At 35.7% G+C, this 72,089-nt stretch overlaps 3 protein-coding genes, 1 long non-coding RNA gene, 1 other non-coding gene and 1 pseudogene across 35 annotated transcripts; all 6 read right to left on the reverse strand.

Annotated features, from left to right (window-relative positions):
- Positions 1-1,078: 1,078 nt before the first annotated feature.
- LOC130498130 (uncharacterized) lies at positions 1,079-1,669 on the reverse strand. The gene has a single exon (XM_056991496.1). It carries the CDS (start codon positions 1,667-1,669, stop codon positions 1,079-1,081), a length of 591 nt encoding a protein of 196 aa, XP_056847476.1.
- Positions 1,670-20,153: 18,484 nt separating this feature from the next.
- Positions 20,154-21,795, reverse strand: LOC108828942 (uncharacterized; annotated as a pseudogene).
- Positions 21,796-23,616: 1,821 nt separating this feature from the next.
- LOC108828949 (uncharacterized) lies at positions 23,617-25,803 on the reverse strand. Its single transcript, XM_056991497.1, has 7 exons — positions 25,747-25,803; positions 25,371-25,664; positions 25,244-25,291; positions 25,076-25,108; positions 24,682-24,825; positions 23,874-24,311; positions 23,617-23,766 (listed from the first exon to the last, which is right to left on the reverse strand). Exons 1-7 carry the CDS (start codon positions 25,801-25,803, stop codon positions 23,617-23,619), a joined length of 1,164 nt encoding a protein of 387 aa, XP_056847477.1.
- A 14,844-nt stretch (positions 25,804-40,647) lies between these two features.
- On the reverse strand, positions 40,648-41,826 carry LOC108828941 (uncharacterized). Its single transcript, XM_018602592.2, has one exon. The coding sequence runs from the start codon at positions 41,824-41,826 to the stop codon at positions 40,648-40,650; it is 1,179 nt and encodes a 392-aa protein (XP_018458094.1).
- Positions 41,827-45,899: 4,073 nt separating this feature from the next.
- On the reverse strand, positions 45,900-49,355 carry LOC108828951 (uncharacterized). Of its 31 annotated transcripts, none has more exons than XR_008936810.1 (11): positions 49,214-49,346; positions 49,003-49,123; positions 48,750-48,927; positions 48,392-48,437; positions 48,170-48,319; positions 48,000-48,061; positions 47,754-47,896; positions 47,443-47,662; positions 47,071-47,340; positions 46,785-46,838; positions 45,900-46,643 (listed from the first exon to the last, which is right to left on the reverse strand). It is a non-coding gene; the product is annotated as an uncharacterized LOC108828951 (long non-coding RNA). The 31 variants fall into 31 exon arrangements; XR_008936812.1 differs by having other exon boundaries at positions 49,003-49,120; positions 49,214-49,345; XR_008936826.1 differs by having other exon boundaries at positions 45,900-46,499; positions 46,530-46,621; positions 48,750-49,353.
- A 17,985-nt stretch (positions 49,356-67,340) lies between these two features.
- Positions 67,341-67,447, reverse strand: LOC130498145 (small nucleolar RNA R71). Its single transcript, XR_008937067.1, has one exon. It is a non-coding gene; the product is annotated as a small nucleolar RNA R71 (small nucleolar RNA).
- Positions 67,448-72,089: the final 4,642 nt, after the last annotated feature.

Raw genomic sequence — 72,089 nt, forward strand, 5'->3', positions numbered from 1 at the left:
ATGTCATCAATGTAGACTTCCATGGTCTGCCCTATCTGATCGGCGAACATCATGTTGACAAGCCTTTGGTAGGTCGAGCCGGCGTTCTTCAACCTGAAAGGCATAACCTTGTAACAGTAGATACCCCTTGAGGTCATAAATGAGGTCTTCTCTTGATCATCAGGGTGCATTAGGATCTGGTTATATCCAGAGAACGCATCCATGAAGCTCATCAGCTCGTGACCAGCCGTTGCGTCGACCAGCTTGTCGATGTGAGGCAGAGGGAAAGGATCTTTAGGACATGACTTATTAAGGTCCGTGAAATCGATACAGACTCTCCACTTCCCATTCTTCTTCTTCACGACCACCACATTGGCTAGCCATTCTGGGTATTGCACTTCTCGTATGAATCCAGCATCTAGTAGGTTCTTGACCTCTTCGTTGATTATCTTATCCCTTTCAGGAGCAAATTTTCTCCTCTTCTGCCTGACAGGGGGATGCATTGGATCCACTTTGAGTTGGTGCATGATAACATCATGATCAATTCCAGGCATGTCTTCGTGAGACCAGGCGAAACAATCGGAGTTGGATCTTAAGAAATCGATCATTCTCCTTCTCAAGTTTTCCGGAAGCTTGGAGCCTACCTTTAAGTTTCGGCTCGTGTTCCCTTCCGTGAGCGGGACCTCATCCATTTCTTCCACTTTCGGCTCTTCGGTGTGTGGGGCCAGAAGCTTCTTCTGTAATTTCTATAAGACCTGAGTCTTTCCCCTAAGGGTAGTTTGATAGCAAGACCTGGCATTCTCTTGATCCCCCTTGACCGCTCTGATGCCCCAAGAGGTTGGGAACTTGACCAGCTGGTGCAAAGTTGAAGGTACGGCTCCCATGTCATGGATCCAAGGCCTTCCCAATATCACGTTATATGATGAGGGGTAGTCGACGACCAGGAACTTTGTGGCTTGGTTTACCCCTTCGGCATATACAGGAAGAATGACCTCTCCCAAGGTTTGTTTGACTTCTCCACTGAAGCCTACGAGCGGAGTTGCTTTTTTGGTTAGAGCTGTAGGTTCCAAACCTAGGTCGGCGAAGGCCGAATAGAAGATTATGTTCTGGAGCTCCCATTATCTACTAGTATCCGCTTGACCAAGCAGTTCGCTATGGTAAGTGAGATGACGAGAGCGTCATGGTGAGGGGCGAGGACCTTCTCCTGCTCCCTTGCAGTGAAACTGATCTCATCTGTTCCAAGGAGCAAGCGCTTGGGACCTTCGGCCTCTCGGCCGTTCCTGGCATTGCGAGTACTTTTCTTGGCTGCGGCACTGCTAATTCCGCTCACCTCTGATCCACCTGTGATGACGTGGATCACCCGGTCTTGCTGTGGTGGCAATGCAGGAGCTGCCTCGATAGGGAGACTGGGACCTTCTTTATTTAGAAGGTTCTTGGCTTTATCCGAGAAGAACTCCCGTAGGTAGCCTTTCTTGAGGAGCTCGGCGACTTCCATCTTTAGGGCTATGCAATCCTCCGTAGTATGGCCATGATCACTATGGAACTCGCACCATCGCTTGGGATTTCGATTAGCCCCGGCGGTCTTCATCTTAGGAGGCCACTTAACTTGAGGACCCATTTGTCGTAAGACACCGATCAGCTCCGGTTTAGTTATCGCGAGATGGGAGATGTCAGGCCAAGTAGACACCATCATTCCTTCGGATCTAGGCAAAGGTCGATGCTGATACCTGCCCCTATTCTGGTTGCTAGTCTACCTGGAGGATTTAGAGTGAGAAGACTCGTCGCGTTCACTCCTTGTAGGCTTTGACGGCTTCTGATCGTACTTCGGACCGGCTTTAGCCCTACTAGCAACATCTTCTTCCCATCTTACTTGAGCCCAAGCACGGGAGAGCACGTCTTCCATAATCCTGCACTTGTATTTGATCAGCTCCTTGTAAAGGTCTCCCTCTGGAAGTAGACCCCTCTTGAAGGCTGAGATAGCCGTATCAGCGTTGCACTCAGGAATAGCCACCTTCGCCTGGTTGAAGCGAGCTATGTAAGAACGAAGGGGCTCATTCCTATGATGGAGGATCTCGTAGAGATCATCCGAATTCTTCTCTAGGTCGCGGCTGCTAGCGAACTGCTCCACAAACTTATCGCTAAGGGTTGCAAAAGATTTGATGGATTTGGTGGGCAGGTTGATATACCACTGAAGAGCGGGGCCGGTCAAGGTCGATCCGAATCCTTTGCACATGGTAGCTTCCCGTGCATCCCGGGGGATTGCTATTGCTAGCATGCATTGCTTGTAATGAGCAATGTGATTGTCGGGATCACCAGTACCTTCGTACATCTTTATGCTTGGAAAAGAGAACTTTCGCGGCATCTCCACCGAAGCCATCTCTTCCAAGAAAGGTGTGTCGGAGTAGGACCCCTGATTGCTTCTTCGAATAGGAGGAGCTGCCCCTGGGAGCCTTTCTACCATAGATTGAATGGTGCCGAACCTTTCGGAGACCACTCTTTCTAAGTAGGCTGCTAGGGCCGGATCTGAGATCTCGGGATCATCGGGTGAATACTCCTCGTCCTCTGTATCGGAATCGCTATCTACTTGTACTCGGGTCCTATCATTCGTGGCTCCTCGGCTTTCGGGTTCGTCTTCAGTTGAGGCGGGTCGACGAGGTACCTCTTCACTGTCTCGCGGCGTGTAGAGTGAAGCCATGGGTCGTACCTTAGTCCGGAACCGCTTTCGCTTGTTGCTAGCTTCACCGAGGGTATGGTTCTCCGCCTCTATGGCATCTAGCTTCTCGGCGCTTTGCTGTAGTTGCTTGGAGTGTTGTCCAAGTTGGTCATCTGCGTCTGGTTAGTGTCGTCCTCTAATGCCATCGTCACGTAGTTGGATCACTCCCCTCCTTCTAGCGCCAAACTTTTAGGGTATTTTTTGTGTAGGATCGTTTAAGTGCTACGAAACACTAGAGGATTCGTTTGTAAGAGTTGTAAATCGAGAACAAAGAGATGTTATTGAGTTATTGATCGGGACTACAACGTTTTGTGGTGTATGAACCCTAGTTCTAGCCGCCTAAACTCTAATCTCTAAGTCTCAAAATGTCGATCCCTCATTCTAGGGTTTGGGCTCCCCTTTTATAGTTGTAGATGTCGACTTCAAGTAATAGAACTCTTCCATAATCAGAAAAATGGAAGTTTTCCCTTGGGTAGAAAACTTCTATTTTGCTTCAAAGGGTCGGTCCGATCTAGGGGTCGGACCCAAGGCAGGGGTCGGTTCCTGGTCTCTTCTTGAACAAGGGTTCGGAAGTTGAGGACCTAGCCAGGAGCTGGAGAAAACTCATGTCTGGATATTTTTCCCCAACACTATGGATTCATAATTCATGTCTAAGCATCCTAAGCACAGAAGTTCATTATGCATTATCCTAGCTTATCAACCAAATTCATCTAGTCCACAACTTAACAAATCTTATCTGACATTCCCCTCTACTAACCTCATTTCTTAACATAAAATAAAAGTGCAGGCTTTACCTTGGGAGTATCGATCAAAGGGCAGATGGATTCAACTCAAAAAAATATCTGAACACACATGTAGTCTTCTCTGATCCCTTTCTCCCCTCATCTCTCTTCTCTGAATCTCTTATTAGTTTCAATTTCAACAGGTTTTGATGCCAACAAAGGTCATCTAGTCTATCTCATTGACATTGCAATTGTAACTCATACATTTTCACAAAATGTAGCGAATAATGGGATCACAGGTAATTTACCTACCCCTCGTTTCCACAATGTGTGATCATCCTTGAGCTTTAGAATAATGGGGTCGCAGGAGACACTCCTACCCCTCTGCCTCTCAAAAAGTCATATCAATCTTTTATAACTTAAACTTAGATCTTTGAGATGCCGAAGAGAGAGAAGGAAGGGAACCAGAAACACACAAACTTTTTACCTTCCAGACTTGTAGGAGGATTCCGATCCATTGATTACCAAGCCCCAAGACAAGAAAATAAAGTCAGTATTAGTGTTGGAGGTCAGCTTTGGTTCCTTCAAACAATCTAGGAAAATGTGTATAGGTGACAGGTTGATCCACTTTAGCATCTTTAGTACTATCTGTAATCAGTAAATCTAGAATGGTGCTAAAGAGTAAAGAGTGGTTAGATAATCAAGTATAAATCAATATCAATGTCCCCATTTTAGTACTTATGCGAAAAAATAATTTGAAAACACTTTTAAATAAAATTCAAAATAAAAACACATATCAGTAAACCTCTCCCCAGACTTAAATTACACTGTCCCAGTGTAACCCAGTCGGAGTGAAGTGAAGAAATAAATCATAAGTACTCAATGTAACAAGTAAGAACGACTAAACCTGACCGTGATTGCGTCGATCGATACATATTGATATATATCGATCGTTAGTGATGGTCGTGTGGTGTCGAGCGATGCGACTTTGTTGTGTCGGTCGATGGGGTCATCATTCTACTTGGATCTTAAAATCGGCAAAAACCAATACAAAAATAAAAGTAAAAATGTAGAAAACTTTAAAATAAAACCTAATAGTGGATTGTGTCCCACTCAGCGCTTTGTTATAGTCATTTAGCTTGACTTTGGTGGTTTGAGCTAGTTGTGGTAAGAGCAGTTGTTTGCTGGTGGGCAAAACGTCTCCTTCTTCTGTGGACTGAGTAGCAGTGAAACTTCTTGTTGCATCATCTGATCTATTCCATCTTTGGTGCATATTTGCTAAATCTGCTTTGATGACTTGTAACCTCCTGTCTAAATCTTCCATGTCGAACTGATGATGGTAGTAATCATGTGTTGAATGCTCGGATAGTTCTTCATGTTGCAAGTCGTCGATCTTGTCATGAATCAGCTGATCTCGGTCTGTCAACGACTCAGTGTCGATCGATGCTACAATGTGTGCGTTGGTCGTTTCGCTTGGAGTTCTGTTGGTCGATCCAGTGGTAACTGTGTCGATCGATTCTGAATGCTGACGTTGATACTCAAGAATTCTCTGAATAGCGAGTACCTCATTCTTCAGCAGAGGTTGGTCACTCTATCGTTGAGAGGGTTATCAATGTCATCACATCGCTTGTTGAATCTCTCCTCCATAGCATCCATAGCTTCGTATAACTCATGTTTGATTTGATCAACTTCTGCTGCAGCGTAAGTTGTCTGCGCTGGTGGTTGCTCGATTTCGATCGATCCGGATGTACCAGTGTCGTTCGATGTCACGTTATGATTCTGAGGTTGACCTTTCTCGCGAATTGTTTCCAAATATTGCTGTACAAGATCAATCCTTTTGCTTAACCATTCGACATTGTTGTTGAGAGGGCTGTAGACGTCTCCAATCTGTGTGTAGATGTAAGCAATCTCCCATTCATCTCGTCTAGATGATGAACATTCTGGTTGGTTTTTGGATGTCGTCTGGCCGATATCGATCGATGGAGTAGGTATTGTGTAGATCGATACAGGGGCGTAGCTTACTTCTCAAGCATATTCTTAATGCTCTCAATCTCCATCCTTAGCACTGCCATATCACTTTGAAGAGCTTCATAGCTGCGATCCAATGGCTGGTAGGTATCTTCCACCAATGTGCGGATATCTTCCTCCAGGTGTGCCAGAGCTCCCCTTATATCAGTCACCATATCATCTATATCCTCCTTACTATAGGGTACTGGTGCTGGTCTGTATGCATGGCGAGGGCGTGCATGTTCTGGAAGGCGTAAACAACTCTTCTGAAAAAAGATGCTCTTTCCAGGATTTTCCTTATGTGCTCTTTGGTGACAGGGATGATATCAACATTTACTCCCCTAGCATGTCCAAATTCATATCTGTGGACACCAAATTCGTCCCTCTCTTCCCATCTGAATCTTCGGGATCCATTGGAATCAAAGGCACGTCATCCAAACTCAATGTGTCTGTCGGTCGATCTGGCTGTTGCGCTGTCGATCGATCTGGGCAACTCAGCGTCGATCGATGGTGATGAAACGATATCGATCGATGGGGAGTTTCCATGTGGACGGAAACATTTAGGAATTGTATCCTCTGTCATGGTGACGTGGTGGTTGTCTGGGACGTGAGCTAGGATGTCTGGATGGCCACGTTGATGTGTGAACAGGTTATCTGGTCCATTGGCAACTTGAAGGATGTCTGCTATGTCCTCCCTGGATATGTGAAGAATCCTTCCATCCATGGCTCTTGCAAAGCCATCTCTATCCCTGTAAATACCAAATTCATCAGGTGTTAGTGAAGCATTCATGATATCTCTAGAATTATGAAAACGAGATTGAGGTAGGGTGGGAGAATCGATTGATGGTGCAGTGGTGATGGCGATCGATGATGATCGTTTGGCTGCATGGTTGGATTGATTGCTGTTGTTGTTGCAGGTCTCCATGGTGATGTTTCTGGTTGCTGGAGGCTGCAGGGTATGTGTTGTTGAAGTTTGAATTTCCGTGGTTGATGTTGACAACATTATATACCCATCTGTTACCATAATCGGTGAAATTCAGATCTTGTCCTTTAAGTCATTTGACTCAATATCGATCGATGTGATGCTTGCGATGTCGATCGATGGACGATGTCGTTTTGCTGGATGAGGTAGATAATCGATCGATGGTGGGCGGTGTATGTCGATCGATTTTGAGCAGGTTGTTCTTGGGACACGATTTACAAATCTATCATTCTCCATGTAGTGTTCCTAAGCTCTTTCCTCCCAAAAATCTTCTTCATATTCTTCTATGTGGTCTCCGCTGTGGGAAGATCTAGCTATATCTACTGCAAAAATTTCATGAAATCCGCTGTCTGCCCAACTCCTTACTGAGTAATCGTCTTGTTTGCTGTTGGGTTGGATAGCGAAATTTGGGTAGCAATGATCTGGTAAATCGGGTTCATCATCTGGTGTATCTCTGTCGATTGATTGGCCAAAGTTGGTGTCGATCTCTTCTGACTCGCTGATGTCGATCGATGATGTAGTGAGGTCGTCGATCGATCCCAAGTACTCAGTTTCGTACTCTTCTTCACAATGACAAACTGCAATGATACCAAGATCATTTTCTTTTTCCATGCTTTTGGCTTGTGATTTTCCAAGTCTGACAGGGTCGTAGTGGATATCTGGATCTATTATAGTCAAGCACAACATGTTGGTGCTCAAATCACATACATCTCCTACTGTAGCCAGAAATGCTCTTCCAAGTAGAAGGGAAGAGTTCCAATTTAACTTGATATCCATGACATGAAAATCTACAGGGACAATGACATTACCAATCTACACATCCAGGTCTCTGATCAAGCCTCCAAAATTTTTCTGAGTGTAATCCATAAATGTGAAGATCTCTGGTGAAGGCTCTACTTTTAGACCCAGCTGGTCTTCCATAACCTTTGGTAAGATGCTGACTGAAGAACCAATGTCACATAGTGCATGAGGAAACTCAATTCCCTTTACTATACATGGGATTGCAAACTTCCCAGGATCACTCTTCTTCTTCAATGTGATCCACCGCCTCATGTCTTCTCTGACTGTGTCAAACATTCTCCTTATATCATTTTCAGTCTCCCTTGTCTCTCTGAAGAACATCCACAATCTGCTTGTGAAGTAAACCTCCTCAAAGGGTTTTTCCAGTGGGATTCTGATAACTCTCTTAGTGAAACCATAAATCTCCTTTTCATTAGCTTCCCTCTTAAGGTTCTTAGGAGTTTTCTCCTTCCTATTCCTTAATCTTCTCCCTTCAGTTCCCTCTGAAACTGGTGTAGTTTCTGAAGGGTTACTAGTAGTCTCTGCAGGGTCAGCTGGTGGTTTCGGTGTTGGTCAGAGTGCATTGATTCGGTTGATGTCAATCGGTGGTAACTGCAGTCGGTATGTCAGAGGTGCATGTCGATCGATAGGGGGAGAAAAGGGTCGATCGATAGCCGTCTCATCACTGTGTCGATCGATGAGTGGCTCGTCTCGTCGGTCGATATTTTTGTAGGTGAGGGTGGGTGGGTGTGGATGCGAAGCCGTGAATTCAGCATGTGTCAAGATCCTTACTGCGTTGCAATCTGCAGTCGTTTCCGGAAATGACATCGATCGTGTCGATTGATTCGAACTATCTGGTGTCGATCAACACCATTGCGATCCACCAAAACTTAGTAAACTTTCCACTTCGAAGTCTCCCTCTTGGAGTTTTTCATGCTTCACCACTTGCCAGAAATCATCATCTATGATGGCATTCACGTGGTGTTTTATGCTTCCTTCTCCTACTTCCTCAGAAGCTCCAGTTCTCCTGATAAAGTCTTCAGTCTAAACAATTTGTGTCTCAAGCTTCCTAACTTGAGTACAAATGGTATATATCCTTGTGCTCAGATTGTTGAAGACAGAGTCAATCTTTCCATTGAAGTCCACAGTAAGCTTCTGCTGTCCTTCAAGAACTCTGTCAATCATGGCATCAAACTTACTCTCCTGGGTGGGTGGTGGTGGGTACTGGTAAGATGAATTTCCATAGTTCCTATGTTGTTGAAGAGCTTCTGATACTGTGAACTCTGGTTGTAGTTACTCTTCTGAGTACTGCCTAAAAAGTTCCTGTTGACATTCTGGTTTCCAAACCTCTGAAATCCAGTACTTCCAATGTAGTTCACATCTTCTTCTGTATCAGCAGCATCTCTAGCCTCTCCTTCCTCAGCTGAGCAGACTTGCTTCCTCAGAAGCTCATGAACAGCTTCTAACTTAGCTCTGACTTCACTCATCTGTTCCTCCCCAATGGCTGCAACAGACTTCTTCTTATCAGAGTCAATATTCTTGGTGCTGCTGCTGTTGGCTAGGTTCTCAATAAGTCTCACAGCCTCTATTGGATTCCTAGTGTTGAAGTTTCCCTCACTAGCTGTATCAAGAGCCATCTGATACCTCAAGGCGATACCTCTGTAGAAAATGCTTAGTAGCTGCACTTCATTGAATCCATGGTGTAGACAGTCTCGCTGGAAGAACTTAAATCTGATCCACGCATCCTTAAAAGTCTCAGCAGGCTTCTGCGCGAAAGTGACGATTTTTCTCCTTAAGTCTTCAGCACGTGCCTCATCAAAGAAATTACTCAGGAAGGCGTTTTTGATGTCGACCCAGAATGTCAGTGATCCTGTAGGTAGCTGCTTAAGCCAGTGTGAAGCTTCTCCAATTAATGAGTATTTGAAGAGCTTGCAAAGTAGGTAGTCCTCGGGGACTCCATCCATGCGAATAACATCGATAAGATCCTCGAACCTATCTAGATGGTCCATAGGATGCTCGTGTGATAACCCAGCGTAGGGTATCTGTGACACGAGAGAGTAGTACTGCGGCTTGAGCTCGAAGTTCGGCTTCTGAATCTCTGGAAGTCGAATAGCTGATCTGTTGGTGTAGTATTCATCAGGACGATTGTAGTCTACCAACGATCGTGTCTGAGCTTCTTCTGTAGCCTCAGCTTCTGGCTCAGGGATTACATTTCCCTATGCATCTAGCTTCTGACCTGTTGCATTTCGCAGATGACCATCCTGGTCATACATGTTTCCATTCTCGCCCTGCGTGAGAATAACAATCGCAACCATGCCTCGCGGGTTAGTATCGATCGATGTACGGTGTGTAGTGTCGAACGATGTGGAGCAGCAAAGTGTATCAGTCGACGGTGGTGTCTGAGTATCGGTCGACGGTGCTGCGGTTCTGTCGATCGATGCAGAGCGTAGGTCTTTGCGGATTGAACGTTCCAAGTGTGCAGGATCTTCTGAGAACAGTAGTTGATTTTCCTTATTGCTTCTGGTACTGCTGGGCATGTACCTGAAAAGAAAAGAAAAAATTTAATCAGAAATGGGTAAAAGAAAAAGAAAAACCTAAAATTGATAAAATTAAATCTAATGGCGATTAAAGCTCCCCGGCAACGGTGCCAAATTTGATACCACTCAAATTACCCTAAAGAGTGATTTTACTCTCTCAAATAAGAGGTTCAGCTGTAGTACTTAGGGATCGAATCACGAGGAGCTAGGGAACCAATTAAATCTAATTAATTAATCAATCCTAAGTGAAGTTTGTTTTTATTGTGGAAATGGAAAATGACAATCCTAAATGAGCAAGGTAATTGCTCTACTAACAATATGATGGTTGTTTATAAGATAAGGAAGAGTGCTAGACATAGGGCTTTTATTCAGGTATTTGAGATTATAATGTGTATAAATGCGTAACAAGTTGTTTGCATGATATTATAGAACTCAACCGCTTAACAATCAGTGATGTCTCACTGGTTAAATAACTAGATCTCTGATCTCAACTATCATCTGTTGACCAGAAAAAGAGTCGATCGATATCCTTTAGAGATATCGAGCGATACACCTTTCGCAGCGCCGATCGATTGTCCAGTTGGGATATCGATCGACGGATTCTAGAAATGCCTAGGCGCGAGCCGATAATGAACACTAGGTCTCAAGGAGGGCCCTCGCTCTTCTCAACAGGAGACAAGCTAGTTCAAATAGATAATTCAAGATATAAAGATCCTAGTGTTCTATGCTCTAGTTAGCTAATCTAGAACAAGCATAGGGTACAATCCATTTGATGAATATCACAACTTAGCAAGTATAGTTTGGGGCTAATCCCACAAACCTATTTAAACCCTAGATCTAACAAGTAGACTACTCAGACATAACTAACCAATTCATAACACAAGATAGGTAAAGAGATTGCATTAGATAGAGAATAGAAAACAAATGAAGTTCAATCACAAATCTCTCAATGATATCTCTCCAATCTCTCTCAAAACTTAGAACAAAATAAAACTCTAGCTTTCTCTCTCACACTCTCTGCTTGCTTGCTTTCGCTTGACGTCAAAAACACTTAGACATGGTATTTAAGCATTTCTATTAGGTTAAAAACTCGTCAGAGGTAATCTCGTAATTTAGTGAAGCCTTGGTAAAGTAGTCGGCTAAACCATTTCTTCCTCGCTATTGATCGACAACACTTGATGTGTATCGATCGATTATAATCTTCAAGTATGTGGATCTTCACAGTACATCGATCGACAACTCTAGATGAGTTTCGATCGATTCTTCTCTGAATTTTGACTTCCGACTTGGTCTTGAATGGTCAACTCTGGTGTATTATCTCTTGTGCTCCAAAATGCTCCAAAGCATCACTTTTTTCATGAAACACTCCTGAACCTGAAAACATACCTAATAGGCTAGAAAACATATTAGTTACATAATAAAAATATCATTATACCATGGTAGAAAATGGGTGAAATCCATGGTATATCAGGGTTTTAAGCCATCAATCAGAACTCTGACTCTTGCTGTAGTTCTTGTTAGTTCATGGTTTTCAAGTGTGCCCAACTCTTGACCTACTCTCACGACCATGTTGTCATGCCAGTAGTGGAGGGGCAAGCCTTTAATCATGATCCAAAAGGGTATTAAGGAAGGGAAGGAGGGTGAGATGATAGGTTCCCATCTTTGAAGAATGACCATCCAGTACGAGAGGTGGTAAGGTCTGTTGTCCAAGACCCTACGTAAATCATCATCTCTTTCAAATCTGAATTGGAAGCAGTTCTGTCCAAGGTCTGACCTTACTGCTTTTCCTTGTAGGTTCCATTTGCGCGGAAGTGCAGGGATGAGAGCCCAAATATGTTGCTCATGTGGTTTGTGATCCTCCCAATGAGGGAAGAGCATTTTCTTTTATGAGAGCAGAGTTGTCCAGTCTAGGGGCCTTGATTTTCTTGACTTTTTCTCTTACTGGTTCACTGAGTTGCATCTTTCCTTTTTCCGCTGCAGTAAAGCGAGGCGACATGATGTTCTCGATTCTTTTCAAAAACAACTCTGACACAAAAGGGGAGCGCGGATGCAAAGGCGCTTGTTGCTGGAGAAGTTTCACGTCGGCTCCTAGCAAGATCCTGCAAAAAGCACTTAGAAACGAGGTTGGAAAGATGGCAGGAAACGAAATGATGTGAGTATGGTGGTCTGGTGATGATGGAGCAGAGGAAAGAAAGGTATCAGCAAGGTTGAGGGATCACAAGAGCAAAGTGCTTCCAAGATCTTGAGGATTTAAGATTAAAAAAACTGGAGAAGACTTCTTCTAGAAAAGAAATAGAGAATCTCAAGATAGAAACTTTCCTTACTTGGTAAAGAAGTGTGAAGTCACTCTCTTCTTATTATCCGCTGGGTGTTTACCGTTGTTCTTTCTCGGGAAGTGTGTCTGGGAGAGTTTTCTCACCGAGATCAACAGTATTTAGCCAATCAAATTAACCACATGGAAAGCATTAAACACATCATTAAACCAGATTAGCCACAACTCCATCAGATTCGAGTAATTATTTATTGAACAAAACTTAGGTTCACCTCTTACCTGTAAATTCACCTCACCCTTTAGAACTAATCTTTTTTTTTTTGTCATCTGCCCATCTATATAGATCAATTGGTGGTCAGTCGGGCGACCCTCCGTAGAGTGTCTCCGTCTGATCGGGTCTGATCTATATGGGAGAAGATATGACCTCTGCTCCTTGCTTCCTTAGCTAGCGCATCACCCTTTAAAACTAATCAAATGGTCACATATATTATTAAATAAAAATATTAAATTCTTTTAGTGACGTTAATTTTAGCCACACTAACCCATCCAACTAAACCTTAAGCCCTAAATTATATATCCTAAAACCTAAATCTTAAACCCAAACTCTATTTCATAAATCCAAATTCTATACTCTAAACCTAAATCCTAGACCCAAATCTTAAACCTAAATCTAAATCTTGAATCATAAACCCTAAACCCAAATCTTAAACCATATACCTTAAATCCAAATCGTATAACCTAAACCCAAACTGTAAATCCTAAATAGTATACTCTAAACCCAAATCCTATACTTATAAAATTCTAAATCTTAAATCCAAACCCTATACCCTAAACCCAAATCCTAAACCCTAAACCCAAACCATAAACCCTAAAACCAAACCCTATACCCTAAAATCAATTCCAAAACCCTAAATCTAAACAATAAATCTTAAACTCAAACCTTATATTGTCTAATTTTAGGGTTTGGGTTTAGGAACAATTTGGATTTAAGTTTAAGATCAAACTAGATTTTTGACCCGCACTTCTGTGCGGATATTTTTCTTCTTTTTTTGGATATTATCACAAATGTTTTGAATATATACTTATATTTTATTGTTACATATTGCGTAAATCTATAATATTATTGTTTAAATTTCTTATTAGGTACTATTAATATATATCAATTTGTTTAATACATTTTACTTTGCTCTTATTTTTATTACTTATGAATATATTTTGAGTTATGTATAATAAATAACAATCTGAAATAATCAAATAGAGAACCTCCTCCGAAATACATTTATTTCTTTAATTTATACATCTTGCATATACTACATTATAAAAAATATTTATATTATAGAAAATACATATGTTTAAGATAATTTATATTTACATGTTGTGTTTTAAAAAATATACTTTAACATATACTATCATTTTAGTATTTTCGGGATTTATAAGATAAAATGCTGTTTTGTTTAAATAATACTACAAAGATATTTTGGATGCTATGATATTATATCATTTTAGTAACATCTATCATATCATTTTAGTAAATTTATTGATATAAGATATTTTGGATGCTATGATATTAAGTTTTTATTTAATTAAGATTTAGAAATATTAGATCACTTAAATTATTAGAACATATATAGTTCGTTTTTCGTGGTGTATTTCAAAAAGTTATTTTTACTATCTATGATTTTATATTTTGTAAAATTTGAAATATTATCATTTTCAGTTTGAACATTTATTTTCAAAATTATATATTTTTCAATACACTTTAGAAAATTACAAAAGTATGAGTTTGGAAGATTACATGAATTTTGATTTTTTACTACATTATTACATTATTTTATAAAACAATTTTTGAACTTTTGGTATGTTTTCTATATTTGAACTTTTAGCAATGTTTTCTAATTTTTTCTCAACAGATTTTGTTATAATTAAAATAAAATAAATTTATAATTAAAATTTGATTTGTCATTAATATTTTAAATGAATTTTTAAATTTTTAGTTTTCTAATAATATATTTTAAGTTATAAGTACGCTGCTCGGAATATTAGGAAGAATATTTTCAAAATTAAAAGGATTGTTAGAGATTTTTATTGTTAGCATGACACGTTAATTAGTTAAGATTAGATGTATATATTCTTATTGAAGTTAGAATATTCTATCATATTAGATTATATGTATATAATTAAAAGAAATATTAATAATTCGAATTACAAAATTGATATGAACTGAAATTTGGATTTATAATCTTTGGCTTTATGTAATGTCAATGATGAACATGATCTAAAAACTATGTGATTGAAGCTTATATGCAGACAATATTGTACTGTTCATAGTGTTTCGTATGGTTAAAGTTGAATAAAATTTAAAACAATTTGATTTCTTTCTGTGAACAGGTAGTGATTGGAGAAGACACATAAATGATTATGTACATAAATACTACAGAGACGATCATGTATCGTCACATGAAGTCCAATTGAAGTTATTGTATTATTGGATTATGTTACACGTATAGAAAAAAAATGTGGCTTGGTATGGGAGTTTTTTTTTTAAAAAAGGGCTTTCTAAAAGCTTGGCATAAGAATTGGTTTAACATAAACATAACCGATGGACTTTGTATTTTTATGTTGGTTTATATTAAGTTATAAGTTCTGCCTATATATTCTCAGTAGCCAACCACATTTAAGTAGCCAAACAGTTACAATTCTAGAGCAAATCCAAAAATAAATGAAAACTTCTAAATGGTAGATAAAAAAATAGGACTGTAAATTAATAGAGTAGATACATCTAGCAATTCAGTTCTGACACATAAACATAATATATATAACATGAAAATAATATCAAGTAATTGTCTCCTACTTACTGACTACTGTTGTATCAGAAATCTTCGTATGAAACAAAAATAGAAAAAAAAAGATCATCGTTCCCTATTTATTAACATTGCAAGACACCGCTAATGATAAAAGTGTCTTAAAAGCATATATCACTTATATTAGTCGAAGCCTTTGAATTAAAATGTTCTACTAGACTCTAACCCGCGCGACTGTGCTGATATTTATATTTAATTTTTAATTTTTATTTGTACTAAATGTTATATTTGTATTACACAGTTGTTGTAATATATAGTCAGTGTTTTGAAATTCGATTCGGATCCGAGATTAATCTGATGTTAATATTTACTTCGGTTTGGGTTTTCGGAAAAACCTTTATATAAAATTTGATAAAACCCGTTAAAATCTGAAATCTGATTATCTGTTCAACGACTGTCTACTTGTTTTTTCTTTAATTTTTTTTAGTTATGTTATTTTATTTTTTATCCTCAAGGCATAGGAAAAAAATAATTTGGAAACAAATTATGTACGCATGGAATAAAATGATATTATGATTTGAATTTATTGATTTTGTTTATTTAGAAATGTTAAAAAATCATTGTTGTCATTTTTAGGTAAAATCAAATTAAGAAAAATGCATTAATAAACAGAAAGAAAAATACAACAATATTTTTAAGAAAAAAATATTTATTATAACTATAATTATTTAAGATAACTCGTATATATAAATATTTAATATCCCAACGATTTTTCATTTTTTTAATTTAAAATAAATCTTTAGGACATATATTTATTAATCTGTAAAAGACAAAAAAAACTAAAAATAAGTTTATTAATTTTCGGTGACATAAAATGTAAATATGTTGAAAAACTAAGGAATTTTTTTTAAATAGTATTTTTCTTTGAATAATATAGATAAATAATATATATGATCAGCGAATATGGTATATTGCTGGCATGAAAAGTATTGTCGGAAACATTTCTCGTTCAGTTGTTGTTGCATAGTACAATTACATCTGAAAACATACATGACACTATGCCAGGCTTAGATCTAGTATAAAATAATAAGGGATTGTTTATTTTTCTGAAGATTATATCTTCCGTAGATTCAACTTTCAAGCATCCTCCAGATTCACAATATAAGTATATAAGGAAAATTGCATAAAAACTTTGAGAATAAAGACTTTGAGAATGAAACCTACTGACACTTTAAATTTTTAAGTTTTTAGACTAACACTTCAAACCATCAAAATAACATTTGTACATAAAAACTTTCAATTTGGCTTATTTTTCCATCAACTAAAAAACCGACATATTGTAAAGGTAAATGTGATGATATGTAGGTTTTTTCCGAAAAAAAAATTATTTAATTTATAAAATTAATAAAATGAAATAAAATCATAAAATTAAGTTATAAATCAGAAAATTAAATTTAAAAATCAGAAAATTAAATAAAATTTCAGAAAATTAAATACGATTAAATTAAAATAAAAAAGCTTAAATAAAAAATCAGAAAATTTTTAAAAAAAATTTTAAAAAATCACAATTTTATTTTTTTTTTAAATTGAAAAATTCACAATAGTTTTTTTTCTAAACTACAAGATTATTTTTTAAAGAAAACAAACATATAATCATTTACAATAGAAAATTCAAACATATCACTGATGACAATGGTGGTTTCTCACATTACTATTAAAAATAACGTTTTTCACGTCTCTTAAATGATAGTTTCCGACATCGATCGTTAAAAATGACGAATGACGGTAGATATGTCTATAACGATATTTTTGACAACCATCATTTAAAACAGTATCTACCGCTTTAAAAAACCTTGACATATCTACCGTTTTAAATGATGGTTGTCGAAAACATAGTTATTGACATGTCTACCATCAATTTTAACGATGATATCGAAATATACCGTTAGAAATATGTTAAAACATCACTGTTAATGGTTATGTGAGAAACCACAATCATCATCACTGATATGTTTGAAATTGTTACTGTCAACGATGATATATTTGTTTTTTAAAAAAAAAAAATTTTCTAATTTTAAAAAGTATATGATTTTTTTCATTTTTAGAAAATATCGTTCGCGAAAGATGGACAGACATGGAGAACAATGAAGATATATCTCTCTATGACCTGATTAATAAATGTCGATCGACTATTACCCGATGGCGTAGAGAGGAGAACTATATACCCAAAAGACCCCCAGAGGAACTCAAAGAGAAACTTGACAGAAGTCAAGTTGATCAGTCCCTATCGGCAACCGAAGTATCCTCAATAAAAGACCAGCTGCAAAAGGTATACGAGGAGGAAGAATCTTTCTGGAAGAAAAAAAGTTGGAATCGTTGGTGTAAAAAAAGCGAACGCAACATGAAATTCTATTATGCCACAATGAAACATCGACATGCGAGAAACCATATCAATGGCTTAAATGATAGTAGAGGAGTTTGGTGTGAAAATGAGAGGAAAATCAAAACAATTGCGGTGGACTAAATTAGTGATCTCTTCTCAACATCTACACCTCTGTATATCGAAGTGGCGTTAAACCACTTGGAGAATAAGATCTCTCAAGCAATGAATGAGAGTCTATGTAGAGATATGTCTCCAGCTGAAATCAAGAAAACTGTCTTCTCCATCCATCCAGAAAAGACCCCAGGACCAGATGGAATGACCGGACTTTTTTATCAGAAATATTGGAGTACCATTGGCCCCCAGGTGATCAAGATGGTCCAGGATTTCTTCCATTCGGATTCTTTTGACCCACAGCTAAATGAGACAAATATATGTCTAATACCAAAATCTGAGCAGCCAAGAGATATTACCAATTTCCGGCCCATCAGTCTTTGTAATTTCTGTTACAATATTATCTCAAAAGTGCTTTGCCAGAACTGCGTTGCTATCTACCAGAAATTATCTCGGAAACTGAATCTGCCTTTATGTCAGGAAGTGCCATCACGGATAATATCCTTTTAGCACAAGAAGCTTTTCACACCCTGAGAACAAATAATAGGTGTAAGAATGAGTTCATGGCAATCAAAACTGACATGAGCAAAGCTTATGATAATCATTAACAACAAGCTTCGCTCAAATTGAAACAATCAAGAGAGAAAATCAATCGCAAATTAACAACAAGTATCAATTTCAAAACTTTGATAGCAAGAGATAAAAGTGTTTTCAATTACCTTCAAGAACTTGAGCTTCATGCTCCCGTAGATGAGACCCACGCTAAAAGCCGATGCACGAGCTACGTGTTTTCATCTGGAAGCGATATTGACTCAGATCAACCACCACATGAACTCATAAAAAAACGAGATAAACGAATCGGAGATAGAGAGGATACACACAAGAGCAAGAGGAAGATAAAGGAAAAAAAAAACAAATTAGAGTGAATTCCTACCAAATTAACGACATGCATCCAACAAATTGAAACAGATTGAGATTATAGGTATATCAATTAGGTTCCAAAAATCAAAAATCAAGAAATTGATTCCGGCCAATTTAACAAGATGAATCCAACAAATTGAGATTTTGGGTATATCAATTAGGTTCAAAAGAACAAAATTCAGCTCGAATTAGAGTGATTAATCGATTTATCTAATCTCAATCAACTCATTTACCTTTGCCACAGTGTCTTACGATTCGAAAGGAGGAGGAACAAAACGATGGAGACGCGGGGAATTGGTGATTGAAAATTCAATCGTGAATTTTTGATTCTTCTTCTTTGAATTTATGGAGTTAGAGAAAAATAAAGAACACACAGAAGAAAGTGACTGAATCTAAAAGGAGAGTCGGAGACGCCTTCTTTTGTCGGGAGAAGATAATGAAAATCTAGCTAATTTTACGGTTTTGCCATTTCAATGTTAAATGATAAAAAAAGCATTCGTTTGATTCGAACCCGGGCTTAGACGAAAGTGAAGGTTTAAGTGACAACAATTCATCACTAGACGACATTACATTCTTGTTTTCAATCGTTTATCGCTATTATAAATCTTAAACTATTAGTACTGATTTTATAAGGGTTTTGTAAGACATATTTAATAAGGTGTTATAAAGATCATTAAATACAAAATTGTATAATGGGTTATAAGTGATTTTTCCAACCATCTGAAATTTGTTATCATTTTCTTAAACCTTAACTCTTATAACCTTTTTTAATAAGGTGTTGTAAAGGTAATAAAATACAATACAAAGTTTTATAATGTATTATTATTTTTTTCCATAATTCTAATGCATTATTATTTTATAAATCAAATCCAATGAGAGTTTTATAATGGGTTATAATTTTTTTTATAAATCAAATAATTTTTATAAATCCAAAACTCTTATTACGGATTTTATAAGGGGTTATATTTTTTAATTTTTTGTAATAAAGATGATAAATACAATGTTTTATAATGGGTTATAAGTGATTTTGGATAGCTTTATAAGCCCTTACAATGCAAAAGATGTTTCTCATCAAAGGCATCAACAAAAGATAACATTTTGAAAAATGGAAACACTGATTTTGGATAAAAAACATTGGAAACTGAAAGAGCATCATTTCTTCCAATACTCTTTATATCACAATATCAGCTAGAACCCCAGATTGTTTTAGTTTTCTTTGTTTTGGAGGTGCTGGCTTCAGCTTTTTTTATAAGCAAAACAATAAAGTAAATCAGGAATGTGATATATGAAATACAAACAATTTTTTATAAACAATTATAAACAGAGTTATTTACCTTAGTTTCTCTTGCTTATTTCTTCTTTTTAACTAGCACGGACTTGTGGAAGCACCGTGGCCTAGTGGTCAAGGTTTAAAGGCTTCTACACCCAAGTCTGGGGTTCGAATCCCAGGCGACACAATTTCTACACCAGGAGGTCTGGGTTTCAATTCCCGGAGAAGGCGAATTATGCAGAATATTGGAGACAAGTCTTACAAGGGATCTTTAGCATGGCGCAAGGAATACCGTCAGGAATGGATCTCATAGGGCGGCTCACGATGATGCAGTCAGACATGAATTCTTATAAGGCAGGTAGAATGGTCAGCTGTAATATCATCTTTGTAATGTTTCTCGTTGTTTCTAATAGCATAATAAACCCGACAAAAAAAAAACTAGCACGGACTCTTTAGATGCATTTTCATTTAATTCTCCAACCTTCAATTTTGATAACACAATAAAAAAGTTAGTTAAGCTATATTAAAATATTTGAAAGCTTAAAGTTTATAAAGATTTATAAATCAGCTTACTTCATTGATTTTTTATGTTTCACTTTATAAATCAATTTATAAAGATTTATAACTTATCAGTTTCGAATTTAATAAAGCCTTATAAGACATCAAAACACAGAACAACCTTAGTGTTTTGCTGCTTTCGGGAATCTATGAAAGACTAGAAAGTTTCTTCTTCACCCAATTCCCTCTCGGAATTCTGTCCATTTTCCTGAAAATTTTTATGTGAATACAAATACACAGTATTTAGAATATGAAAAAAATAGTTTACCTTCTCGTTTTCTCGACGAATGTTCAGAAGACCTTCAAGATAACCAGCTCTTTCTTTATAAAACTCTGCCTGCTTAGTGAGGAATTCAATCTTTTCTTTATCAGTTGCATCAATCCAACCATCATAATTGTTTTTCTCCACTTCAGCTTCTGCGACAGCAATGTTGACACTTCCATTAAGCCAATCTTGTCTCTTCAGACGGTATCCTCTTCTGACAAGATCAAGAACTTTTCCAAATTGAATATCAACGTCTTCACCAAGTCGCAGTGTGTTTCAGGATCTCCAAGTATACATTTGACATCAACCTAATATATATTAACTAATTAAACAATCGATAAAAATACAAAGAGTGCAAAGATTTTAAAACAAATTTATAAAACATTTGTAAGATGTTACCTTCTCACTGTTGTCGAATCTGGTCACCTCTTTCATAGTAAGGGATTTGGTTTCTATCCAATGCAAGCACAAGGAAACTTAATCTCATTATCCCTAATTCCAAAGAATGTGCCTATTTGATCCACCGATGATAATGCCCATAGCTGAACAGCATATATAAATCCACAGATGTCAAATTGATCTTTCTTCAACACTTCAGAGCTAATACCCTTCACTTCATTGCGTAAGAAATTAAAGGCCAAATTCCCCCATGGATAGTTGCAAAATTCTTTGAAATCTCTAGCTCTCAGCAGATTCTCAACGGGTATACGAGTCACTGGATTGATTGCCATTAATATCCCTTCAACAAGGATTGAAGCCCCCAATCTCAATCTCTGATCATCAGTAAACTCTTTACTGTTCTTCTCAAGTAGTCTAACCAAGCTGTTTAAAGTTTGTTCCTTATTCATCCATGGATCTTTCTTCTTCTTCTTTTTCCTTCCGGAAGTCTCCACTTGCTCTTCATCTATGTCAGCAATACAAGGCAGACCCGTTGCCAAACGGAATTCTCTTAGGGAAAACCACATTGGTTGTTCTCCGAAAGAAAACCACAGATCCTCCTATATCAATTCTCCTTAAAAGTAAGAGATGAATCAAATGCCTTGAAAACACCATATTTTTCTGCCTCCTTCCCATCTCAATTATAGGACCCAAGAATGAATCTTCAAGCTTTCTGAATTCAGGGCCCAAAAACTTTTTAACTTTATCGACCAACTTCAGGTTACTACGCTTGGTAATTCTATCCAAAAAGCGTCCCTCTGTACCAGCTTCGATCACTCTTTTCGGCAATACAATCTTATCATCAGAAGTACTCATTGTTTCACCTGAAATAATTCAAAATGGTAATGTTATAGATATGTTTTATAATAGTTTATAAATACTAAAATCATTATTTACCTGTTGGTATCTCTTGATGGTCAATGATTGGGGAGACAACATCATTCATTGTGTCACCTGATTCATGAGATATTGGTAACTCCAATTCCTACACATCATTAGAAAAAAAAAATACATATAATTCAATAGCAAGGAAAATACGCTAGTGACAACACACATGGAGTGATAGTGTTAAACTTACAAATATTCGGGTTTCATTTTCAGTGGCTTCTAAAACATGGGTGTTACTGTAACTTCCTTGAGGGGTTATGATTTCGGTTGCATCATCGTTCATCATATCATCTTCATTGGACTCTAAAACAAAGGTGCTACTGCTGTTCTCTCGAGTGGCAATGGTTGGAGTGGGAGCATCATTCATCAAATCTTCCTCATGGTCGTCTAAAACATGAGTTGTACGGAGAAGTTGCAAGAATAAGATGATAAATATAAATATAAATTATTTTTTATATATATTTATAATGTATTATAAATTAGTTATAAGAGTTTATAAATACTAAAATCATTATTTACCTGTTGGTATCTCTTGATGGTCAATGATTGGGGAGGCAACATCATTCGCTGTGTCACCTGATTCATGAGATAATGGTAACTCCAATTCCTATACATCATTAGAAAAAAATACATATTACACGTCCTCCGAGCCTATCAACTTCGAGGCTAATATCGGAAATCGAATTAGACGCCTTTTCGGTTTTGGCCATTTTCCTCATCTCCAAGAAACGTTTCTCTTATAAGAAATAGAATGAAAGAAAAAGAGTTAAAAAGAATGTTTTATAAGAGGTTATAAAGAGAATTATTTACCTTTTTTTCCTCTTGGTCGTCCTGGTTTATTTTCTTTTCAACTTGCCACAAAACCAATTCAAGTTTTGAAATGTTCAAGAGGTTTGGAGTTGCAGAAAGATAGAGAAAAGGATGAAGATATATGAGAAAAAAAAGATATTTCCGTGAGATATATTAGAGAAACAAGACACGTGTTTCTATAGGTGACCGATAGCTGTAAACCATTTTTAATTACATTTATTCTAATATAATATTTTATAAGAGAACAAGACACATGTCTTTCTGTAATATATATCTCTAACACGTGTTTTTATAAGTGAATGAAAGCTGTAAACCATCAGTAATTTACATTTCTTCTTTAAAAATTTAGTAACGAGAATCCTCATGTATTTATATTACCGATTTTACTTTTTATCATGACTTTCATAATACTTTATAAACTACTATATCTTAGTTTTATAAAGGTTTATAAGTGATGTTCGATAAATACTAATGCATTTATAAATTAGTATTTATGATTTTTATAAAGGACTATAAGTGATTTTTAATAATTATTTTACTTTATAATGGGTTATAAGTTATAGTATTCTTTATAAACTAGTATATCTGAGATACATGGGGAAGCTATAATACATTATTGTATTTTATATCACTGGATTTATCATATTTTTATAAACCCTTTATAAATCTTTATGGCCCTATTTTAATGGGCTTCATGTGTAACACATTTTTATAAATCTTGGTTAATTACATTAAACTACCTTATAAACATTTATAATTCATTTATCAGCCTTTCATATATCATTTTTTGTTGGTTGTTCTATTCCGGTCTGGTTGCCCAGACCACCTCAAGCTTGAGTAATAGAATGGCCGTTTGTCGTCAAAAAAAAATTACCTCCTGAAAGTCATTAGTTGTAAGCCTTTATAAATTAATTTACATAGATTATTAAGTCTCTATAACTTATAGATATATCTTTACAAATCCTAAACCCTTATTACTTATTTTATAAAGGTTTATAAGTCACTTTTAATAAGGTGTTATAAAGTTACTGAAATTCAGAGTTACCTATTAACTTTATAAATTTAAGCAGAGACATAAAATCCAAGACATAAACTCATATAATTTTTAAAATTCTACAAACAAACAAAGTTTCCCAAGTATGAATAAAAACAGATAGTTGTTCTTTCTAAGTTTATTACTCACTGTAATTCTGAGAAGATGTCAACAGCCAACTTTTCCCTAATGTAGACAACCTTTTCTTCAGTCAGCTTGGTGAAGTCAACTATGCGCATGGCATGACACTCAATCAACTTCAACGCGTAGATTCCACTATCCTCTATTTTAACAACCTGAAATCAAAATTTACAAGTATTAGGCTTAAGAACGTAGGAAATAACTTATACTATGCCCTTTTTCTTCTATTTTAAAATTCAAAGATTGATAAAAATCAAGTTACCTGTGGCAAACCATCAGAGACAATCTTTATAGAAAACTTGCTTGCATCCATTGTAACATCTCTGAAGACATTGCGAAGCATGAAAGGTAGTACGGTCGCATAAGCATTCAAATATGCCCCCACGTTGGCCTCTGTAAACTTCACTGCTGCGCTATTGAATGCTGTGATGCTTCTTTTCTCCAGATTGACCACAATTCCAAGCCAATAATATTCTTCAACTGCAATAGCTGAATAGAGAAAAGTGATATTCTTCTCTATGTTGTACTTGTCAAAGCCACTTGCAAACTGGAAACCTTCCTTGTCATCTAAAAACTCAACATAAAGTTCATCTATTTCTTCAAGGAATTTCACTCCAACAACTAAGGCAGTTTTGTTCAGAAACAAATCTGGATTGTTTCTATTTCTCAATTTCAGCACCTGCAAACCTGCTTCAATATGCTGAGACAAAAAACAAAACATAAATAATCATAAAACCCGATCATCTAATACTCGAATAAGATGAATTTATAAGCGATTATAAAGAAGATTTTTCAATTATAATCTAACCGTTTTTGAAAGATTTGTTCCTGGAGTTTCAAGATCTGAAAACCACTTTGCGTTTACTCTCTCTTCATTGATTATCAGTTTCCTACGTTGAAAACACATACTTATAAAATACTATGCAGGTATATATTTTGTACACCTCACTAAATATATAATACCTTATAAAATAAATCTTACTTGTTTTTGTTTGAAATTTTCCATTATGTCATTTTTTCCTTTCTGGTCTTATCAACTGGCTCAAATTTTCCATTATGTCATTATGTACTATTGGATGTTTCTTCCTTGCTCCCGTAAATGGTGGCTGTGTATGAATGGATGGTATTTGACCTCTTTCACTTCTTCTTAGTTCAACGTTACCTATATCAGCTTTCTTCTTCTTTTTAAGTGGAGGCTCAACATCATCATTTACCTATGCAACAAATAAAACAGTTTTTACCAAGAGATATGTTTATGAAACTAGACAATATTCATAACATTCTGTGAAAACAAACCTCGATGTCTTGTTGTACCAATCTTTTTTTAGTTTCCATTAAAGGTTGGGACACGGACTTCTCACCCACATCTCACATAAGAACCTGAATAATGTAAGGAAATTGTTTATGAAATTGTTTAAGAGACCTTATCAGCTACGAACAGTTTTATAAGGATTTATAAAATACCTCATTTGCACCCTTTCCACTATGACGACTTTCCTGAGAAAGAATATCAAACTTAGGAGTAGTAAATGTTGGAGTAGGCGATGTAACCTCTAAAAAAAATTATTTCGAAACTATAAGCTGTATACATTAAAATTTACAAGGCCTTACAAAATTTATTAATTTTTGTACCCTTGTCTCGAAGTTTGGAGTAGTGAATGTAGGAGTAGAAGACGTCACCTAAACAAGATAAGATTAGTCAACAAGCTTTATATCAAAAAAAATTATTAACCCTTATATTATGTTTCATATTTTGTACCTTTGACTTTTGTTTACTGCAGCTTTCTTCTTCCATTTTTTCAGTCTCTTCGTCTGAAGTTATTTTCTCTGTATTCTCATTTTCTCCGAGAGTATTCACTTGCGTTAGTTGATGTGTATCAGAAATTTCTACTTCATCACATATCTCCTCACCATTTTCATCATCTGTTGCACATATTTTAACACGAGAATTTGCTTCTTCTTCATTATCATAACTGGGTGAACTTTTTGCATAATCAGAGTTGGCTGCATTCTGATGATCTTCATTATCATCACTGGGTGAACCATCAGTTACCTTCAAGAAATCATGTCATATTAGTTAAAAGAAAATAACATGTAAAAATATTTATAGGTGCCTAGTAAAGTGATTTGCTTACCTTAACTCCTAAAACATTCTGTATTATTTCAACTCGTTTACCCAAATCATATACCATTCTTATTAGCTTATCGAGTTTCTCACTGTTTGACCTGGAACCATCTTCACCTTGATCTTTCTCTTTATTTTTCTCATACGCTTCATATTTTCTTTTCTCTTCATTCTTCTTATGCTCTTTCTCCTAAACAGATTCACGATGGGTTATAATTTTTAAAAATTTGAAGTCTAATCCACTTGCTATATAAGAATACTAGATTTTGATCCGCGCTTTCAAAGCGCGGGATTTTTCATTTTTACGTACTTATTGTTATTACATGTGTTTTTCCATGAAGTTTATATCATGTGTTTTTATTTTTTATGATTTTGTTTAGTAATTTTTTAATAAGTATGGATGATCAATATATCTATACAAAATGTTACTCTGAAAATTTTAAAAAATATTTTGTTGTTGCAAACTTCAGAAATCAATTGAATTAAAAATTATTTGCAATAAGATTTAATTTTAGAAGGACAATATAATTTAAAAATTAAAAGTAACATGCAATATAATTTAAATTAAAAATAACTTGCAATATGATGCAAAACCATTGTAAATTTATGTTTACATTTTATAGCTGTATACTTAATTTTTTTAATATAATTACAATAATAGTTTTGATGATTTCATTTTATTATTGAAATAATTAATTGAAAGCCCATATACTTAAAAGATCATATTGGAAATCAAATACTTAAAAGATCATATTGGAACATTAGATCTTATGATTTATGTGTAGTTACCCTTTAAAATATTTTAAAAGGACGGTATTGTCTATATTTAAATATTTTATTTTATAAGTTAAAATGTTTACTTCATTTTTATAATGTGCTTTTAACATTATTTAATAGGTAGTTGAAAAAAATATTAATAATTGATTTTTATATTTTGGATTACCAATATCTATCTTAAATGTTTATTTTAAGAAAATATAAATATTTTTTGCAAAGTATAAATCGGACTTAATGTCGGACTCAAATATTTATCGAATATTTTCGTAAACTTTACCTACTAAAGTCGAGTATTTGGTCTTAAAGACCATTTGCATTAGGGGTGAACGTTCGGATATCCGTTTGAGTTCGGTTCATGTATTTTAGATTTTCGGGTATTTCAGTATAAGAGTATAAAATCCGTTCGAGTATTTCTATACTTCGGGTCGGGTTTGGGTATTTCTAGTTCGGGCTCACTTATTTTGGGCTGCGCTCGGATATTTAGGTTTTGAAAGAACAAAAATCAAATTTTTCATTTTTTAAGTTTCTTGTATTTAAAAATTTAGTTTTCGATTAACTGGTTTTTTTAATAGATTGAATGATTAAAAGATTTGGAGGTAACATTTCAAAAATAAATAGACATTAATTTGGATATGGTTTTTAGAATTTGAATGTAACTTTTGTTAATAAATGAAACAAAAATATTGATATTCATTTTAAGTGAGTAAGAAATCATTTTCACCGTAATTATATATTATATGATCTTAAAGCATGTGTAGCATCAATATAAATATTTTAAATAAAATGAGAGATGTAAATTAGAAATATAAGGATAAATATACATATGTTCGGTTATCTTCGGATATCCATTCGAGTTTTGATATCCAATCTCTTCTAAATCAATATCCATTCGGATATTTTGATATTTTGGTTTGGATTTCAGTTTGGGCTTTTTGGATCGAGTTTGGATACGGATTCGAATATTTGCATGCTGAAAAGAAAAACAAAACAAGAAAGAAAATGATAAATAATAAAGAAGAAAAGGAAAGATTATTCATGGGACATTATTAAATTGGTTATTGGGTTTTAGTAAACAAAGTGATAATTTAAAGAAGAATATGATGGGCCTTAGTTTTGTCTGAATTTCTTTGGTTCGATGACATTTAATATAGCCAGAGATTTTGGAAAGTTATAGAAAAATAAGAATTTCATTGGTCGAACAGTTTTAAGCATGAATAATAAGTAAAAATCAAATAAGGGAATGACATTTTCTTGTAATTAACTCTAAAAATTAAAGGCATAATCCTAATAGGGATTCTGCTTTAATAGTATAGATTCATCCTTCAATTCTGATAACACAATAGGAAAAGAACATTTATAAAGCATTATAAAGATAATTATTTACCCTATTTCCTCTTCCTTGTTTCTGCCTTTCAACTTGCACATGCTCCTCCACTTCTATATCAGCTTCCATTTGTTCATCTTCTTCTTCCACAACTGTATGCCCCTATTTTAAAAGAGAAAAAAGTAAGCAATATCAAATTTATAATGGCTTATATTTTTTTTTTTTAAATGATAGTCTAGGTTTATAAAGGTTTCTAAATTAGCTTACTTCATTGGCTTTTGAAGTTTCTCTTTCTTTATCACCATCGCCCACTTCAGCCTCAGCTTCCAATTGTTGTTCTTCTTCATCTTGTGCTTGCTCCTATACAAACATATTCATCATTCAATTCCGATAACAAAATAGAAAAAGAAACTTTATAACACATTATAAATATAATTATTTACCTTATTTCCTCTTCTTCGTTTCTGCCTTTCAACTTGCACAGGCTCCCTCATTTTTGTATCAGCTTCCATTTGTTCATCTTCTTCTTCCACAACTGTATGCCCCTATTTCAAAAGAGAAAAAATAAGCAATATCAAATTTATAATGGCTTTTTTTTTAAAAAAAAAACATATTCATCATTCAATTCCGATAACAAAATAGAAAAAGAAACTTTATAACACATTATAAATATAATTATTTATCTTATTTCCTCTTCCTCGCCTTTCAACTTGCACATGCTCCTTTACTTCTGTATCAGCTTCCATTTGTTCATCTTCTTCTTCCACAACTGTATGCTCCTATTTCAAAAGAGAGAAAAATAAGCAATATCAAATTTATAATGGCTTATATATTTTTTTTAAATGATAGTCTAGGTTTATAAAGGTTTCTAAATTAGCTTACTTCATTGGCTTTTGAAGTTTCTCTTTCTTTATCACCGTCGCCCACTTCAGCCTCAGCTTCCAATTGTTGTTCTTCTTCATCTTGTGCTTGCTCCTATACAAACATATTCATCATTCAATTCCGATAACAAAATAGAAAAAGAAACTTTATAACACATTATAAATATAATTATTTGCCTTATTTCCTCTTCCTCGTTTCTGCCTTTCAACTTGCACAGGCTCCCTCACTTATGTATCAGCTTCCATTTGTTCATCTTCTTCTTCCAAAACTGTATTCCCCTATTTCAAAAGAGAAAAAATAAGCAATATCAAATTTATAATGGCTTATATTTTTTTTTAAAACATATTCATCATTCAATTCCGATAACAAAATAGAAAAATAAACTTTATAACACATTATAAATATAATTATTTACCTTATTTCCTCTTCCTCGCCTTTCAACTTGCACAGGCTCCTTTACTTCTGTATCAGCTTCCATTTGTTCATCTTCTTCTTCCACAACTGTATCCCATATTTCAAAAGAGAGAAAAATAAACAATATCAAATTTATAATGGCTTATATATTTTTTTTTAAAACGATAGTCTAGGTTTATAAAGGTTTCTAAATTAGCTTACTTCATTGGCTTTTGAAGTTTCTCTTTCTTTATCACCGTCGCCCACTTCAGCCTCAGCTTCCAATTGTTGTTCTTCTTCATCTTGTGCTTGCTCCTATAATATTTAAAAAAAAACTTAGCAATTTCAAATTTGATAAACCCTTATAAAACATCAAAAGCGCAATAACTTCAGAGTTTTGCTGTACATTAACCTTAGATTTTTGCTGAACATCTTTGTCTTCCTTTCCTCTTTGTTGACCAATGTCTTCTGCTGTAAGAAAAACATCTACAAAACCTTGTTCCCAATCGATTTTCCTCAGTTTGTATCCTTGTTGAACAAGTTTTACAACACTGTCGAAGTCCTTATCATCGTGATGTGTTGGGTTAACCAAATGGTTGAAATTCTCACATAATCCTATCACTGTAGTAACCACACCCTGTAAAAGGATAAAACAACGCTTTATAAGTCTCTGTAATTCTCTTATTAATAAATTTATAAACGTTAGTAAAAAACTTACATTGTTTTTCTTCTCCACTTCAAACACTTCGGTTATTGTGGGAGCCCTTGTTGAATCACAATGTAGACATAATGGATCTGAGGAAGCGGTTGCCTCGCATGGCTTTCCAAAAGCTTTACCAAGAATAGGCACTGATGACTGATATACCATGGATTTTACCCGTTTTTAACCATGGTATACTAGTATTTTATTACATATTTAATCTGTTTTCTAGCCTGTTAGGTATGTTTTCAGGTTCAGGAGCATTTCGTGAGAAAGTGATATTTTTGGAGCATTTTGGAGTACAAGAGATGATATACCCGAGTTGACCATTCAAGACCAAGTCGTAAGTCAACATTGCAATTATAATCGATCGATACTCATCCAGAGTTGTCGATCGATGTAGCTGAGAAGATCCGCGTACTAGAAGATTATAATGGATCCATACACATCAGTGTTGTCGATCGATATCGAGGACGAAATGGTTTAGCCGACTACTCCACCAAGACTTCACCAAATTACGAGATTGCCCCTGACGAGTTTTTAACCTAATGGAAATGCTTAAATATTCCTTCTAAGTGTTTTTTGACGGCAACCTTCGAAAGAAGCAAGCTCAAGAGAAAAGCAGAGAGTGTGAGAGAGAGACTAGAGTTTTATATTGTTTTGAGAGATTGGAGAGATTTCTCATCTCCTTTTGTATTTCTACTTATTTCTATCTATGCAATTCTTTCATCTATCCATTGTCATGAATTGCTTAGCTATGTCTGAGTAGTCTACTTGTTAGATCTAGGGTTTAAATAGGTTTGTGGGATTAGCCCCAAACTATAATTGCTAAGTCGTGGTACTCATCAAATGGATTGCACCCTATGCTTGTTCTATATTAGCTAACTAGAATATAGATCACTAGGATCTTTGATTATCTTGAATTATCCATTTGAGCTAGCTTGTCTCCCGTTGAGAAGAGCGACCGCTCCTCCTTGAGACCTAGTGTTCATTATTGGCTCACGCCTAGGCATATCTAGAAGCCGTCGATCGATATCCCGACAGGTGAATCGATCGGCGCTGCGAAAGGTGTATCGATCGATATCTCAAAAGGATATCGATCGACTCTTTTTTTGCGCCAACATTACGACAGTTGAGGCCAGAGATCTAGATTATTTAACCAGTGATACTTCACTTGAGTTAAGCGGCTGAGATCTATAGTATCATGCAAGCAACTTGTTAAAGCATTTATAGAAATTATAATCTCCATTCCTGAATAAAAGCCATATGTCTAGCACTCTTTATCACATTTAAACAACCCATCATATTGTTAGTTAGAGCAACTACCTTTCTCACTTTAGGAATTGTTACTTTTATTTCCATCATATAAACCAACTTCACCTAGGATTGATTAGTAGATTTTATTTAATTGGTTCCCTAGCTCCTCGTGATTCGATCCCTAAGTACTACAGCTGTACCTCTTATTTGAGAGAGTAAGCTCTACTGGTTAATTTGAGCACTATCAATGACATAGCCCACAAATTTATGGCTAGCACAAAACCTCTCACTTCGTAACTCTCTCTTCTCCACCAACTTGTATTCAAACGCTTGATACTCTTTGACAAAATTTTGTACGCTAGTTTACCCCAAGGCAACCTGGAAAAGGTATCGTAGTTCTTATAACACAGTAACCTTTCCTTTGGGATTAGAGAGCTCGGGTGTCCTGCAAGAATGACCCCTTCTGTGATTATTGCTACTCCAATAGACAGCCTTTCAAGCCTTGTCATTGTTCTTGCTCTCTTTTTGAGCAGATCATATAAGTTCCTTACGGTGCCTTTGCTCAACATCCAAAAGTAGGGTTTCTTCTTGTTTGGGAACAGAGGGTCTCTTGGTGTTGTATCTTCCTCACACGCTAGACATGTAGTCAGATAAAATTCCCTCATGGAAAACCTCATAAGTTGATCGCAAAACGTGAACCAGAGATCCTTCCCTTTGGTCAATACTCTTCTCTGCATTAGGAAATGGAATAGATTCTCAGAAAACACAACGCTACTCCTTCTTGCCAGCTTCACGATGCTTTCTATGTGTGAGTTCTCTATTTGATCAAACTCTTCCTTTCCCAAGATTTGTGCAACCTCAGAGACGTAATCAATGCTCGAATGTTGGATGACCATTTTGGGAATGTCTGGTGGTTCTGTTCCAGCTCCATAAATCCTAGGAGGCAAACTCAAATTTGTGCAAAAGTCATTGCTATCTAACTGCAAAACGAGATAAAAATATGAAGTTAACTTTTAGTAATGGTCTAAATATATAATCTCAACACTGCAAATAATAGACACTACATCTCACCACTAGAAGTAATAGGCACTACTCTCCTCTATTGCTAAATCGTTCTTCTTTATAAAGGCTTATAAATCATCGAGTTGTAGTTTTAACAATATCCAGAAATCCAGATTTATAAGGGATTATAATTATGTAAGAAATGCGAACAAGTGTTTGCTATTCCAAAATCTCAATCTCAACTTGAACTCCAAATCAACCTTGTTTGCCTTTTGGATAAAAGCAAATTTGTAAAAATCAAGGATGTTCATCACAGAAACTAGTTTTCTTAGATCTAACCATTCCAATTAGAAGTCTAAACCTATAGTCAACAAATTACAGAGATTAGAAACTTACAAATTGTGAATTTGGAGTCGACATTTCCGATGAATAGCTCGTCGGCTTAGACGATCGTGTGAGAGAGAGAATCCGTGTGTTAGCTCGTCAGAGATCTCTCAACGGAAGGACGACGACGACTTTCGATGACGACCACGACGACTCTCGATGACGACGACGATGGATCCGGAGGAGAGAAACGATGGATCTCGACAGAGAAGAAGGTAGTGACGGAGAGAGGTGATATGTTAGAGATAGGGTAGGGTTAATTTAGTCTTTTTCACACTACTGAAAAGTGTATTTGTGAAAATGTCCCTAAAGTAGTGGTAAACTTGAATTGTGGTACTACACAAAGTGTAGTTATGAAATTTCCCCAACAAAGTTCAACATTGATTCATAAGATTGTTTCCAGTTTATCTCTATTTATTTATTTTAAATATAGAAATTATATTATAATATAGTACTTTCTATTTTTAATAAAAAGTATAAACATTTTTATTCTGATTTCTATATTTAAAAAAGAAATATAGTAGAATATGGTTGAAAATATTCAACGTGACCATGTTTAACTCATACTCATCTATTTCATAAAAATAACATTTTGATTTTTTATTACACAAAAAGTATTATTTTAGAATTTGAATACAATATATACTTATTTTAATGTTAATTTTAATTATAAAATACATCTACTTTATTTATCTTAATTACTATTGATTAAATATGCTTAATTAAGAAAAATGTATCTCATTTATTATTTTTAATTAGTGTGAAAATGACATTCTTTATGGAACAAATATTTTTTTATGAAATATTTAGATTTTGGATTTTGTTTCTCTTTCAAACTGTTACGTTTTTTCTTTCTCTGATTTGAATAGTGATCTGATTTGAATAGTGATGCCTATGTATAGTCACTAGAGTACCTCTTCCAAGTTGCTATTCCCTCCATTTCAATTTGTAAGTAGTTGTAGATAAAATCACTAATATTAAAAAATCTATCACTTTAAAAAAAATAATTTAATATATGAATTCAGCCAATTATGAAAAACTAACTTATTTTCATTGGTTATACTATATACACTAAAAGTAAAAGGTACATTAAAATGTTAAAAATTACTTATATTTTGAAACAAAGATTTTTGTTAAAACTATTTATAATATGACACAGAAAGAGTATCATTTTCTCGATTTTACTTGATGTTAGGTTCGTGTATTAATTTGTTTGGGTCTGATTGGTGTATAAATATTGTACACTGTTAATCTTGATACGAAAATATTGGAATGCGCGAATGTAACCAAGGATGTCTAGAGAAAAAAAATACTACATTTGTTTCAGAAAATAAGATTTTCTAGAGTTTTCACGTTTCTTAAGAATGTAATAAATGTTTAAAGTTTAATTTACTATTTATTTTTATATACACTTTCCAATAACTATCCATCAATAAAATTAAATCAATTCACATATTCATAATTAATGTTTCTCAAATGTATACAAAAGTACCTTAAAAATATATAAAACGGATATCCACCCGAGCAGCTGATAAAGAAGACAGTTGACAGCCAAAAGCTATTACTACCTGGAGACAAAGATAAAGTTCTAGAAAACAACTAACAATACATAAACTTAGAAGGAACAAGATCACTGAGAACTTATGCTACTTAAACAATTATCCATAAAACGAAGTAAAGCGAAACGGGAGCCGGGATGAACAAGAAAGTGTTGAAGGTCAAATTTATTGGGGTGATAGAACAGCTCTAAGAGATGATCCACCACTGGACCACGAGCAAACGTCACTCAAACACAAACTTCACCTTAGGAAGTAATGTGAAAACGGATATCCACCCGAGCAGCTGATAAAGAAGACAGTTGACAATCAAACTACTCAGACGAAACGCAATTGAGCCATAACTCCACAGTCCCTTACCAAAGTGCTGTGGTCACCCAAGCTGAGGTTCCCCAAGTTCACAAGGGTCTGACTACCAGGTCAGGTGCGAGGAACTTAAGAAATGGTTTTACCAAGGCTGTCCAAGAGATGATTGATCAAGGCCACAAACAGCTATTGATCCAAGAGATGTCTGGATTAAAGATTGAAGACCCGACTGGCTCCAAAGAGGTTCAAGATTAGCCCAGTCCGATTCAGTTCTCTTCCGTCGTCCATAACCGAACCGGCCTGATCATTTCCACATTCGACCTCGGTTCAGAATCAATCCTCGATCCATCCAACCAATTTGCTTCCAGTTCAGAGATCTAGCAAACCATCAGAGGGAGTAGTATGTGTTGTATTCTTTTTCTTTCATCAGGTTTTGTCCCACTGGATTTTCCTGATAAGATTTTAACGAGGCAACATGCAAACATACTATGAGCTTTGGTCAAGGCATCTCAAACCGCAACCGGTTTCAGGAGCGAACCCGGAAATGTTTTTTTGTGGGTTCATAATGTCTGTAGAATCTTGTCAAAATATCAAAAATAGGGGTCACATGGCATTTGAACCCATTATCTGTGGGTTCATTGACAGACTTTCTAACCAACTGCACTAGAGAGAATTTACAATCAAAGCTTGCAAAACTAGTTTATGATATATTTGTGGTGTCAAGTAAACCCACTACTCATAACGTGGGCCCGCCTCTGACCGGTTTACTGTTTTTATTTAATTTTATTTCGGTTAAGACTTTGGGCAATTGTCAGCCTTTTTATTTTGTTTAAGAGTTGGCCCTTTTGTTTAGGACTTTTTATCATTTAGAGTTCACTAAGCTTTCCCATGATCTCTCCTGATCATACAGCTCCTCCCACCTTGATTCATGATCTATTCTGATGATCTGAACCAAGGCAGCTTGTTTCTATCGAAACATCCAAACCCTAGGTCAAGTTCCAGGAACGGGGACATGACAGCCGCTCCCGGTGGCAGTGAGAAGCACCAACCACCGGAGCAGGAGGGGAGATACGGCGGGTTGAATCGACTAGGTTTTTCGCTTCTTCTCTCGAGTCTTTTTTCTCACGAGTACCATTTATCCCTTCTAATAAGATTATTATTGGATATCCATTTAACAATTTCTCAAAAATGAAGTTAGGACTCCCTACCGACTACTACTGGTCATGGGGGTGAGCAGTAAACACGTAATACGTTGACATAGTTCTCCACAAGTCTACTACGAGTTAATCACCAAAATCAAAATCCGCAAGTGTAAACAAAACGATCCAGTTCTCAGTAGAAATTTAACTTAGACAAACAACGTTTAGTAAGATGTATAATCTTTTCCCCCTAGATCATGGCTCAACTAGCCACCTTGCTTGTATATAGAGAAAGTATTTTCATGTTAAGTTGTGAAAATTGCCAAAACGGAACAAAAAACAGCATGGTTATCTTTTTAGTATAAAATCATTTTTGTCTTGTCTTCTTTTTATCCTTTCTGTTTCTGAAAATTAACGAGATAAATAGTTTTGTGGATCAAAAAACTTATAAAAAATATAAACAATTAACAAAACACTTATATACACAAACGGGTATTTGTTTTGGTTGAAAAAACTTAATAAATAATTTTTTTAAATTATGTTCTAATAGATTGCATCTTCTACAGAAAATGGGTTGGTAGAAAACGAATTCTATATTAAACATGTTCATCTACTATTCGTAAAGATAGCCACTTTCCTGTGGAATGCATGTTCTACTTTTATGAAGTATTCTTATGTTTCGGGAAAGAAAAATCTAGAATCTACTCATACGTCTACCCGAGGTAGAAATTGCATTCAAGATTTTTGTCATTGTTCTAAAAAAATAAAAAGTATCTTCTACAGATAAGAAAATCTGTTATTGCAAAAATTAATGAAATTTTTAGTTAAGTAAATATTCTAAAAATATCCTAAAAGTATTATAACTTCCTAAAACGTGTTTTGATCGATTTGTTTTGTCAAAATATCAAAAAAGTGATTTTTCATTTTCTTCTTCATCAATCTATGATTTCTCCATAGTTTGTCTTGTGATATTTCACAAACGTTTGTTCTATTTTCCTAAGTTTAGTAAAACTAAAAAGTTTACAAACGTTTTAAACTTTTTATAAAATAAAACTTTGTAAAACATTTTTTATAAAGTTTATTTACCATTTTTTTACTAAAACCCTTTTGTAAAGTTTTATTTTTATTTTTATTTCGAAAAAGTTTACAAAGTTTATTTGTCTTAAAGTCTTATTAAAATTTTTTTAAAAAGTTTTATTTTTATTAAAATTTTTAATAAAACTAAAAAGATTACAAACGTTTTAAACTTTTTATAAAATAAAATTTTATTAAAAACTTTTTGTAAATTTTTATTTTCATTTTTATAAAATTTAGTTTATTAATGTTATATTAAAAATGTTTAAACTTTGAATAAAAATAAAACTCTGTAAAACGTTTTTTTATAAAGTTTATTCAACTTTTGTTTTAATTTTTTGTAATTTTTTTTATAAATTTTACAAAGTTTATTTTTATTAAATTTTTATTAAAAATTTTTATTTTTTATTTTCCTTTTTAAAAAGTTTTTCATTATTATTTTAAAATTCTATTAGTCTAGTGTGTTTAATTAGATTAATCAATGGTTAATTTTATGATTATGAAAAAAATTATACTAAAGACACAACTAAATAATTTTTTAAAACTATATGGACAACCATACTGAATTTTTGTTCCGTTTTGGCAATTTTACCTATTTAAATTACTTCATATCTAATCTATTAAAACAGAACTACAATTAGTATTTAACTCTGAATTTTTCTAAATATTTACAAAAGAGTGCCACTGATCTTATTTTCATTAAGAATGAAACAAAATTTCGAGCTTCCTTAAAATAAGCAAGAAATTTTTCTTTCATTTTTTGAATAAATACATTAATTTCCATTGCTTTTTATCCCACATATCGATTTATACAGAAATATATCAAACATAATGTTAAATATACAAAACAAATCCAAGAAAGTAAACCCCATTATTTGTATGCTATAGAAGTACTTATATTTCTTTTTCAAAACGTGTAAATCATGCTTGGTTAATCTTTTGTGAAGTATTCTTCTTTTTTTTTTTTTTTTGTGCACGAATTCATTCAATTAAAGCTTAACATGGGTTTCTAACAGGGCCTAAGAGGGCCTGTTTTGCCAAATTATCCTCAAAACACAGAGAGGAGCGATTAACATAACGAAAGGAAACAGAGTCAAACTGCTTAGAGAGAAGATAGATATCAGCCAGAATCCCATGGAGGTCGTTGAAGCTTGATCGATCTACAATCGCCGAGACCAACTGTAGAGAATCCGATTCAAAGACCACCTGTCTGAGCTGCAAAGCGATTGCGTGTTCCATCGCCAGACGTATTGCCAATCCCTCCGCCACAAGAGATGAACAAACATACATCGAAGAGTCACTGTGAGAGCAAAATCTCTCATTTCGAAAATCGGAGAAACTCCACCCCATACCTGCAGTATTCAGATCCTTATTCCAAGCTCCATCGGAACAACAGAGGATTACTGAAGCTGCATCCTGAATCCTCTTGGGAGGGCCTTGGGGCAGGGGAGGAGGTATGATTTGTGCCGCCTTCCACTCTTTAGCATCCACTATAGCTTTAGTCATTACTTCCTGGGCTGTGAAGTGTCTCTTTTGAAAAATCTTGAAATTCCTTGTTGTCCAAATTGTAGAGATCACCCAAGGGATGAGAGGGCAGTCATTAATTCCGGTAGGTGGGAATATGGTAGCCTTCAATGCCAATTTCCAGCCTTCATTAAAGGAGTTAATGCGCATAGCACTACATGAAAACAACTGGGTAACGACGCGGGTATATGTTGCTAATTCGACGCTAATCGTGTTTAACGTCACCTTAAAGACGGTCCAAGAAAACGTTGTTAATCGCATGTCGCTATTTCTGGATGTCGTTTAGACGTGGCTAAATAGCGACGTTAGAGAAAAATGTATGTAAAACGACGCTAATTAACGTCGACCGTTCGTGACAACGTTGCATCGTTTATCGAAGTCACTATATGACAACGTATAATGGAGTCGCTAATACACGTCGTATAGGCACGACGCTATATCACGTCGTAGGAGGGGAGATACAGCGGGTTGAATCGACTAGGTTTTTCGCTTCTTCCCTCGAGTCTTTTTTCTCACGAGTACCATTTATCCCTTCTAATAAGATTATTATTGGATATCCATTTAACAATTTCTCAAAAATGAAGTTAGGACTCCCTACCGACTACTACTGGTCATGGGGGTGAGCAGTAAACACGTAATACGTTGACATAGTTTTCTCCACAAGTCTACTACGAGTTAATCACCAAAATCAAAATCCGCAAGTGTAAAAAAAACGATCCAGTTCTCAGTAGAAATTTAACTTAGACAAACAACGTTTAGTAAGATGTATAATCTTTTCCCCCTAGATCATGGCTCAACTAGCCACCTTGCTTGTATATAGAGAAAGTATTTTCATGTTAAGTTGTGAAAATTGCCAAAACGGAAAAAAAAACAGCATGGTTATCTTTTTAGTATAAAATAATTTTTGTCTATTTTGTCTTCTTTTTATCCTTTCTGTTTCTGAAAATTAACGAGATAAATAGTTTTGTGGATCAAAAAACTTATAAAAAAATATAAACAATTAACAAAACACTCATATACACAAACGGGTATTTTTTTGGTTGAAAAAACTTAATAAATAAATTTTTTAAATTATGTTCTAATAGATTGCATCTTCTACAGAAAATGGGTTGGTAGAAAACGAATTCTATATTAAACATGTTCATCTACTATTCGTAAAGATAGCCACTTTCCTGTGGAATGCATGTTCTACTTTTATGAAGTATTCTTATGTTTCGGGAAAGAAAAATCTAGAATCTACTCATACGTCTACCCGAGGTAGAAATTGCATTCAAGATTTTTGTCATTGTTCTAAAAAAATAAAAAGTGTCTTCTACAGATAAGAAAATCTGTTATTGCAAAAATTAATGAAATTTTTAGTTAAGTAAATATTCTAAAAATATCCTAAAAGTATTCTAACTTCCTAAAACGTGTTTTGATCGATTTGTTTTGTCAAAATATCAAAAAGTGATTTTTCATTTTCTTCTTCATCAATCTATGATTTCTCCATAGTTTGTCTTGTGATATTTCACAAACGCTTGTTCTATTTTTCTAAGTTTAGTAAAACTAAAAAGTTTACAAACGTTTTAAACTTTTTATAAAATAAAACTTTGTAAAACATTTTTTATAAAGTTTATTTACCATTTTTTTACTAAAACCTTTTTGTAAAGTTTTATTTTTATTTTTATTTCGATAAAGTTTACAAAGTTTATTTGTCTTAAAGTTTTATTAAATTTTTTTTAAAAAGTTTTATTTTTATTAAAAAAATTAATAAAACTAAAAGATTACAAACGTTTTAAACTTTTTATAAAAATAAAATTTTATTAAAAACTTTTTGTAAAGTTTTATTTTCATTTTTATAAAATTTAGTTTATTAATGTTATATTAAAAATGTTTAAACTTTGAATAAAAATAAAACTCTGTAAAACGTTTTTTATAAAGTTTAATCAACTTTTGTTTTAATTTTTTTTGTAATTTTTTTATAAATTTTACAAAGTTTATTTTTATTAAATTTTTAATAAAATTTTTTATTTTTCCTTTTTAAAAAGTTTTTCATTATTATTTTAAAATTCTATTAGTCTAGTGTGTTTAATTAGATTAATCAATGGTTAATTTTAAGATTATGAAAAAAAAATATACTAAAGAGACAACTAAATTATTTTTTAATACTATATGGACAACCATACTGAATTTTTGTTCCGTTTTGGCAATTTTCCCTATTTAAATTACTTCATATCTAATCTATTAAAACAGAAGTACAATTAGTATTTAACTCTGAATTTTTCTAAATATTTACAAAAGAGTGCCACTGATCTTATTTTCATTAAGAATGAAACAAAATTTCGAGCTTCCTTAAAATAAGCAAGAAATTTTTCTTTCATTTTTTGAATAAATACATTAATTTCCATTGCTTTTTATCCCACATATCGATTTATACAGAAATATATCAAACATAATGTTAAATATACAAAACAAATCCAAGAAAGTAAACCCCATTATTTGTATGCTATAGAAGTACTTATATTTCTTTTTCAAAACGTGTAAATCATGCTTGGTTAATCTTTTGTGAAGTATTCTTTTTTTTTTTTTGTGCACGAATTCATTCAATTAAAGCTTAACATGGGTTTCTAACAGGGCCTAAGAGGGCCTGTTTTGCCAAATTATCCTCAAAACACAGAGAGGAGCGATTAACATAACGAAAGGAAACAGAGTCAAACTGCTTAGAGAGAAGATAGATATCAGCCAGAATCCCATGGAGGTCGTTGAAGCTTGATCGATCTACAATCGCCGAGACCAACTGTAGAGAATCCGATTCAAAGACCACCTGTCTAAGCTGCAAAGCGATTGCGTGTTCCATCGCCAGACGTATTGCCAATCCCTCCGCCACAAGAGATGAACAAACATACATCGAAGAGTCACTGTGAGAGCAAAATCTCTCATTTCGAAAATCGGAGAAACTCCACCCCATACCTGCAGTATTCAGATCCTTATTCCAAGCTCCATCGGAACAACAGAGGATTACTGAAGCTGCATCCTGAATCCTCTTGGGAGGGCCTTGGGGCAGGGGAGGAGGTATGATTTGTGCCGCCTTCCACTCTTTAGCATCCACTATAGCTTTAGTCATTACTTCCTGGGCTGTGAAGTGTCTCTTTTGAAAAATCTTGAAATTCCTTGTTGTCCAAATTGTAGAGATCACCCAAGGGATGAGAGGGCAGTCATTAATTCCGGTAGGTGGGAGTATGGTAGCCTTCAATGCCAATTTCCAGCCTTCATTAAAGGAGTTAATGCGCATAGGATCAAAACCGGTCACCACTGGCAATAACTCCCAAACCTTTTGAGCAAAAGGGCAGTGGAAAAATAAATGTAGGATAGATTCAGAGTCTTCACAGTGAATGCATTTCACATTGGCTTTGATGTGTCTAGCCATTAAAATATCACCGACGGGAATTGCTCCATGCTTTATCTTCCAACTCAGCAGCTTAATCTTCAGGGAGGTAGTTATCTTCCAGACATCATCTAACCATTCTTGAGCTGGTTGGAGAGGTTCTAGCAAGTCAGGTTTATTCATTGCCAAAGCCGCGTAGTACCCTGTTTTAGTGGAATGGGCACCTGATTTATGGTTGAGCCAGACACGTTTGTCTTTCCCTCCCCACTTGCTTGGTTTGATGGTCATGATCTCTCCTATCAGCATAGGGAATAGTCTCTCCACCTTATCAGTAACCCATCTTGTAGAAGTATCTCTGAATAGCTCCGCAACTTTTGCCTCCGAGCTACGTTCAGGAGCCAGTCCCATCTTGTAGAAGTATTCTTCTTAACCCACACATTCAGACTAACAAAACACATTATATTCATATAGATTCAAAGCACATTAGAATCACATGAAAATATGTCTCCAAAAACAAATTTTATTTTTCTTAAAAATGTCAAACTTTTTAAAATCAGACGGTAGATTTAAGTAAAAATGCTTGATAATTACTCTGTCGTTTCAATGATAAACCAACAACTTTAAAATATATATATATATATATATATATATATATATATAATTTAAATATATTAAACATCAAGAAAATATTGGTACAAGTTAAAAATAGTTAACAAAAGTTATATATAATAAATTTTGAACAATGTAAATATTAAAAGAAACAACCGTGCAGATGCACGGATCAATATCTAATTTCAATTAAAACAATCTTTCATGTTTATTCTAGACACTACGGGAAAAAAAAAGAAGAAACAGTCACACTCACTTTAATAATTTACTCCAAATTCTTTTTTTTTTCCTCTTACTTTTAACTAATTATTTTCATCTCTTAACCATTTTGTATTTTTACTCCGTTTTACTCTATATTTGCCAGCCAGATCATTAATTTCTAGGCGACATTGTGTTTTACACTCTTTAAGATATTTATATAATAACCAACTGATGTACTTTCTCTATAAATTTGTGCCTATGTCTACATGTATTACCAACTCCTTTAAATATATATATTTTAAGGTTTTTTTATTCTAAGAAAAAATCTTGATTTTTAAAATAGATGTATTAATCAATATTAATAAGTTCTCTATATATTTAAAAAATATAAATATATTATTTTTAGTTGATAAAGTTTTATTATTTGTTAATCATTTGAAAATGTATAGTAGAAATTAGTATTTAACCCTGAATGTTTCTAAATATTTACAAAAGAGTGCCACTGATCTTATTTTCATTAACGACATTAAATAATCAGCATTAAAGGATAAATCAACTAAGAATGAAACAAAATTTCGAGCTTCCTTAAAATATGCAAGAAAAATTTCTTTCGTTTTTTGAATAAATACATTAATTTCCATTGCTTTTTATCCCACATATCGATTTATACAGAAATATATCAAACATAATGTTAAATATACAAAACAAATCCAAGAAAGTAAACCACATTATTTGTATGCTATAGAAGTACTTATATTTCTTTTTCAAAACGTGTAAATCATGCTTGGTTAATCTTTTGTGAAGTATTCTTCTTAACCCACACATTCAGACTAACAAAACACATTATATTCATATAGATTCAAAGCACATTAGAATCACATGAAAATATGTCTCCAAAAACAAATTTTACTTTTCTTAAAAATTTCAAACCTTTTAAAATCAGACTGTAGATTTAAATAAAAATGCTTGATAATTACTCTGTCGTTTCAATGATAAACCAACAATTGTTTTTAAATATATATATATATATATATATATATATATATATATATATATATATATATATATATATTTAAATATATTAAACATCAAGAAAATATTGGTACAAGTTAAAAGTAGTTTCCAAAAGTTATATATAATAAATTTTGAACAATGTAAATATTAAAAGAAACATCCGTGCAATATCTAGTTTCAATTAAAACAATTTGTCATGTTTATTCTAGACACTACGGTAAAAAATGAAGAAGAAACAGTCACACTCACTTTTATAATTTATTCCAAATTTTTTTTTTCCTCTTACTTTTAACTAATTATTTTCATCTCTTTTCCATTTTGTATTTTTACTCCATTTTACTCTATATTTGCCAGCCAGATCATTAATTTCTAGGCGACATTGTATTTTACACTCTTTAAGATATTTATATAATAACCCACTGTTGTACTTTCTCTATAAATTTGTGTCTATGTCTACATGTATACCAACTCCTTTAAATATGTATTTTAAGGTTTTTTTATTCTAAGAAAAAAATCTTGATTTTTAAAATAGATGTATTAATGAATATTAATAAGTTCTCTATATATTTTAAAAAATATAAATATTTTAATTTTAGTTGATGAAGTTTTATTATTTGTTAATCATTTGAAAATGTATAGTAGAAATTAAAAAAGAACAAAAAAAAAATACATAAGGAGTGTATTCCAAATGATTTAATGTAGTGAAACCAAAACAAATGCATCTTATCTTTATATATAAAAGATGGTTTCATCTCTCCTGGTGAGTACATCTAGGATGCCATGTCACAAATTCGTTTGTTGTCACGGCGACACGTGTCTTTATAATTATAAACTAGAATAAGACATGCGCCTTGCATTGTGAATTTTACGATAAATATTTAAAATATATAGTATTGACAAATGATGTCAAGTCAGCAATATCTCGGTTTTATTAGTGGTAAACATGTCGGTTTAACTACATATTTATGTTTTGTTTAAAAAAAACTACGGTTTTAGGTTTGTTTTGGTTTATTAATGTCTAAGAGACCCTTAACCAAAGTCAATTCAAATTAGTTTGGTTTGATTTGTGTTCAGTTTTATTTCAATTTGGATTGTGTTCGATTCAATTTTAATTTAGTTTGGTTTGTGTTTGGTTCGTTTTATTTTTGGTTTTGTTTGTGTTTATTTAATTCAATCGAATTGATTTTTTTAGTATTGTTTTAGTTACAAAAATATAATTTATAATAACATAAAAAATCATCATTTGACACTAAGACATTATTTTCTTCATTAATATTAGTATACATTTTTAGTGAAACCTTCGAATAATTCAGATATTGATAAATTAATTGCATCATTTTAAATTTTAATTATCTTATACCTTCTTCGCTTATTCACCAATCTTTCTAATTAATACAAATACTAGATTTTGACCCGCCCATAAAAGGGCGGGGTTATTTTCGAATGATATAAATTTTTATTTTTGATTGCGTATATACTTTTAAATGTTACACATGAAGTATTATATTCAATGTTCTGTAATCCGGTCCGGACCCGTAGTTAAACCGATAACATCAATGACTCTATATGTAATCTGGTTAAACTCTATTTAAAAGTTATATCAAATCCACAATTTTGTTGTAATCATTTATGAAAAGATATTGGTAAAATTTATTTTATTATTATATTTTTTGGTCAGAATTATTATACAAATTAACTATTGTCATTCAACCCGCCTTATATTTGATAAATAAATTAAAATTTTAAAAATATTTAATATATATATATATATATATATTAACTTATGAAATTATTTATTATTTTATATATCGTACTTTAATATTTGTTTTAATAATTTGAAGTTTGTTGTAAAATTCTTGCATTTGTTTTATTATGTTATTTTATAATTTAGAAAATAGTTAATAGATGGGTTAAGTAACTTTATATTTATTACTTGATGTAGCAATTTAATTAAATTATGTATATATATAAATTCTATATAATTTATTTCTTAGTATATAAATAATAAACAAATTAAAAATCGTTTTTTAACTACAGTTAGTTATTAATTATGACTTTTATGATTTAAAAGTAAATATTAAAAAGAAATGTATATTTACATTTTAAATAAAGTATATAAAAAGAAATTATTAAAATGTAATCTTAGTAAAAGATACTTAAGAATATATTTTTAAAGATCTTGGTTTGAAAATATTAAAATAACTAGGGGTGTATCCGCGCTACGCGCGGAAAGTGGTGTATTTTTTTTAATTTACTTTCGTAGTAATTCTATTTGTTGTTATTATATAGTCTATATCAATTTTATTTTTATAGTTTTGGTGAATGGAATTTTTTTTTTAATTTTTAATGTATTTAATAAATAATTTTCAGGTTACAATATATGCATATATATTGTCTCTTATTCTGTTTATTATTTAGTTACCGAATATAATGTAATGTGTTATATTGTTTATATATTTGGTTGTTTAATTTTGTGTTATTAGTTTTGAAACTGTTGAGACGGCTTAATGGATCTGGTGGGCACAAATCGTATGAATTTTAATTAATGAGGCCCATAATTAGTTAATGGGTTAGTGTTTTTTGGCTCAAGGTAAATGTTAAAATGTTTATATATACAATCCTCCTTTTTCATTGATTTAATTATTTTAGTAAACAAATTATTTACAAATCTGAAGAAAAGCTGAGTAACGTGTTGTTCTGAACAAAAATGAAAAGCTGAGTAACAGGACAATTAAAAATGCTACAATTTTTTAATTTCTATGAAAAATTCCAAAACTTTTACATTATTAGATATTGTCCCCACTTGCTCACTCTCTTCTCCTTCATCTCACTTCTCTCTCTATTTCACCTTAATGAACTCACAACACTAAGGCCGATTGGCCAAACTAACTTTTAGTATCAGAAATGAGAAAGTTTGGTACTTGAAGACAGCACGAATCATCCATGACCTCCCATTGGAGCTCTGGTGAATAACCGGCGAGAAGAACAACGTAAATCTCGATTTGATGACTTAGCTAACGTCGTTTCTTCCGGTTTCATAGTTACAGACATTCCCATCTCAATATTTCTCATCGTGGTTATCATCAAGAAACTGATAGGAACACCAGCTAAGCGAGATTCCTCTTCTGGTTGGATAATTTGGGATATGCCGTCTCGGGTAAGGTTTAGTGGCACAACATCTAAGCCTGTAAGAGAATTAGATTATGTCGTTTGGGATATGCCGTCTCGGGTAAGGTTTAGTGGCACAACATCTAAGCCTGTAAGAGAATTATAACGTCGTTTCTTACGCTTATTGCAATGGGCGTCTGTAAGAGAATTAGATTATGTCGTGCTGTAACTGGTTTTGATTCTGCTGTCGTTTTCTCTGTTATTCCATGTTCTGTAATGATTATGGAAATAACCTAAAGAACCAAAAAAAAAAGACTTAACCTAAAGAACCAAAAAAACAAGCATAACCTAAAGAACCAAAAAAACAAAGACTCTCTCAAACTAAAGCAAAACAAAGAAAAAAGGAAAAAAATGAAAAGAAAAGAAGAACATACAGCACAAAGCTTCTTAGTGCTCTTCACAGCAATTTTCAGATTATCCAACGTCTCCTGGTGATAATCAGCATCGCCCCAAGAGAAATCGAATCAAACCAAGGAAGTACTTTACTTGTCAGCATTTAGAGTAACAAATTCTAATGACTAAATTAGAGTAATAGTCACAATGTTTATGTATTGACACTTGATCTATCAACAAAACTAAGCACATGCTTATGGTACTGGTTAGCAACAGATTGGTAATGCGTACAAAGAAATGAAAGAGAAGAGATCCTAGGAAACGTACAATTAGCTGGAGATAGTCCTCTGGACCTTGGTGCTTGCCATGGCTGCCGACGTTTGAGATCTCTTCTAAGCTTCTGGAAATATGAGAAAAATATCTTTGAGGACCAAAGCATAGATCAGTGAGACGACAATTGGCAAACCCATCCCTTGATGCGCCTGTTTGAGAAAGAAATCAGGGAGGGGATAAGAAAGACAGTCGTCAAATAACTTCGGGCAGCGTAATCTGTCAACCAATATCTCAGTCTCCCAGATATCAACGTCAAGCATTTCGCTGTGTACGAAAATTTAAAAAGAAAAAAAATCAGAAGCAATTATAAGCATGACAGGGAGCTAAAGTACTACTTATTTGTCTAGAGGAGTATTTTTTATATACTGGATAGTAGAGCAGCAGTCAAAGTCCACAAAGTGTTTAAAACTCCCATACTCTTGAAGATAAACCATTATGTGGTCTCTTGCAATAGCGTCCTAACTCCACCCTTGGTGATTCCTCCGAGGGCATCTCATGTATAACAGAGAGGCATGTGATTCAGTACCCTCTTCTTGGTGGCCTTCAACCAGCAAGTACCAATGCCAGTGCGGTTCAGAGCGATCAACTGTGTCATCACCTCCATGCGAATGAGTTAGTGAAGATCAGTTTGACATGTTAAGAAGAAGAGCACGCCAGTCGTAAGTGAGTTCGCTCACCTGAACATCAAAATTAGGAATTGGGGGCGTTGGTTCTGATCTAATATCCGAGCTATGGTGAATGATTGATGCTTTGTTGAAAAGTTGAACCTAGAGAGCTTGACATGGAAGGTTGTAGTTATGTGGTTCTGCCATTCCTGCGTCTTGTATGTTTAAATACAGCAATAAACAGAGAAGAAAGGGAATTAGTATCTGTAGCTTGAGACACTGCAGCAGCAGAAAGGCTTGTCAGTTTGTTAATCTCACCATCAAAACCCACAAACATATCAGAGTCAGACGCATCAGAGAATGCCATTTCAACCCGGTACCTTGTTTAAAAACACAGAGACAATTTGTTATGACTTAGGGGAATGAGGTTGGCCTTTAAACCACTTAGAGAGAGACAGTGAATGGAAATGTGTTCAACATGGGTTTACCGTATAAACCCAACAGTATTTCATCATTTCATGATGCACAGGTGGAAGATGAGAACCCAAGTTGAAACTTCCGGAAGCACTTGGAACATGAGATATAGGACCAGCAACTGGCGGTTTCAATGTCCTCTCCTTGCTTTTTATTTTCTGTAACTAAAAGATCATACCTACATAAAAATTCATTGGGTTCTGAAAACAACCCAAACCTTTCAAAATAAAGCTAACCTGGGTGTTATGGGATCCTTCCTGCAGTCACAATGAAAGAAAGAATCTGAAATCATCAGCATACGGTAAACATAAGAAAATTCAAACGTATAATTCATAAGATTATATGAATGATCTGTGTTACCTTAATATAATGTATAACCAAGATAAGTTTTGTTCAAAAAAAAAAAAAAAACCAAGATAAGCATATCTACTCTCTACCACCAGAATTTGATATAAGCACTAAGAAAATTGTTACAATTACCATAGTCATTTCTTTGAGGTAAGGTAACGAAGACAGACATAGTCTTCTCCATACATCATAAATAAAGAAAGGAGAAACGATTCACTATTTCTGAAGAGGCTTAGAGTAACATACTGGAAGTTGTGTGAATGAGAAGTTTGAACCTACAGATGGATTCTCACAATCTTCTCTGATTGTTCATTGCTTCCCACAAATGAATTAGACGGAATCGCATCTCGGACTATCCCAATCGAGGGGTGACGTCGTTGAAGAACTGAGTCACCGGTGCCTTTCCCGTTGATTTGGACGGTTTCTTTGCCATGTAGTGCAGGGATTATTGAATTAGACTCTGGGAACTAATAATATCATTAGAAATAATATTTCATACCTGCTCTTCAATGAGATGCAGCTCCATTTCATAGCCATTGAATGTTGTGGTTTTTATGGATTTCTCATATGAGAACCATGAAAGTGAAGTGGCGAAGTCAGTTTGGAAGCGCCTGTTGCTGCTAAATTGATTGAGCAATTAGGTTGGCCTTTTTAAGAAATGTTTCGAGAGGAATTATATAGGAGTAAAAAATAAGGAGATGGAAGGATACATCTCGTATTAATGAAGGTTTAAAGAGCAGGAATCAATGATTCAGAGTGGTTGATTATTGCAAAATAACGGAGATTTGGAGAGAGTGGAAACGATGGTGCTGAAAGAGGAGAGTTGGAGACGAAGAAAGAGGAAGGTGAGTTTTGAATGGGCCTTAACCGAATTTGTTAAGCCCAAAACATTTGGCTATTTTAAATTTAATGTCGACAAAGAGAGATGTGACGTGTCGGTTTCAAGCTCTCTGATTGGCTTGAATTTCTGATCCGACGTGGACATCCTAAGAGTGCTTTATTAGTGGCTTTTAGTATAGTTCTGATTGGTTAGATATAGTATATATTTAATAATAATTAAGTTGTTTATAAGAGAAATAATAGAAAATTAAATAAATTTAATAGTCTAACCTACACTATTTGCAAGTAGATAAAAATTTCTTTTGTTTTAATAGTATTGATTTTGTGCAGCTAAATAATATTAAAAACGTGGTTCCACAAACCATATGTATGTGTATGCAGTTTGGTATGAAAATCTTTTACAGAAAACAAAAATATATATGTATATGTTATTAAATTTCTTGATCAAAGTACATATAATTGTAGTACATGCTAAGTTAGTATTAGATGAAATATGGTGGACTTGGTATATGATAATTTTGATGTCATGTATTTGACCAACATGGTTTATATAATAGCAATCTACGTCACTGGATAGATTGGATCTACTACAAAAAGATGCCATTGTATTTTTTGGTGTGCTAACACGAACTATAGAAGAACAAAACAAAGACACACATATAACAAAGACAATGACGAACTATTAGTCAATAAACCTTAGACTCTAACTTCTTTCTTTCCCACTCCTCAACATCGTAACAAAACCCCTAAAAATTCCATACTGGTTAAATGAAGAGCTAAGTGGTTATGTTGTGAAAAGATAGTTTATTTAATATCATAAGTGCTCTTTATATAGGAATTACGTAGACCGCCATAAGATAATAGGCCTAATATAAAGTGGGCCTTGAATGAGCGTAAGACTAAACCAATAATACTAATACAATGGGCTGGTTAATGGACATCCACAATATATTATTCATAACACTCTCCCTTGGATGCCATAACCATTTAGAGCTTGTAGTGTGCTTAATGTTGTCTCGTTAAAACCTTACCAGGAAAACCCAGTGGGACAAAACCTTGGTGAAGGAAAAAGAGTACAACACACACTACTCCCTCTGATTTGGACCTCTGTAAATATTCTTCAAGTCTGGCGCATGGACACTCTTGTGGTTTAGCTTCATGGGCGCCAATTTTTGAACTGGTCCTTCTGTTGTCACGTCCCAAACGGATAGGTAGACTTCATGGACGTGTAGTTGGTGTAGAGATGGTGAAGAAGTCGTCTAACATATCATATGATTGAACTTGTAGTATTTTGTGCTTCTTCGTCATACTCCAAACGTGTATAACCTGTTTGAGCTTGTATGGACCTGTAACATTTATTAAAACCAAACAATCCTTTCTTTTGAGTTTGGTTAGTATAAATCAATCTGAAACACTTAGTTCCTTAGAAGGTAACTTAGGATATTGATCCTGTCCCATTGTCCCATGTTCGGACATGCCAAATTTATCTAAGTAAAGTGCCAATAGCACTTATGGCAGGGGACGTTTATGGCTTTAGTATCAATGTCTTATGGTCTGAACATATCCATATAACTTATCCGACCTAGTATGGCTTGCCATATCAAGGCGCCAATCATATCAATACATTTCTTTTGGTCGGATGTGCATAAGTCTTAAAAGTACTTATGTAAAGTCTTTCTTGGACCAAGGACACATGCCTTGTCCATAGCCATACCACGATTTGAATATAGTGATCACTGGAACCGGTTTAGTTGGAACAGGATCGAGGGGATCGAGCCGGAACGGGGCTGGAACAAGACCAAGATGATTAAGGTCGAACTATGTCGGACATGATCCTAGTTGATATGGATCCTTTGGTCATGAATCTGATGGATTCATCCTCTTATTCTCTTGACCATATCACATTCTATTCTTGGTACATTGGATCATAGATTTCAACACACTTTCATGGCTATGATCTCTATTATAGATCATTGTATTCTTGTCATAGCCTTTCCAAGAATTAGTCAAACTTAATCATTCTTTCTTTAAGTATGAACACAAGGAATTTCTTACATAATATATGCATGGACTGATATGGATCGTTCTTATAGAACTCCCTTTACTAAGTATCACTTAGTCTTATCTGGTATATGCATTATATGCCTTATGTGCAGCTGCTTTTACTACAGTCCATGAACAGCTCAGGAACGACACTGTTCTATGAGAACTTCTTTCTCATCTTTCAGGTATCTATATTACCTTTATATCCAGTGATATATTCAATGTCTACTACATCTTTCTTACATGTCTAGATCTTTTCAATTTCGATATTGGTTAGTAGCATCCACCACATAGGAGTATATCTCCTTGTTCCTTAGTCCCTGTGAGTATCCTTGTGTGATCAAGCCATTCCATTGAATGATTTTATGTAGTAACATGGACGACCTCTATATGTTCATGTTCTACGTCTCACGATTTTCTTTTCCTCACAAGCTCATCTGTTCACTGGTTAGATGGCCTCTCTTATATATATGTATGTATGGCCATACGCCCATCTTTCTTTTCCTTACTTTAAATCCACGTTCCTTTCTTTTCTTTATGAGTACTCTCACGTGGGTTCGTGATCCTCGCTTATATCTCTTATGTTCAAGTGCTTTCTCTTATGCATCTTTATCACTTATGTATGTGTATGTGTCGACACCTTATATGATGTTCCATCGCGTTCTATCGCGTTCCATACATGATACAATCGATTGAGATTCCATTTTTATCAGGACCACTGAATACTTTGCAGCTTGGCGTCCCAAGCCGCATTGTATGGTACATGTACCTTAGAGTCGGCCGGCTTTATCTCAATGTCTGGTATGGTTTCCTTTATGACCTTGGATATGTCATTTCTATGCACCTTTCTTTTCATTTCCGAGGTTCCTTTATCTATGGAACATATTGGTCTATCTTGTATAGACTCTACATCAAATTTATTATGTCTCTACTAGGACATTTATTTCATGGTGCTAAGCTGGTATGACTTAGTCATTCTTTCTTTCGGGTCTGTCTGGCTATCTTTCTATGATTCTCCTTCTTTCTAGGGATTGGACGTCCAGTATAATATAAATCTGGTCCGAGGATCTTTGCCAAGACAAGGATGGTTAATACCAATCCATTTCTCTTATCACATTTACTCTTTACCAGCTTATAACTTTCTCCTTTTAATGTTGGATAGCCGGATTCATCTTGTATGTAATCTGTGTACCTTGGCCACAATCTGATCACCCATGTTTGGCTCATGGTCTCTTTGAATTCGTGGGAGAAAGTCATATTCTTTGTCCAACATATATTCCCAATCTTATCTCATCTTCTTATGAGGTCTCATCCTAGACGGCACATATGTTTTGTGGTGGTTTATTCATAAACTCTTAGGATGGTGTCTGGATCATGACCCTTTAATCATACTTAGATGGGAATATCTATGCTCACTTTTTATGGCATGATGCATCTTATCTTTCTTACATGTAAATCCATAATGTCTCCAAGCTTATAGACTTTCAAAGTCCGAACCTTATAGGTTATGGTCTGATCGACCAAGCTCTTATATCTTATGGCCTGTTTGGTCAGGCTATCATATTCTGTTTGGCTATCATGTTCATGTTTTATAGTATGGTCATGGACCACACGGGGTGTGTATTCTCCCCCTCATGAACATGCTATAAATTTGTTTGTGTAAAGACACTAAACCATTATGCCATTTCGTGATGCTTGGGACAATTGAGCCTCATGAGTTTCCCTTGTGTACATGTTTCACAACGTGAGATTCTATGGGATAACTCTTTGTGCCTTTGTAATATCAAATTTTGCATCAAGTTTGGACCAGGATGGCTAGTCCGGTCATGCCATAAAGGGTTTAAAATTTTGTGGGTCAACCTATCTGGTTACCTAGGCCTTTTGCCTTTATCATACTGATCTTTTAGCATAGTTTAGATCAGTCGGGAGTACAGTCTCGACCATTTCTATGCCTTGGGCGATTTTTATTTATAATCTTAAAGGAACTTTTTATTTACTTTGCCCATTGGTTCAATGTGGAAACCATTCATTTTCAAAATTCATAACTCAATGGGTCTTTTATTGGGTGTTATATAATGCCTTGGCCGAGTGACTATACTCTCATTTATAAACTCATATATACTCTTATCTATATCATAGAGTTTTGATGTCGAAATTTTTTTCAAGGCATCTGAAGTCTCATAAGCCATCTGATCATTCTCTTTGTTGTGAGTTTCATACTCCATTTGATCAGTATGGTTGTGATCCATGTCATCTTCACCATCTCGGTAAACCATGTTGGCTTCCGGATTTTTCTTTAAACTCTCTATGTAAAGCTCACACAAGTGCTTTGGAGTTTGGCAATTCTTTGCCCAGGGATTACCCATACTACATCTGTGACACAAATCAGATTTTATTTGAGGTTTAAAAGACACACTTCGACCTTGACCTCGACCACGGCTAAAACCGGGTGTGGTACTGCGGCCTTGTCCTCGCCCATGTGCCTTAAATGTGTCACGACCTTGTCCATGACCTTTCCCACGGCTAGGGCCAGAATTTTTGGTGTGGTGGACGAGATTATTTTCTTTCTTAGGCTCCAAAGTCAGCCTAGAAAATGTCGGGTAATGCTTTTGTACCGGGATGTCTCATCTCACTGTTTCTCATTAATAACTCTTAATTGGTCTCAGCCAATAGTAAACAGGAGATCAAATCAGTATGGAAAGAATTTTGAATACAACCGAGTTGTATTCATCCACAGACTTGTAGTCTTGGAATCTCAGGTTCTTTCACTCAAATTTTAGCCTTTGGTAATAGCACCGTTTTCTAGTGATCATAACTCCGCTGTAAGGCGGTCCAAAGCTCTAGTGGATTTTTTTAGTGAGATACTGATTCTTTAGACTCTCATTTAGATGGTGGCGGATCAAGTAGATCGCTCTATATCTATCTTAGTCTTTTTTCGACATCTGAAAATATAGATTTTATAGTCTTATTAGTTGACTTATAATCGGATTCAAACAATGCATTTTGGTTTCTTTCAACATTTTTATTTATGCAATGTGATTTGGTTTCTTTCAACCTCTAAATTATATAATTCAATCCGATTTCTTATAGTCAATATAACAATGCAACTTTGGTTTCTTTCAACCTTTGATTTTATGCAATGTGATCCAATTTTCCTTCAATCTAGCAATCCGATTTTCTCATATGATCAATCAATCAAAAAAAAATGTTTCATGATGCAACCTTAGCAATCAGTGTCTATATGATCAATATGAGCTAAAAAAAATTAAAGCAGATCAAATAATTGATTCTAGATGATTTAAAATATAATCGGATTCTAGAGAGAGAAAATAGGGTTTAGGGTTTTGAAAATATAGGGTTTCACTTTTATATTTTTATTTTCGAAACAATTGATCTGAATAATCATTATATGACTTATAAAAAAAATCAGATCAATTTTAACAATTTTAGCATTTTTCTAATCTTCTAAAAGAAAAATGGAAAGTTTCCAGCAACTTATAAAAGACAATTTCTCAAAGACATAAGTTTTTAGAAAGTTAATTTTGCATTCTAGCAATCTGGAAACATTTAATCATGGTTTTATACAAGTTTAAGCAATCTTCCATTATTCTAAAACTAATATGGAAGTTTTCACAAACCATAAAAAGTCAATTTTCATAAAACCGGAAAATTTTAGAAAAACTAAAATTTGCAATTTAGCAATCTGGAAAAATCCGAATTTTTTTCTGGCAATCTCCAATGATTCAACCAAAATCAGAATGATGTCTTAACAATCATTTCTAGGTGATTCAAACACTTCAAACAATAACACACTTTTATGCAGTTTTTTTTGTATGAAAGATTTACACTATGACTATGTGATTAAAAACGAATTTGATGAAACTACTAATAGGGTTTCTTAGTTAGGATTTATCATGAGTTTTGGTGAATTTTAATTAATTTTTCAGAATTTATTTGAAGGGGTCAATTTCTGACCAGAAACCGAAAAATCGTTTTCCACATAGTTCCAGGCCAATGGGTCGGATTCTGATGTTGGAAAACTAACTTTGAAGATTTTTAGGAGATTATCATGAATTTTAATTAATTTTTAGACCGTAATACATAATAGGTCATATTTAAGATTTTAGTTACTTTATAGATCAATAGATCAGGCTGTGAGATTCAAAACCATTAGGGTTTCAAATTTAATTGTTAGAAACAATATCTGTTGAACTTAAGAGCTCCAACTTACTCAAAAGGTTTTTGGGATCTATTATCTTAGGGTTTAGGGTTTTGCAAATTTTTAATAGTCATAAACCTTTATCAATCAACCAAATCCAGTATGAGTTCTGTTTTAGGTTTCAGAATTTTAATTACTTAAACTTTGATGTTTGTAGAACTGGACCACCGAGAAAATGAACGAGTCGGATCGCGAACTGCATGAGCGGAACAGATCAGGAGCTGGTCGCCTCTTCTTAACCTCCAATTGGATTGAATGGAATTTATGAATCAAGAGTTTCATCTTGGTTAAATCTTAAACAAAAGAGTCAAAAACAAGTTAGAATAGTGATCAAACACAAATCGCAAAACAAAAGAAGATATTAGGGTTTTAGGGTTTCTGGCGGTGCTTATTGAAACAAAGCGTGAAGGCGCGTCTGAGATCGGATCGACACAAGGTTTACGGTGATCTGTTCGTCTCGTCAAGAGCTTCAATATGATATATTACTCGTCGTCTGGTTCATCAGGGTTGAATAGATCGACCGATTTGAAGTTGTGCCGAAATTAGGATTTTTAGGGTTACTGTCAGCGCGTATTAAAACGAATCGTGAGGGCGCATCGGAAATCAGATCGATGTTAAGTTTGCGGCGCTGGATACTTCTCGTCGAGAGGTTCAATTTGATATGTGGCTCGTCGTCTGGATCCTTACGGTTGGAGAGATAAAGCGATTTTAAGATGCGCTGGTTTTTAGGGTTTTTGGGTACCTCGGGTTTTAGAGAACGTATCGTGCTGATAACGTGTTGTGAAAGGATAGTTTATTTCATATCATAAGTGCTCATTATATAGGAGTTACATAGACCGTCATAAAATAATAAGCCTAATACAAAGTGGGCCATGAATGTACCTAAGACTAAAACCAATAATACTAATACAATGGACTGGTTAATGGACATCCACAATATATTATTCATAACAGGTTAAGATTTTTAGTTAATTCAGATTTTGGTAAGTTGAACTGACGTAATGTTTGGTTTGTTTGGTTAACTATTTAATTTAAATTTAAGTATTAAACATGGTTAGGTTAGTGGCATATATTTGTAATTATTGAAGAAAATTTAGGGTTATTTCTAATTTGTACTTCAGTTTTAATAGTTTAGATTTTTTTTACTGAAACTTATGAAAATTATATACTACATATATCAATTTTACGCATCATATTGTGCAATATTTTATATTTACTACTTATTTTCTGTTTTTTGTGAAAATTATGAAATTATAAAATAATAATTATATATATTAAATAACTAATAAATCAATTACTGTATGTAATAAATTGGTGTGCGCATAAAATCAAACGACCACTCTTGTTTTTTGCAATTATTATAGGGTAAATAAATCAAAACAATCACTTTTATCATTTAAAAAAACAATGAAGATTTCAAAATTAAAATATTAAATTTTCAATATATATATATATATATAAACCTGTTAAAATGAAATTAGTTATTCATACGGTCTTATAATCATTGTATCCTAATATAGAAAAAATTTAAACTTTGATCACAAAAGTTTATATGAGACTTTTAGCATTTTTAGTAATTTATACTTGTTTTGAAAAATTCAAAATACAACGTATACAAAAAATCTAACTTTTTATTATATGATTAATGTAATTGTGTAATTTATTTTAATAATAAAGAATTAAACAAAAATGATAGAATGTATACAAATTGTTATCAAATCTTTATTATTTAAGATTATTAATTGTCGTATATATATTTTAGTCACATTAGGTAATTCCGTAGGTTTTATTTAAGGAAAGATATATGCGACCAATGTAAGGCTAGAGAGTATAATTTTTAGACTATAGTTTATATGAGATGTTCTAGAATTCTTTGAAATAAGATTTAGAAGGCATACACAAGTGTCACATAGGATGAGGTCATTTTTTAATTCTTACAAAACTAAGGTTCAATTTTTTTAAATTATTCTCAAATAATATATAGGGGATTGCGTTTTGTTTCAATTGTTTATGGGTTTTACGAGTGCAGGACAAGTGAGCTTTGACTAACGTTATTTGAGTTTATAAACAAACAAAATCAAAGCCCAATTTTCCCCTTCACCTTCTCCATACATCGTGTCCATGGATTTCTAGGGTTCATCATGTTGTGGGAGCTCTAATTAGGTAAACTGACTATGGAGTTTCTGGAGGTTTATTTTACACGAGTCGTAGTGAAGAAACTCTGATCGAACTCTGTTTCTGACTTTTCGTTTGAGGTTCTTTTCCTCCAGACGGTTACCAATGCATTGATTTATGCAGGGGCGGATCCAGCAGTAAATATTTGTGGGGTCAAAAACATTTAAATGGTCTTTGGTGGGGTTTGAACCCAGGTTTTGTGGTGTCAAAAATCTGATTTTACCAACTATGCTGCTGAATTTTTACAAATTATCTATACAAAACCAACTTTTTATTATGTTTTTGTGGTGTCAGATGACCCCACTAGTCATAGAGTGGGTCCGCCTCTGGATTCATGGTCTTAATCATTCTTTCCATTCCTATCAAAATTCCTCATTCAATGCATTTTTCCTCTTTTCCAGTCGGTCAATCTCTTACTATAAAAAGGTATGCATTAATCATGTAGGGGCTGTACTGCGCCATCCACAAGGGCCCAAAGAACAAAGGATTTGGCCCGCTAAGCCGATGTATCGGCCAGCCTTCATGACGGAACGAGCAAGAGAGAGTCAGCCATTCCTAGGAAATAGCTTCCTCCGGCCCACTTCTGACAGCCCACGGGATAAAGCCCATTAGGTCGAGATAACAAAGATGGAACGTCGCTCCGCCTATTTAAGAGGAGGAGAGGGCAACACCCAAACTGATAGAACCAAAATAAGGATCACTCTTTCGGTAAGGTTGATATGGACTCTGATCCGGAAGGATAGAGAACTGGTGGGATGAATTGTGACACAAAGGGTTGCAGAAGGCCCGATGATACTACCAGACTTCAATTGTTGCCGGATGTGACGCACCGGTCCAACAAAGGAAGGATCGAAACTTGGAGATAACCTCACCAAGAAACTAGAAATGTTCTAAGCAAACAACAAAGAGTAAAAACTCAAAAAGAAGAAGAAATTTCGTTGATGTTATTGCCATGATCAAGGATTACATTTTATAGTACTTTGAGTCAAAGAGAATAAAAGAAAAGTGCAGAAAACAATGCATAGAAAACATAAATTTGACTAGATTTAGTCAAAGTGTGGAAAGCAAGGAAGACTAGTCAAAGTGCGGATTCTGATGTTGACTAGTCCACATTCAGAAAGATGTACAGGTTCAAGCTGGTCGTGCACACCATGCTGGGAAGGATACGGACACACATGCTGGGAAGGATACAGACACACGCGGGACGATCCACACATGTCTGAATTCGCGAGAACTGAACATCACCTGGTTTGTACATAGCATAACTCTCTCATCTGAACTCTGTTTGATCTGATTCTTCTTCGAGGAGTTCCATAATTGAGTTGAGCACATTCTCCAAGCGTTTTCAAGCGAAGAAACATCATGGTTTAGAAGATATGCTTCAAACAATGAACATATGTCTGTGCTGCTTCTCGGGTGGTTTGATGATCGAACCAGCTCGGAAGATCGAACCAACTTGCTCAGCTCGTCCGGGTGAGTGTTAGTCCAGCTCAGCTCGTCCATGATAGTGTCCGTCCAGCTCACTTGAGAATTCAGCTCATCCAAGATTGCATAGATGATAAGGGAATTGGCATAATCTGATGAGAAAACCTCGGCTAGGTCTAGCTGGTCGACAAGGTCACCATCTTGGGCCGTGTCCATGAACCAAGCAGGAAGGTGCTGGATTTTGGGTGCATCATAATCTCCCTCTTCAAAAAGATTTGTCCTCAAATCCATTTTACCTGTATCAAAAGGAAATAAATCAGATTCAAAGGAATTAAAATTCAAGGAAAATTCAGTGAATGAAAAGTCTGGACAGAAACTTCCTTGGTGGTCTGAACCCATTTCCATCAAGTATGTATGGTTCTATGTTCCATGAACACAAGTCCTTAGGCGTTCACCAGTGCTTGCTCTCTTTGGAAGCTGATCATGCTTATCCTGTTCATCCAAAACAACTAGAGAAACCACATCAAATCTGCGAAAGAAATAATCAAAAGATTTCTCTATCCTTAAGACATCAAAAACAGGATCCAAGCTCTTAGGATAATCATCAAGCACGTGGGTATACATCAAGAAAGTGAACTGATTGCCAAAAATCGTTTTACTAATTTCAAAATCAGGCCAAGGTGTGAAACTGTTAGAAAAAGAATGAGACAATGCTAAAGCTGAAAGCTTTTCATCATGAACGAAATCAAAAGGTTTCTTTGAATGAAGTAATTTCGGTTCATGCTCTTTCCTACACCAAATCTCTTTCAAAGCACATCTCAATGAAAACAAAACATGAAATGGTTTAAGCAAAACGTTTTTCAACCAAGTAAAGATTTGTTTTTGCTTAGAAATTCTCGGTTTCAAAACATTTTCATGAAGAGAAGGGACAATCAACCCTTGATCCTTACAGTGCTTTTGGTTTGGACAGGAGGTGGACTGAGGAAACACCTTTGGTTCAGTGCTGACAGATTGCTCCAACAGTTTCAGTTCCTGTGACAAAGAAACAAGACTACTCGGCTGTACCGGTTCAAGATGGTTAACTTCATCACAAAACTGTTTATTTTCAAGCACCATATCAGAATAAGAAGAAGAAAGTAAACACTTAGCTTCCAAGAAGTTTCTGAGAAAGATTTGTGTCAGACCTGACTGTGTAGATTGATCTCCTGGTCGCCAAGTCTGGTTTGAAGCTGATTGGATTGGCTAGATTCCCATTGAAGCAAGTGTAGAACAGGTTTGGCCGGTTTTGGAGAATGGATCATAACTTCATGATTCCGTGGCTATTTTTCCTGATATTGAGCTTTCTGGAAAGAGGAGAGACTCATCTTGAATCCTATGATCGGCTTTGGCTTAGGCCGCTTCTTCACAAGGCTTGAAATCTGCTTCAAAAGCTGGGTACTCGCAGATAAATGGACTGGGAAACTGCCTGTTTGAAAAATTCATAACTCCTTCCTCCGTGAAGCTTTTCAAGTGATTCCAAGCCTCAGTGAAACCTTGGGAAGGTGGCTTTCCAAGGAAATTGGAGTCAAGACGAACGACCTTCTGGACGCCGAGATATTCGCTTTTGACTGAACCTATGTCGCTGGCATCTCCAAGGTGGCCAGTTTGAGTGGATGTATCAATGCATCTCCAAATTTCAGGCTGACGAGCATGGTCAATGCTTTCTCTTCTCTGAGGCTGAACCTGTTTATCCTGGACACTCAAAACAAACATTAAAATACCAGGATCATATGTGCAAGACATGTACTTGTGCAAATCAGAAATCAAGCTATCTTTTCCAAGAACAAGTTGCACACATTTCAGCCTGTCAAGATGCACATCAAAGTAAATATTACAGACCAGAATGGTGTCAAGGCTCGTGATTTCATAGTTCCTAAAGAACAATTTCACAACATGCACAGGTTTCTCAGATTTAGAACACAAAAGATCAAGCTCAAACTGAGAATTACTTTTCCAAGGCTCTATATGTTTTTCAAAGAAGGTGTTGCAAATCAGAATGCTTTCAAGGCATGAAACACCATAGAACAAATTCAAGACGAGCCTAGGTTGATCATATTCAGAACACAAAAGCTTTAGATCAAGACCAGATTCAAAATAAGAAGGGGCATGTTTCAAATCAGAATCACAACAAAAATCGGTTTCAGTTCTAAGTGATTTCTGTTCTAGCAAAGTCTTAACCATAAATTCGTCCAAGGCACAAGGGAATGCAAACAAATCACCAGTGATCAGGCCATGACTAGAGAAACTCAGATCAAAACCATTATCCTTGAAACAAACAAAGGAATCACAAGGTTTTCGAAAACAAAAATCTGGTTGTTGCAAAACAAGCTCAAATGATTTTTCAAGATGATCAAAACCTTTGTGATATTTCAGAAACTGATCAAAACTCAAAACAAGACCAGAAGAGATGTCATTGTCATTTAGAAAACATTTTTGATCAAAGAGTTTATCAGGTTCAAGTTTCTCAAAAGAATGAATCAAGTTATCAAAAATGGAATTTGAAACACAAAATTCTTTCACATTGTCTAGACCAAAACTTTTGACATTATGAGAACTGATTCCAACAAACAATTCAGGCAGAGAATAAATCAAATCAAGTTTCTCACAGTGCTCTTGAATGTCAGTGGATAAAAGGGGAGGAGTTGTGCCGGGATCAAAGCAAAGATGACTGTCCATGTTGATGCTTGGTGCTTCCTCATCAAAGACTGGACCAGGTTCGTCCTCCTCATCAAAGATAGGACCTAGATCATCATCCAAAGGTGTCCTAGTGCCAGGAAGTCGTCCATGATGTGGATGGTTGAATGGCTCTTCCTCAAAAACCTGTTGAGACAAAACAAGACTACTCGGAAGCTCCGGTTGCAAAACAGTTAGTTCTACAATAGTCTTTTCATCATCATTCATAAACTCAGTTTTAAAATAAGGAAGATCACAATTTTCTTCACAAGACATCAGATTATCAATCAGCTCTTCTTCATATTCATCAAAAGTAGGTAATGAATCTGAAAAATATTTAAACTCTTCAACATGGTTTTCAGATTCACCTTGGGTTTTCTCAGTGATGAATAGAGATGGATCAGCTGCTGGGGCACGTGTGGATGTGCTCTTCTCATGGATCTTACTGGCGTCCTTTAGGGCTTTCATCATGCCCTTCTCAAAGTAGTCACTAAACTCTTGGACATCAAACTGAAAAGATCGCCTTTTTGGAACAGATTCTCCTTTGGACGATTTGACTTGTTCCTTGCTCCTCCTCTTTGGCTTTTCCTGCACACTAACAAACTCATCAAAATTGTTCAAAAAATATTTAAATGGAGTTTGAGAGACAGATGGTCGTGGAGACTTCTCCTTGCTACTTCTCCGGTGAAGACCAAACATTGTAACCTGAAAATCTCAACACAAAAGTTAGTAGATAAAATTCCTCACTCTCTCAAGTGTTTAATCTCACCCACTCAAGTGTTTTCTCTCAGATTTATGGTGATCACACAGTTTCTTCTCAAGGTTCTAAGAGAACAGATCAAAGAATCCCAATAGGCAAATCCAAGCAAGATCAAAGGTTTAAGATAGAAAGATAAGAGATTTCAAAGGGGAACCCGGCTTAACCACCTCAAAGGCCGGATTTCTCTTCGGCTAGCAGGTTTTCTCTTCCACCACCACACCAAAAACAATCAAACTTTGAAACTCTTTTTTTTTTTAATATAATCTTTTTTTTAATGCATAAACCTAGATCTTATTTTTTTTTATGGGGGTAATGAGGGGTCCGGGTTCAAGATAGATAGATGAAGAAGTGTTTAGAAGAAATGGAGAGATGAGAAAAATGGATAGAAATAGAGTTACCTTATTTTGATAGAACCAAAATAAGGATCACTCTTTCGGTAAGGTTGATATGGACTCTGATCCGGAAGGATAGAGAACTGGTGGGATGAATGGTGACACAAAGGGTTGCGGAAGGCCCGATGATACTACCAGACTTCAATTGTTGCCGGATGTGACGCACCGGTCCAACAAAGGAAGGATCGAAACTTGGAGATAACCTCACCAAGAAATTAGAAATGTTCTAAGAAAAGAACAAATAGTAAAAACTCAAAAAGAAGAAGAAATTTCGTTGATGTTATTGCCATGATCAAGGATTACATTTTATAGTACTTTGAGTCAAAGAGAATAAAAGAAAAGTGCAGAAAACAATGCATAGAAAACATAAATTTGACTAGATTTAGTCAAAGTGTGGAAAGCAAGGAAGACTAGTCAAAGTGCGGATTCTGATGTTGACTAGTCCACATTCAGAAAGATGTCCAGGTTCAAGCTGGTCGTGCACACCATGCTGGGAAGGATACGGACACACGCGGGACGATCCACACATGTCTGAATTCGCGAGAACTGAACCTCACCTGATTTGTACATGGCATAACTCTCTCATCTAAACTCCGTTTGATCTGATTCTTCTTCGAGGAGTTCCATAATTGAGTTGAGCACATTCTCCAAGTGGTTTCAAGCGAAGAAACATCATGGTTTAGAAGATATGCTTCGAACAATGAACATATGTATGTGCTGCTTCTCAGGTGGTTTGATGGTCGAACCAGCTCGGAAGATCGAACCAACTTGCTCAGCTCGTCCGGGTGAGTGTTAGTCCAGCTCAGCTCGTCCATGATAGTGTCCGTCCAGCTCACTTGAGAATTCAGCTCATCCAAGATTGCATAGATGATAAAGGAATTGGCATAATCTGATGAGAAAACCTCGGCTAGGTCTAGCTGGTCGACAAGGTCACCATCTTGGGCCGTGTCCATGAACCAAGCAGGAAGGTGCTGGATTTTGGGTGCATCACAAACGATCCGAGAACACACACACTCACTGTGAGGGATTAAACTCACCTCTGGATTTTAGATCAGGTTAAGGTTTAGGGAAAGATTAGGGAAAGATAACGTGGGCTGAATCCCGTAATAACTTGTAGAATGAATTATGATTTTGTATTGATAACTTGGTAAAAGAGTGGTTACAAAGAGATGTTTCTCTTGATGATTACAAAGATAACGAAGTGTTTGAGAGGTTATATGAATGATCGTGAAAATGAGTAAAGGTTGAATGAATCCCCTCTTCTTGATTGACTTCTCCTTTAAATAGCCCCAGGCTCCATTTGATCGCCACCAACTGGTTCCCGAGATCCCCTCCGTGATTTGAGGGATTTGTAACAGCTCCCCTTTGACCGGGTCCTGCGCCTACTTGTGCGTCCACGAGCTGCCTCCTTTCCGTGACCTCTCTAGTAAGCACCTTTAGCTCACAGCCTCCGGCTCTAACTTAACTGCCTTTAAAGATTGAATTTGTGATGGGCCTATCATGGCCCGTTATCATTTCTTGTTATTCATCATTAGCTAGCGGGTCGTATTTGGGCCCAACAGTTGCCCCAAGCTTTCGGGAGACGATTTGTTTTCTCGGGAGCTAAACATAGCCGCCCAACCTAGATTTTCTTGTTGAGATAATGATTATCAGTTATCTCAATCGCAGATATTATTTGCTTAATCGGACGGCTGCAGTTACGTTTAACGAGATCGACGGTTCAGATTAAAGTGAGTTTGAAATGTAGTTTCCGATTTTTGAGACGTGACGGGATATAAAGCTGCAGGTATTAACTGCTTCTCTCTCCACTTTCTCCACGCCTCTCGACGGTTTCCAAGGTAACTTTCCCTCTCTCTTTTTATTTTACTGCGTTTTCTTTCTTTTTTTTTTTTATCTCTGCTTCTTGATCGAACTTGTTCTTCACCCCTAAATTCTTTAGAGATTCCGTTCTTGCTCAACTCAACTCGATCCTTCCCCTTTCACGTCCTTTCTCTTTACCCTTTACTTATCATGAGTCAAAAGGAAGGCTCCGGTGAAATTTGATATCTTGCATAATTACATGTATTTAGCCTTCATATCTTGTGCATTTTGATCATATAGTTTAGATCTTAGTGTCTTTAGGATCCATATTGCATTCATATGTCCCTATCAGGTGTTGGAGCATACTATGAGATGATGTGAAGTGTTTGAGAGTTCAAAGATCCAAAAGAGGTGAAGAATGATGCTCAGCCAAGCAAGTACTCTCTTAGACTCGACTGGACCGGAATGGTCGAGACCGGAATCACCATCCCGGGCGTGTGGGCAGGACCGGACAAACCAGACCGCCATCACCAACACGGGCGTGAAGGGCGAGGACCGGACAAACCAGACCGCCATCACCAACACGGGCGTGAAGGGCGAGGACCGGACAGACGAGACCGCCATGACGAACCCGGGCGTGAAGAGGAAGACCAGAGAGACGAGACCGGGGAGGTGAAGCCGGGCGTGGAGGCTCAGACCGGATTGCAGGACCGGGATGAGGATGCCGGGCGTGGAAGAAGCTGTGGGTGAGAGAAGTTGGACCGGTTTGCACCCAAACCGGGTCGGTTCGACCCAACTCGACCTTGGGTCATTTTTATCACATTTTGAAGACCAAAATTAGCCTTATCCAAGGGGCACTCTAGTCTTTTATCCTATGTATCTCTCTTTACCCTAAACCTAACTATAAATACTTTGTAATCTCCATTTTGGAGAGATTATCTTATTTTCTCTCTAAGAAACACAAAACTTTTGGTGAAAGTTCTTGCCTTGAATCAAATCATCATCTTCTTGTGTTCTTGAGTGTTTATAATTTCTGTTTCATCTTTCTTGAACATGATTAAGCTTGGAAACCTCATGGGTTCAAGAGTAATCATGGTGATTAGTGAGTAGATCCACTTTTGGATTCATGGGTTAGGGAGATTAAGGGTGATTAGGCTTGATCTAAGGTGTTTAGGTGTAGATCCTTCTTATTCCTTGCTAGTAGAGTGTTTTTAATGCTTCTTTAGGGCTGGCCTCTCTAAAGTTGAGTTCTAGACATTTCCCACCCACAAGGTGTTTGATGAAATGTCTGAACCAACTCTCCTAAGCTTTTAACATACTCTACCAAAGAGATTTGTTGTTAAAGGTGTTAAGATGGCTATTAGACTTATTCTTAATGATTGCTTCCTAAACATTCAACCAAAGAGATTTGATGCTTGAGTTTTGGAAGCAAATGAGCATTCATCTAGAGATAGAGTTTGTTTAGTCTTGTGTCTAGGTCTAAGGTAGATAGATTGGTTGAAAGCTGGCACCTTAGTTTGAGTTTGATCACCCAAGGTCTAAGTCCCTTATCCCATGAGTCCTCTCATCTCATAATCTTAAGAAAGTCTCTTGCTTTATTGCATTTCTAGTCTTATTCTAGTATAATCTCTTATCATATCTTGATAGCATTTAGCTTAAGCATGGTCTTGCATTCCTAGTGGTTCATGTTCTCTTAGAATTGGATTGACATCCTTTATACTTCAGCATTTGAATAGGATCTTAGAAAAATCCTGTTATCAAATTGGCGCCGTTGCCAACTTCTAAGTTGATTGTGACATTGGGATTTAGTCATTTGCTTGAGACTAAATCATTTTTACTTTCTATTGTGATATTGATTCTTGCCTCTTTTCTCTCTTTGACTTTTCAGGTGTATGAACTTGAGGAGTAGAGGTTCATCAAGCCTTGCTCCCATTGTTGAAGACATTTCTGCACTTGAGAGGGAGATTGTGAGAAGAAGAAGGGAAGAAGAGCAACAGGCTCACATTCAGAGGTTGGGGTTTGACATGGATAACCGGCCTCAAGATAGAGCTGCTGAAGATGGTCAAGGAGCTGCCAACCTTGGACCACGACATCCACAGCGCCAAGCTAGAGCAATTGGTGCCCATGATCAGCCTAACATCCATGGAAATAGGGCCGGCATTAGAGCACCAGCTGTGGAGAACAACAACTTTGAGATCAAGTCAAGCTTGATCAACATGATCCAAAGCAACAAGTACCATGGGCTTGCTTTGGAAGATCCTCTAGATCACTTGGACAACTTTGATCAGCTGTGTGGCACCATCAAGATCAATGGTGTTTCTGAAGATGCATTGAAGCTTAGGCTGTTTCCATTCTCTTTGGGAGATAAAGCTCACACATGGGAGAAGGGTCTCTCAAGAGATAGCATCCGAACATGGGATGAGTGCAAAGAAGCCTTCCTCACCAAGTTCTTCTCTAACTCAAGGACTGCAAAGCTTAGGAATGAGATTTCAGGATTTCAACAAAGGAATCTTGAAGGTTTTGGTGAAGCATGGGAACGATTCAACAGCTACATTGCTCAGTGTCCTCATCATGGTTTCACCAAGGAAAGCTTGCTTAGTACCTTCTACAAGGGAGTTCTCCCATCTTGCAGAAACAGGCTTGACACAGCTAGCAATGGTTTCTTCCTGGGCAGAACTGAGCAGGATGCAGAGGAGCTGGTGGAGAACATGGCAAAGAGTGACTCAGTTTACAATGAGGAGTATGATAGAGCCAGCAGAGGTGAGGATCAGCAGACAAAGAAAGATATCAAATCCTTACAAGAAAAGTTGGACTTGATTCTTTCAAACCAATCCAAGAAGGAGCAGGTTAGCTTTGTTGGTGATCCTAGTCAAGAGGTTCCTCCTAAGGTGAATGAGGTTGATGGTTTGGAAGGGCAAGAAGAGCTTTGCTTCATCAACAACAATGGTACATGGTACAGAAAGGAACCTAACTTTCAGTACAACAACTACCAGCCGAGGTCTTATCAAAACAACCAGCAAGGAGGATACCAACCTAAGCAAACCACTCAACAAGGGAACTATCCGCAAAGGCAAAATGCCCCTCCTGGTTTTGGTAACACAAATCAGTCTACTCAAGCTCAAGGAAGCTCATCTCAGTCCAAGGCTCCCGATTCAAATATGGAGTCAATGTTCAAGCAGATCATGGAAGCTCAGTCTAGAGTTGCAAAGGATATTGGGCATGAGTTCAAGACAGTGCACTCCAAGATTGACAGTAGCTACACAGAGCTGAACAACAAGATCAGGGCTTTGGAGAGCCAATTTGCTTCTATGAACTCTCAGCCTAGTCGCCAACAAGGAACCCTACCTGGAAAACCTGAGCAAAACCCCAAAGAAACAATGAAGGCAATCACTTTGAGAAGTGGTAAAGAGTTGCCTCCAAGAGTACTCACCAAGGATGGTGAGAAACAGGGTGGGGAGGTTGCCATCAACATTGATGATGAGGTAGTTATTGTTGATGAGAAGGTTGATGAGGAAATTCTGGAAAAGATTGTGGAAGCTAAGTGTAAAGGAAAGGTTGGAGAGGAGAAGAGAACAGTGAAGCAAGGTGGAGCTACATCAAAAGATACTTCTTTTGTCCCTCCTCCCTATGAGCCTAAGTTACCTTTTCCAGGAAGATTCAAGAAGCAACTATTGGAGAAGTACAAGGCACTCTTTGAGAAGCAGATGAGTGAAGTGCAGATTACAATGCCCATCATAGATGCCTTCATGCTTGTTCCTCAGTATAGCAAGTTCTTGAAGGATGCTGTGGCTGCTAAGAAGAAAGAAATGGAAGGAATGGTGGTTCTTACTCATGAGTGCAGTGCCATCATTAAGAGGTTGACAATCCCTAAGAAGCTAGAAGATCCAGGAAGCTTCACTCTACCTTGTGCCATTGGTCCCCTGATGTTTGAAAGGTGCCTATGTGACTTGGGAGCAAGTGTTAGTCTCATGCCTTTATCTGTAGCCAAGAAGCTTGGGTTTAGCCACTACAAGAAGTGCAAACTCTCCTTGGTGCTCGCTGATCGCTCAGTGAAGTTTCCCATTGGAATTTTGGAAGATCTCCCTGTGATGGTGGGAAATTGTGAAATCCCTACTGACTTTGTGGTGCTAGAGATGGATGAAGAAGCTAGAGATCCTTTGATCCTTGGAAGACCATTCTTGGCCACAGCAGGAGCAATTATAAATGTGAAGGAGGGCAAGATTGATCTTCACTTGGGTAAAGAGCACATCCTCCACTTTGACATCAATGAGATAATGAAGAAGCCAACCATCCAAGGGCAGATCTTCTACATAGAGGAAATGGAAGCTCTAGCTGATGAGCTGCTTGAAGAGTTAGCACTTGAGGACCCTCTACAGCATGCCTTGACAGTTGATAGAGGAGTCCAAGTGGTTGAGAACAAGGAAATTGATGCTTATGGAAGGATGCTGGATTCACACAGAGGGTTTGAGAGTGAGGATCAGTATGAGGCGCTTCATTAAGTGGTTCATCAAGAGGCAGCATCCACTCAACAAAAGGACAGTCACCAAGAGGATTGGGATGAACTCAAAGCGCCTAAGGTGGAGCTTAAACCCCTTCCCCATGGTGTAAGGTACGCTTTCCTTGGCCCTAACGAGACTTACCCTGTCATTGTGAGTAGTGAGCTTACTGAACTTGAATTGTCTCAACTGTTGAGTGCACTTAAGAAGTTTAGGAAAGCAATAGGGTATTCTCTGGATGATATCAAAGGGATATCACCTTCTTTTTGCATGCATAGGATACATCTAGAGGATGAATCAATGACTTCTATTGAGCATCAAAGAAGGTTAAACCCTAATTTGAAAGAGGTTGTAAAGAAGGAGATTCTCAAACTCTTAGATGCAGGTGTTATTTACCCAATCTCAGATAGTAAATGGGTATCTCCTGTGCATGTGGTTCCAAAGAAAGGTGGCATCACTGTTGTGAAAAATAATAAGAATGAGTTGATCCCCACTAGAACTGTAACTGGGCATAGGATGTGCATTGATTATAGAAAGTTAAACTCTGCGTCTAGAAAGGATCATTTTCCATTGCCATTTATTGATCAGATGCTTGAGAGACTTGCAAACCATCCTTTCTATTGCTTTCTTGATGGGTATTCAGGGTTCTTCCAAATCCCCATACATCCCGATGATCAAGAGAAGACGACATTCACATGCCCCTATGGTACCTTTGCCTATCGAAGGATGCCATTTGGGTTATGTAATGCTCCAGCCACCTTTCAAAGGTGCATGATGTCTATCTTCTCTGATCTCATTGAGGATGTTGTGGAAGTGTTCATGGATGACTTCTCTGTCTACGGATCTTCGTTTTCTGCTTGTTTGTCCAACTTGTGCAGGGTCCTACAGAGATGTGAAGACACCAACCTTGTGCTGAACTGGGAGAAGTGTCACTTCATGGTCAAAGAGGGGATTGTACTTGGACACAAGATTTCAGAAAGAGGCATCGAAGTAGACAAGGCTAAGATTGAGGTGATGGTTAGTCTACCTCCACCGAAGACTGTGAAAGACATAAGGAGTTTTCTTGGCCATGCTGGGTTCTACAGGAGATATGTCAAGGACTTCTCAAAGGTTGCTAGGCCAATAACCAAGCTCCTATGCAAAGAAGCCGCTTTCAGATTTGATTCAGATTGTCTTGAAGCTTTCAAGGAGCTGAAGAACAACTTGGTCAATGCTCCTATTGTTCAACCACCTGATTGGAGTCTCCCCTTTGAAATTATGTGTGATGCAAGTGACTTTGCTGTTGGAGCTGTTTTGGGGCAGAAAAAGGATGGCAAGACTCATGTGATCTACTATGCTAGCCAAACCTTGAATGATGCTCAGGTGAAATATTCCACAACCGAGAAGGAGATGCTAGCCATTGTATTTGCCTTTGAGAAGTTCAGAAGCTACTTGGTTGGGTCAAAGGTTATTGTCTACACTGATCATGCAGCTTTGAGACACCTATTGGCCAAGAAAGATGCTAAGCCAAGACTTTTGAGGTGGATCCTTTTGCTTCAAGAGTTTGACTTGGAGATTAGAGACAAGCCGGGCATTGAGAATGGAGTAGCTGATCACTTATCTAGGATGATGATTGAAGGTGAAATCCCCATTGATGAAGGGCTTCGTGAGGAACAGGTCATGGCCATCAGGGCAGTGGTTGCAGTGTGTGAAACGGGCAAGAAGCTTGAAGAGGTTAAGGCGTCTAAGGAGAAGGAGCCTTGGTATGCAGATTTTGTGAACTACCTTGTCACAGGAAAGGAACCATTAAGACTTGAAGGTTATTCCAAGAAGAAGTTCTACAAGGAGTTGAAGCGGTACTATTGGGATGAACCTTTTCTTTTCATCCTTTGGAAAGACCATCTCTATAGAAGGGCAGTGGCTGAAGAAGAGGTTGATGGAATCCTACAACAATGCCGTGGTTCTTCATATGGAGGGCATTTTGCAACTTTCAAGACAGTGGCTAAGGTTCTACAAGCTGGATTTTGGTGGCCTCATATGTTCAAGGACACACAAGAGTTCATCTCAAGGTGTGATTCTTGCCAAAGGAGAGGGAACATCACAAAAAGGAATGAAATGCCTCAAAACCCAATTCTTGAAGTGGAAGTATTTGATGTTTGGGGAATAGACTTCATGGGACCTTTCCCCTCTTCTTATGGCAACAAGTACATTTTAGTGGCTGTAGACTATGTGTCTAAGTGGGTTGAAGCAGTTGCAAGTCCTACAAATGACTCAAGAGTGGTGTTGAAGATGTTTAAGAGCATCATTTCTCCAAGGTTTGGAGTCCCTAGAGTGGTGATAAGTGATGGAGGCTCACATTTCATCAACAAACTTTTTGAGAATCTTCTCAAGAAGAATGGAGTGAAACACAAGGTTGCAACCCCTTATCACCCTCAAACCAGTGGTCAAGTTGAAATCTCTAACAGAGAGATCAAGGGTATCCTGGAGAAGATTGTGGGAGCCAAGAGGAAGGATTGGTCAGACAAGCTTGATGATGCACTTTGGGCCTATAGGACAGCATACAAGACACCATTGGGAACCACCCCTTTCAACCTTGTGTATGGGAAAGCTTGCCATCTACCAGTAGAACTTGAGTACAAGGCATTGTGGGCTGTGAAATTGTTGAACTTTGACATCAAGAGTGCAAAAGAAAAGAGACTTTTTCAGCTTCATGAGCTTGATGAGATTAGGATGGATGCTTTTGAA

Source organism: Raphanus sativus, chromosome 7 (assembly GCF_000801105.2).
Source record: "Raphanus sativus cultivar WK10039 chromosome 7, ASM80110v3, whole genome shotgun sequence".
Taxonomy (NCBI): domain Eukaryota; kingdom Viridiplantae; phylum Streptophyta; class Magnoliopsida; order Brassicales; family Brassicaceae; genus Raphanus; species Raphanus sativus.

Coding starts and splice junctions, on each gene's coding strand:
- LOC108828949 (XM_056991497.1), bottom strand. CDS start 25,803: ATGGTATATGATTTGGGTAAACGAGTTGAAATAATACAGAATGTTTTA. Junction 25,109..25,243: donor CTCCAAACTTCGAGACAAGG/GTACAAAAATTA, acceptor ATTCTTTCTCAG/GAAAGTCGTCATAGTGGAAA. Junction 24,312..24,681: donor CAAGGAAGAAACATCCAATA/GTACATAATGAC, acceptor TTTTTGTCTCAG/CATATTGAAGCAGGTTTGCA.
- LOC108828941 (XM_018602592.2), bottom strand. CDS start 41,826: ATGGGACTGGCTCCTGAACGTAGCTCGGAGGCAAAAGTTGCGGAGCTA.
- LOC130498130 (XM_056991496.1), bottom strand. CDS start 1,669: ATGGTGTCTACTTGGCCTGACATCTCCCATCTCGCGATAACTAAACCG.